The 72,089-nt window shown below is 33.0% G+C and overlaps 2 protein-coding genes, 1 long non-coding RNA gene and 1 other non-coding gene across 8 annotated transcripts; all 4 read left to right on the top strand.

Annotated features, from left to right (window-relative positions):
* The first annotated feature begins 15,321 nt into the window (after positions 1-15,321).
* Ftz (fushi tarazu) lies at positions 15,322-24,925 on the top strand. 3 transcript variants are annotated; one of them, XM_064355977.1, is made up of 5 exons: positions 15,322-15,871; positions 20,058-20,410; positions 20,477-20,653; positions 20,704-21,435; positions 24,640-24,925. In XM_064355977.1, exons 2-4 carry the CDS (start codon positions 20,128-20,130, stop codon positions 21,048-21,050), a joined length of 807 nt encoding a protein of 268 aa, XP_064212047.1. In that variant the 5' UTR covers positions 15,322-15,871; positions 20,058-20,127; the 3' UTR covers positions 21,051-21,435; positions 24,640-24,925.
* A 5,900-nt stretch (positions 24,926-30,825) lies between these two features.
* Cx (cephalothorax) lies at positions 30,826-53,353 on the top strand. Of its 2 annotated transcripts, none has more exons than XM_008203023.3 (3): positions 30,826-31,692; positions 51,878-52,090; positions 52,359-53,209. In XM_008203023.3, the coding sequence occupies exons 1-3, from the start codon at positions 31,059-31,061 to the stop codon at positions 52,472-52,474; spliced, it is 963 nt and encodes a 320-aa protein (XP_008201245.2). In that variant the 5' UTR covers positions 30,826-31,058; the 3' UTR covers positions 52,475-53,209.
* A 1,041-nt stretch (positions 53,354-54,394) lies between these two features.
* LOC135265883 (uncharacterized) lies at positions 54,395-66,073 on the top strand. Of its 2 annotated transcripts, none has more exons than XR_010333740.1 (5): positions 54,395-54,520; positions 60,144-60,485; positions 63,191-63,539; positions 63,782-63,847; positions 65,770-66,073. It is a non-coding gene; the product is annotated as an uncharacterized LOC135265883 (long non-coding RNA). The 2 variants fall into 2 exon arrangements; XR_010333739.1 differs by having other exon boundaries at positions 54,398-54,520; positions 63,191-63,535.
* On the top strand, positions 65,816-65,886 carry Mir10 (microRNA mir-10). Its single transcript, NR_036279.1, has one exon. It is a non-coding gene; the product is annotated as a microRNA mir-10 (primary transcript).
* Positions 66,074-72,089: the final 6,016 nt, after the last annotated feature.

Raw genomic sequence — 72,089 nt, 5'->3', positions numbered from 1 at the left:
ATTGTTAAAACTGACATTTTTCTAATGTCTTATACTTTGTACAGGATACACAATTCGTGTCACAGATTCAATGTGTTGTCATCATTGTAAATTGTAGTTATTTGCCAAACCAAAAAATTTTGATGACTTGTTAATTTGTTTGTTTCATGGTCGACTTTACGAGTATTATAAAATTTCCACCTGTTGTAATAAAAATAATGCTTGCTTTAATACTGTTAGATTTATTTATAAATACCTATAAAACTACCTATAAACTTCCATTTTTTCAATTTTTTTAATTTTTTTTTAATTTATTGCAGATTATCAAACAATTTAAGCCTTAAATCCCATCTAGCAAATATTTTTTCGGTGGATATCATAATCAAAATTAATCTTCACTAAAGCCAAAACACTTTAATAATCGTTGGTTGTTTTTGGATTTAGTGACAGATTTAGTGTTTACAATGTGAATTTTAGTATTTTGTATTATAACATTTTGAATGGTTTGTAATACAAATTCGAAAAATACTTTTTTATTAGCACTGAATATTTGCTGTAAAAATAGGAAACTTTCGAAACATAAAGCTGTAGAAAGAAATAAAGAACTTTACATTTTGCTACGATAAACAACCAAATCATTTTAATCACTGCCTAGAAAATGTAGTATAAAATTGTACGTATTTTTTTTGTTATTGCAGTTTGTTTAAATTTTCTTAATAAAATACTATGCTTTCTTTTTTTATTTCTTTTATTATCTGAAAAATAAAAAGTATTTTTTCAAGTACACGAATTGTATTAACTACAGATTAAAATTTTTTGTTAGACTTGACTGTTTGTTTCATTTAATTGAGTAGTAAAATGTAGACAACTATTATCAACTCGAGAATACATCAGTTTCAACAAACTTAAGAATAATAATAAAAAAAATTCTCTTCAATTATTTTCAGCAGTAATAAGAAGTAAAGTGAAGATATTTTTTTATCTTAATTTCTTTAATTTGTTTCGGTAAGAGAATGAAGAAAGAGACCAAGTTTCTCTACTCTTCCATGTCAACAAAACTGAAAATTATTTATAATAAGCATTACCATTAACTTTTCTAAATTGTTATTTTTATAGGTATCCAGAAAGCTAAAAAAATGATCTGGCGACATAGTAAAAAAAAATTGTTAAAAATGACGATAGATTTTTTATTACATTTCTTAGAGGTTTCCTGAAACGTTTCCTATATATCAGAGAGCTTATGCACTAGTTTGTACAGCCTGTATAATCCTAAAAGAGAAAATGTTTTTTCATCAATTTTTGTATTTTTGCTAGACGGAGTAGTTCTTTGTTGCTTCGGTTATAGTTACAAAGGATCAATTCTTAAAAATTTTCTTAATTTGTTATAAAATTTCTACAAAAATTGGTCTTATTTTTTTAATTTTTATGTTTTCCAGACTCGTAGGTAAATAAATTTAGTATAAACTGTTTGTTCATCGAATAAATCATACTTTGGTTTCAGTAATCTGGAGACTAAATAATTATTTTATATCATGCTTTATAACCACGTAATTTTAATGCTTGGTATTTTATTCCACGTTTGTTGCTGTTTACTTGTTTCTCTTATTTATTTAGACTTCTACACTTTTATACACTTTGTTTCTTTTTTTTAATATAAAGATTATTGTTCTTAGAATAATAGTAATTTTACTTTATTTTTTTAATACTATTGGAATAAAATAAAAGTTGGATTAAATAAATTAACAAGCGAAAGTTTTGCGCGCATCCACCAAATTTCGTAATGATGTTTGGCGTTTGCTTGAATACAAGCGTCCCAAATCACTTTTATGACATTCGAACAATGCTTTCCGCATCGAATTATAATCATTTGTAGCAATTCCGCTTCGTTACCGCCACATTCTCACAATCAAAACCACAATATCGTATTTAATCAAAAGTTTTTCGATATCGGCAATAAATCCGTCGCGAATTTTCCCCGTCGTTGCTGTCGGAACAAAGATGTCTGTAGTAGTCAAGCCTTAATGCATTTTTTACGAGCAACGCTTTAAAACAATGTTGCGGCGTGTTAAAAGAGCGATCAATTTTAATAACGATATGAATCTAGTGCAGTTGCGAAAATTGATGACGTCGCTAACAGTAACGAGACTCGTAACGAGCAATGAGGGAAAACCTCTAAGACTAATCATCGTAATCTTTCTCATAATGCCTAGTGCTAACAACTTTTCAACCGTTTAAGAAAATCACGGACTATTAAAACTGCGACAGGGTCTGCTGGCGTGTTTCGCGGCTGTCGTATTCCTACCAATTACCGAGATGTTTACAAAGCCAAACGTTAATCACTCGCAAATCTTGCTTTTAATTGGTTCTTTAATTGACATTTATGTGGGCTTATTAATGCCGGTATCATTCACAAACAGGCAATGAAGCCGATGCGAGGCGACTTTTACCTCAACACCATGAATCAACATATTTGCGGGTTTTTATTCCGCTGAAAAGCGCAGAATTTGAATCTAACTGTTTACAAACAGCTCATAAACGTTCGAATTTTTCACCACCGGATGCCGATATTATCGCGATCTGGTGCAAATGCACCCCTACACAGAACCAACCCCTGTGCCTTCCCGAACGTATTGATAGATGTCGCTCCTGAAACTTTGATAAATTCGCCCCATTACTGCTGAAAATCAATCAAAGAAACAATTTTTCTTAATTGCATTATTTCGAATTAAGGAACGAATCAAATTTCATAATTTCATGCACTCGAAAGGATGAAGTCACTAAAAGAAATTGATGCGTTTGGATGATAATTTAACGGAAGATAATTATTGTAATAAAATTAACGATACGAGTAATAATCGTTATAATTCGATTAAAATTATGGACGAGTTTAATTGGCAATGACTATCGGGAAAAATGGAGGAAACGTAACTGTTTCCAAGACTTAATTGAGTCCGATTTGCGAGAATTCGAGCTTTTTGCGAGCTTTGATAGAAACCTTAGTCGCTAGATGGCTTCCGCGTCCTCGTGCCACTTCCCAGGCTGATAGTACGCTCACCCACCGATGGAAGGAGCCACCAGCGTTGGAAATTAGCTGGGTATAAACTTGTCAACAGAATCTAATTAATTGTAACGTGAAATTAATTATAATCGAGTTAAATTTTTTCAAACGAATTGTTATTAAAATTGGGAAAAAGTGATTGGAAAGAGTGCCAAAAAACGGTTTTATTTGCCGGCTATTAGGCTAATTTCCCAAAAAAAGAGCGTCATTATTCTTGTTAGAAGTAATGGATGGTTTTATAAATAGTGTAAACACGTCACGTGAATCGAAGTTTTTCTCACACCAAAAATTTCAGGAAATTTAATAAAACTCCCAAATTTATGATTGATCGCGTGATGGTTTTTTCGCACCAAGTTTGAAAAAATGCCGAATTAAGCTCGATTAAACCGGGATTAGGTGGCGGTCCGACACCGTCCAGTGCATTTCTTGCTTAAAAATAAAACAGGCACGGAACTGCTCCATTGATTAAAATTCTGGGAATAATGATGAATCTTTCCCGAGATGAGTAGCAGGAAATTCGTAATATTCACACTTTTTATCGATTAACTACCTACTTGGAGAAAAAAATCAGTTACGAGAGATGAGTGATGATAGAGCGCAACTTAAAAATCCGATTAATTCGTAGCTAAAGTTAAAACTCCTATTTATAAATCCGGCCGGTGACTTAATTAATCAAAAGTGGATTTATAGTACCTGGCACAGGTAAATGTTACAAAATTCCGGTATTTCTTAATACACCTTCGCATAATTGCGCCTCTAAATCATAATTTTCTAAATGGCTTGTTAAATACTGGAGACTATACCTACCATGGAGCTATTGTTGGGGCTCCGAACACGTTCTTGACCTCACGTGACCGCCGGCTTATCTCTCTATTATTGTTTTAAATTAAATAAACCGTCTTCCACTGAAAAGCTACTAAAATAAGCAATTTTATGCAATTAATCAAAATATTATCTTTTTTAAGTGATAAAACAAAAGACATTTATTTTATCACTTCATATGTTGTACAATATCACACTAAATCAGCCCGTAAATTGGAATACACGCAATAAAATTGCAATACTTTACTTGTCAACAGCTTGTCAACAAAAACAAATTGATTTTATTGTGAAATTATTTCTGCCTATACAGCCAGACTTTTCTCAGACAATTAATCCACTTATCTCCTACAAAATTTAATAATTGTACCTGCTTGGATACTTACGCATCATTTAATTTTAATAATTAATGATAAATTTATTTATTTTTTGATTTTTATTGAACGACGGATTAGTAGGTGTTAATTTGATAAAATATACGACACAATAAATTTGTGTCCCAAGAGAAGAAGTAGATAAAGTAAAAGAAGCTGATGAGAAGCACAAGCAAATTTTAAATTTTGTTTTTTGTCTTATATCAGAAAACTGGAACTCAAACAAAGCCATCACCAGAAAAACTTCTCTGTGCAGAAATTTCGCATGCATAGACATTTTTTATATAGTAAAACTGAATGTTTCACATTTCTTGTAAAATTGTAAACTTGGGAAGTCAGTTTTGAACTTACTCGTATTTCTCTAAATAATGCACAATTGACATGGATTATTAAATCAGGGCATTAAAAAAGCAGCCATTCTATTTTAACGGACGGGACATTTGCACAAATTTTTAGATTTTATTTTCAGCTTTTACAAACAATCTCAGTAGAAGTGAATTTTTCTTTATAGAACCTTAGTACTTAGAGCTATATTTTTAAAATCTGAATTACGAGCAAAAAAAAATACAAATTGATGACGCACGGCACACAAAAAAGACATTTTTGATTAATTTATTTTTTGTATACGCATGACGGACGGGACAAAAAAAACTGTGTGTGAAAATATCTCTAAAAAAATTATTCAGACCAGTTTTAATTATTAAAGACTTTAACAATATTAAAATTAGACAGTAAAAATTAAAAATTCTTGGTTTTGTTTAACAACGTAAGAAATAGGAACAACATTTTATGTTTACGATAACGGACGGGACATCAAAAGTTAATTTACTACTGCCGGTGCCTCAATAACTTTAACTTTGCAGTTATCTAGGGCAAGGATGTCAATAAGCTTTATATTTATTAGCGACGTTTCGATTTTATTTAAATCATCATCAGGCTTCAATATTGATAGATCTTGCATGAAGGTGACATGGCACGAACACTTAATTTCGTCCGTCAACTTTTCAAGGGGAAAAATATTATTCATTTGCAGTTATCTTCTATCACCATAGGATCTAAACGATTTTGTTGGGAAAACTTTGCATGTTAGATATGCACAAAATTTACTTAATCGATTCGTTTTGGCGTTTTCTATCAACTTACCTTCAAATTTTTGCTAAACTATTTTCTATTTTCTTAACACACAGCACAGATTCAGGTTTTTCTGCTCGCTTTTATTTTGAATGAATTATTGTTGACTGAATCAGAATGGTTTATTATATCATTAATAGAAAAAATTATGTATTCTATTCTATTGATCGCTTTTTTATGCTGGTGTACCTATAGTTAAATTGAAGTGTAGGTTTAATTCACTAGAGAAAAAATTCTGTTTGCGTTCTTAAAGTCGCATTTCATTAACTTCGTGTTCATAAAATTAAATTTTCAACCCAAGCTGATTAAATTTAGATTTTGTGATTATTCGGTAGATGTTGCCTACTCGTGTAGTGACTTTGGGCATAATTTGGCCGAAACCATGCCAGGCTAGAAGTAATTTCGTCGTCACGTCCCGAGTTATTTTCTCGTGTCGATTTGTGTTGTTCGCTCGAACAGGCCGACCGCCCTTCAAATGCGTTGATCGCCTTTCTGACTTCCCCAGACGAGGAGAATTCAGTTGAACCTGACAGACAGGAACCGGCACTTCCATGCAAATTGAAATGCGAAATTGTTACACGATATTGCATTCTTTCCCGTTCCATCACTCATCCCACAAATCCTTCCGCTTGGAAAAACTGAAAAAAAAAGAGTTCGGGCCGGCACTCGTGGCGCTGTTTACAAGTCCTCCATATGACACTCGAGTCGAGTAATAAAGAAGGATTTATGCGGTAAATAGTTACCTCTAAATTTTCCTCTACAACCATTCAGTCCTACCGGGTAATAAATCTTCCGCGCCGAAGAAGTGAGCGTTCGAGCCCACGTAACTATTCCTCACACAGAAAGGCGAACATTCCGCTATCCAGACGCAAGAGGGTGAACACCCCGACCTTCCAGATCACTTCACTTCAGCACGAGTGACATGCAAATAGAAACGACGCAAGCATTCACTCAACTCATTAAATACTTGCCCGTTTTACAGATGTCAAACTTTCAGACTTACTCGGCTCGCCTGATGCCTGCCTGCCTGCCTTAACACACTTTAAATATTTTCGAAATTGCTTTGTTCAACAGCGTCTTCATGATTTATTGACATTTGTTTATTACTGTTTCGGAATCGGTTCTCATTCCGATCACAAAATCCGCACTTTGCATTTCGCAGCCCCCATACAAACGACTTCCACAAACTCACAAACCTATTCATACATTGGACCGGATTAAACGACCCTTTGGGCCAATTTAGATCACATGTAGATTTTTAAGAATTACTTTTTAAAATACTTCTCAGTTTTTACAAAATCTTGCAATTATTAGAAAAAACAACTTAACGAAATGAAAGTTACTTCTGTAAAACCAAAGTACTTACAGTACAGTGGAACCTTTATAAGTCTTATTGGCACAAAAATCGAGATATCGAGGTTTTGACATATAGGACATTGCTTTTTTATACGGCTATATTGTTTTATTTAACAATTATAAAATTAACAAACTAAGAAACATCGATTAAATTTATATTGTTATAGTATTTTTCTAACATTTTTTTTGAAAATTATGTAAAATTTCTATTGCTACTCTTAAAAAAAAAGTTGGCTTATTTTGGTTAAAGTTTTTTCTCGGAATGAAAGAATCACGAAGTCGTTTGGCTCCAAATACATATTTTCATATAAGGAGAAAGTTAACTTTATTTGTTTATCTTGTAAGTTATGTTACGCTCTTCGTTTATGATTTTTTTATTTTTCTACTTATACGGTATTTATCATGAGATCGAAAATGTACTCAATTAGAGCAAGAAAAGTGTAACTTTAGTCATATTTGTTTTCAATAAATCGTAATGCAAAAGACAGTGAAGGAGACGAAAGAGGTGCTGTCCAGAAATATTTTTTCAAATATTATCTACAAGTTAGCAAATAAACGATTAAAAAATTCTTTGAGAATTAAATATTTCTACCCTTATTTATTTTTAAATATAGGCTTTTTGTTACGTAATAAATACCATTTCGAAATAAGTTATGTTATAACCAAGGAATTAATTTAAAAAAAAATTCTGATCTTCAATTTTTGACGTGTGGCTAAAATTTCGCAGGCGCTATCTGCTCTAATTTAGTTCATTTTTGATCTCATGTTACTTTTAAGTTGTGGTCTTACGTTTACAATTTAGCGCTTTTGCTAGATTGTTTTTTCTTTCTTATTTTTTATTCTTATTTTTCTTATTTTTTCTTATTTTTTATATTCAATTATTTTTTTATTATCCACGTCTATGTGTTCTTACAATTTTTTCTTTATGTTTCTGTTATATTTCACTTACTTTCTCTTTTCTGTAGAAAAATTGTCAGATCTGATAGAGACTCAAATCTTTGGGTCACCAGGCCCTAGCTGATAACCGTCTTTTGCAGACATTTTAAAATAATTTTAGTAGTAAAACATAAATCTTTTGCAAAAATCAGTTCGAAAGTCGACAAAATTAAGTTAAATAATTTTTTTACTAAATTGTATCAAAAAACATCAAATTAAGGTACAGAAAACAATGTTTTGAAATTTTTTAAGTTAATTTTTTTATTCGAAAGTATATTATTTTATGACTTTTTGCACGTTTTTTACTCTAAAAATGGAAATATTTGCTGAATTTTAACATAAATATTTAAAAAAAAACACCAAATTTGTCTATGTTATATTTTTCTAATTAAATATAAAAATAAATTTCTATATAACTTAAACTATCGTCACATTGTCGTCTTTCTTTAAGCATTTTTGCTCAAAAACTACTAAATAATTTCACCATTTTTCAGTCAGAAAGTCGTGATATTCAAAATAAAAAAATTAATTGAGCGGAAAAACACAAGTTTAATTTATTTCGTTTTCAAAGCATGTCAGCACTTTTTCAACCTAAAACACAAATTTTTGAAAAAGTTCGTCCAAGTTTAGTTCAGCTTTAGCAAAAGTAAGCTTTTCACGTGGGTACTAGGTATTATTGTTGATTTTTTAGGAATAAACTTATTTATTTCGCAAATTTAAAAAAAAAAAATTCAAAAACATCAATCTCAAAAAACTGTACAGCTCTAATGCGCAAAATTTTGGAGTAAATTAACCTTGTAAACCTTGTGGCCTTCAATAAAATCGTTGATACAGACTGAAGAAATTTCTGGTTTTAAAATACAGTCTTTTCTTCAAACTTTTACTAAAAATAGGATTTGCTAAGGATTTTTAATGTTTACTTTTCCATCACTTGTTTTAAATAAAAAAAGTTTCGATTTTTGACACTCATTAGCTACGGATAACTGTGTGATTATTAGCAGCTGACAAATTTGAAAGCAATTTTTTAAGCTCACTCGCTTTTTGAATTTTTTGGCATTGGTGTTGTTTTCACAAAGATAACGGATTTTGGTGTAGGAATTTTCCTTGGGCAGGCTCTGTTGGTACCCCGATCGGCATATACCTCCGCACCCATTTGTCCTTTGCGTACTTTTTCCCACATGTTCGTTGTAAAAGAGTCGAGCACAAGCCCATAAATGTGCACAATTAATCATAATATCATGCACAAGATGTAAAAGATGTAGTCTTACGATATCGGTGCGTCGTAATTAATCATTTCAAATTAGATACCACTATTACAATTCGTAACAGCTGCTAATTACCATCAAAACAATATCACATCTCTGCATTATAAAACGCACCAACAAATGATTGATGTCTTGTAGATAATCAAACCGGCGTCACAATTTCCCGATTTTGCCTGTTGCACACACCAAATGCCTTCGCGATGAATTATTATCAACAAGAAAAAAATAACGACAAACGATTTATTAATCACGCTCTTAAATAGCATGTAATGCTAAATGCGTATTAATTACCCCAACCTTTCTGTACCGACATAAATCGCAATGCTAAATGGCGCCCCGGATCGACCAATACTCGATTTGTGCAATCTCGGACTCAAAAATTTGCAAGCTGTTGTAGGACTGCATGCTAACGTATTGATGTGTTTCCGGACACGCAAAGCGCTCATTACATGCATTTCCGTTTCTCTTTCTCATATTGTTTCGACTCCCTACAGGCTACTTGTGCTTTTAATTTTCAACTAATGTCGTTTAGGGCTGAATACACTCCCGGACCAGACCCAATTCCTACACTCGACTCTTTCACAATACGCGATAAATCGCCAGGTAGTGACGCAAGCTGGCAACGCATTTTTCTGCGATAAAAGTCAAGGAACAAATTCTTCATCCAACTGTAGCAACATACGAGGAATTGACCCACTTGCAGCATAAATAATGTCTTTCTTCGCATTAATTAATTTTTAATGGAACGGGATTAAAACGTTGTGCATATGCGGCGATTCAAGTAAAATCGTTATACTCACTTGTGCATTTTTAATTCTAATTATGTTTTAATTTATAAATAAAAAATTTAAACAGACGCTTTAGTGCTCATAATGACGGCATTAACGACAGTTTATTTCGAGTTTGAAAAGAGCTAGTAATTACAAAATAATCAAGACATTTCATGGTTAACGACAGGCTTTACTTATTCAAAAAAATCAAAAAGCTGGACAAGTTTTCCCTCAGAGAAAAAAAAATAGTAACTAATACTCGAAAAAAAGTTTCTATTACTACTGTAGTAGTAAAATAGATTTCAACTATTTTGTGGAGTAATTTTTAATAGTACGAAATAGTTTTTATAAATTCGTGATTATTGCACCTAACTAGTGTTAAACCAACAATATTTGTATAATACAGGGTTTACCTCAAATTGTTAAATAATTAATTACTTATTAATTTAATTTTTAAGTCGTAGATATTACCCCATGCTTCACCTAAAATTATTTTTAAATATACAGAGTGTTTCAGAAAACAGCTACAGTACAAATGTATGTTTTTTTTAATGGAACACTCCAAATTTTATTTCATTTTAGCTTTTAATATTAATGATTTTGATTTAAACTTTATTAGTCGATTTAGCTTAGTTTTTGTTTCTTTGATTTTTTTGACTAAAACACACTTTGAAAAAATATTACATTAAAACTAAAAATTCTAGGATAATCAGACTGTCATTCATCACATTAAAGAGGAAAGTTCAAAATTAAATCTTTATCAATAATTGTTTAGAGCATGTTAACTAGGAAAGCAGAAAAAATTTAAATTAGTTAAATGTTGAAAACTTGAAAAAGTTAAATGGAACATCATATTTTTTGTTGTTGCTTCTCAGAGAATAAAAACGGCATGTTTCAAATGTCTAAAGATAATAATTAAAAACACATTTGACTTTAAAAATTAAGTTTATATCTGGATTTATAAATTCGCCATAAATATTAAAATTTTGTTTATTTCACTGTACAATAAATGACGAATAATGGCCTAAGGGTAACATTAAGTTATTATTAGCTGAAAATTTTATTTCTTGTCTTCTGAAACAATAGTTAATAATTTTTAATATTTAAAGTTAAATAATAAATGTAAAGTTAATTTGTTATTGCTTTTAGATAAACAGTTTAATGATCTTTTACATGCAGAAATAAAAAATATTTTTTTAAGTTAACTTACTTTTAACCAACATCTTAATTTTTTTATTATCTTTAATACAGTGAGCAAAAAAATACATTAAAGTTTGAACATTCTTTTTTAAGGTGATAAATGTCCCACTATTCTAAAAATCTTAGTTTTTATGCAACATATTTTTAAAAAGAGCGTGTTTTTGTTAAAAAATAAAATATTTTAAAATCAATCAATTAAATTTTAGAATAAAATGATTCGTTTTCAAAGCTAAATCAAAAAATGCAAAAAAATATAGGATGTTTTATTAAAAAAAAACAAAGTTTGTATCGTAACTCATTTTCGAAATAGTCTGTATGTTTGAAAACAATTGAAAAAAGAGAGGATTTGTGTCTACAGCTTATGGAAAAAAATAATAAATTTTTTAGTATTTAGAGGTAAATAATGGGCTTTACCAATTCGCTGGAATACCCGGTACATATCACTACAGTAGATGTTACTGTTAGGGCGATTGGCAGTTAAAGTGATTAAAAATGATTAAAAACTTTACCTATGAAATTTGAACGTAATGTGGGGCTTAATTTAAACTGTGAATGTCTTCAAACTGGCAGATCCGTTAAAATAATGTGCAAAAAGGCTTCGAATTCAAAAATAATAAAACACACAAATATAAAATCTAAAAATATATATATATACTTTCGGTTCACTTTGATAAAAACCACTGTGGTGCAAATGACTAACCTGTTACCATGACAACTCATATAAAAGTAGATGCCACCACAATGGTTTTTATGAAAGTGAACCGAATATATATAACAATATAAAAAAAATTACGCAAATATAAAACACAAATTAGAACAAATTCTACATTTTCCCGAAAAATGCCAAAAATCAAGTAAAAAGCTAATTTCAAGATTTGAGAGAGAAACTAAAATATATAGTCATTTGGATAAAGCAGCACATTGCATTTGAATTCCATAGTCAATTTTTTCAGCAACCATTCTTGTATTTTGAACCAGTAATTTATTATTACCGTCATTGTCAATCACGCTTCTTTAAATGGACCTTCCGTTGCTTAGAACTCTTACATGAGACTTACTTTTATAGTGGTGAGTATAACAGCTAAATTGTGATTAAGTTGGAATATAATATTTTGTAGAAGTGAATTTTACACCTACAATTATTTACTGTTTTACTATTTTTCTATTCACTTGCTTCGTAAAAAGAGTTTAACTTACTATTTGTTATTAGTAACAATTACACTTCTAATGATAATATCAACTACCTTATAACATATTTAAGAGTTGCATACTGTACTTTTTCTACAACTTTAAATGGAGTACTAACAAACCCCTCGTTTTTGTGCGTGTTATCGGTTTTGGTTTGCCATCCGAGTTAATGAATAAAGTTGGTTATGAAAAAAGTTGCGGTAATTCCATTCGGATGTAGATGGTGGAATAGTGGGTCCGCATCAGCGGTAAGCGGAAAGAAATTCAATTGATCTTGTCCAGCGATGTCGGGTGATCCATCTTCGTCAGAAGCGTCGGGACGGGCGCCAGCGTCGAGCGTCGAAACGGTGCCTCTATTGAGACGTTATGAATTTATTATCATAAGTCTGATGAAGCAAAGTAAATATTTGCGCACGGGACGATTTGTTACACTCGGCATAATTATGAGCGGGCGTTTTTGCCCCGAAATTCGGAAATAGAGTGGGTGAAAGGTTGTCGGAAGGAGCGAACCTTGAGTGATGTCCCGCCAGCGGGATTCGATCGAAACGACGACTTTTAATTAGTTTCACTTCAGTTACTGCATTCTCGAGCCCGCAAAAACTAACGCTGGTCAGAAATTGGCAGTCGAGCGTGGCACAACCACCGCAAATGTTTGTAATGAATCGTGTAATGACACGTTAGACGAGACATGCGTCGACTTGGACCAATTACAATCGGACGGGATGACACTCTTGGTGCTTCCCCAAAACAAACAAGGCCTAAAATAAGCGCGCTGAATAAATACTAAGCATTGTGCGCGTTATTTGATTTGGCAGTGCGTCTTTGAGGGAGAGCTCAAGAATGCCATCTCCCATGATATCGTTGGCAGATACTTCTACCGTTGCCGTGTTAATGGCATGTCGCTCGTTTTAATAGAAACATAAGTAAGCATTTATGATCCGTAACACCGGTCCGTGCTGTTCTGCCGTTCTTTAAGATCTGATACACCGCTGCGAACCCACATCCAAGGAGAAAATTAGAATCGTACTGTTCAAACAGCTGACTTTCTTTCTTTAGCCAAATAAAAACCAATAGGATGGCTTTTCAGACTTATCGTCGCGTCTCTCAAATGATGAATGTGCCGTTCTATGATGCGACTCATGCATTCAAATTTATGTTCATCCGTTTGAAGAAACCCTCCAGACGAGAAACTTTAATTAATTTATTAATATCACACATTTCCAAATAAAAAATTACTATTATTGTTACAAGTGTTTTTCTTTGATGACTCGAGACCACACACAATTGAGTTTTAAAAACTTAAAGCGAACATTAATTTTAGTCGATCTTTGATTTTGATGAAGTCATCGATGGACAAGTGATAACAATAATGGTATGACAGGCTTACGTTGTCAAACATTCTGGAATCTGATCTCGCCAGTAAAAATGTAGTTCATACTATTAATCACGGGGTATTGTACTTGCAGTGGCGGCTCGTCTGGCACGAGATTAATCGAAATGCTAAATTGCTCCTAGCATGAATTAATAAACAATACTTAAGATTCTGTAAAAACAATACCATATTTTTATAGTAATTAATAATACGAGTGCGAAAACACAAGCTTAAAGTTCGAGGGCTGTCGTTAAGCAACGAGCGTAAGCGAGTTGCATACTTACACACACATGAGTACTGTAAGCGTTTTCGCATAAGTGTTACTCAAAATTTTTTTGATGGAACATTTAATTTCAAACACGACGCTACGAAAGCGGGTTTTAAAATAGTGAAAAAATTAATTTAAAACATGTTGATTTTAGAAAGTTAGCTTAAAATGATACTAACAAAAAATAAGTATTTAAAAGGCCTAGAGATTAAAAGTGTTTCAAAGACAAACGACATCAGTTCTGTCTTGAATTCAAATTTTAAAGCTGCTTGTATTCTAGCTACGTTTTCTTTGTACACCATAAAGTTTTACAACAAATAAAGTAAGCAACCCTTCCGATAAAATGTTTTGACAAGGGTGACTCGAAAATATTTACGATACTGATCGGTTCGTCTAAAAGACTACAGCTTGTCTGCAATAAATCACACAATAAGTTTGCCTAAGTGATTAGCTTCGGTATGGGGTAATCGTAAAAATTTATTGATGTACAAAGAAAACGTTGCTACAATAACATTTTTTTTTATTTTTTTTACGTATAAGTGCTCTCTTTGAATGTTTTTGCTGATAAATGAAAACTTGGTTAACTATTTGTTTTATTATAATTGAATAAAATACGTTACATATCGGAAAAACATTATTTTTAAAAAATTTTAGAACTTTTCGGAAGTATCTTAGAAAAGTCACGTAAAAACAATAAAAAAGACTTTTTAAATACGAGTAGGTACGTCATAAATGTTCGGTATAAAGTACTTCTCTTAAGGAAAATCAAGCAACAAAATACCTAACGTATTCCGGTGGGCTATTTTATTGATATAAATTCCATTTCAAACAAATCAAACTTTGAAAAAATGTCAGTAATTTAAATAATCTATCCTGTTTGCTAAAAAAATGTGTTTTACTAAAGGTTTAGAACAGGATACAGATTAAGAGTCAAGACTACGGATATTTAAGTACTAGGATGTGTTACGACGTAAAAATAGAAGGTCTCGGTTCTCGTTCGTTCTATTATGTCACTAGATGAAACAATTCTTAGCTCGACAAAGCAATAAAATAAAAAACGGCTATACTGAACACGAGACAAATAAAAAGTTATAAGCGGATAGACATATAAATAATGTAAAAAAATATCAAAAATTGTACTAAAAATTTCCGAACTTTAACCAATTAGCCTTCTACTCCGCTCCACCAAAGTTATGGGTACAGATAGTCAAGTTAATCGTTTCGTCTCATAATATCTACTCGTATTTAGATTTCTGTAGGTAGTACTTGAGACTTTATGCGTTACAAATGACTCTTTCAGTCAAATTTTGTAAAAAAAAAAGATTTTTTACAAATAAAAAGCGATGGTAAACTCTCTCCGATATAAGGTTTGTTAGGGTCAGTTTACAGAAAGAGTATTAAAATTTACTACACTTTGAGTGGCATACAAGAAGTTTTTTCAAATTTTTATTGGTTAAATTAACTTAAATAACTAAAAGTAAAATAAGATAATGTAGAAACAGTCGTTTAAAAACAGTTAAAACTGTCACTTTTAGTAGCTTTGTAAGCGGATTTCTGCTAGAAAATATCGGAACAAAACAATAGGTTTAGACCTTGAGCCGCCAATGATTTCTTTGTTTATTGAACAGATATTTCGTATGACCGTTCGCGCGATCAGAAAATTTGAACTTCTTCATAAAAGTGCGAGTGCCTCTTTGTGGTTGCGTTAGGAATGCAGTCGAGCAAAACGAAGAAGACGTCCTGGTGTTAGAAGTCAGCAAAAGAACAATCGGAATGAGGAAGCCCCGCATGTTGAGCTAGCCGTCCCATATCAGAAAAATCGCTTATCTCCTTATTGTTGTTCGATTCTCATGTCGCTCCATCCGTTTGAGAAAATCGCTTATCATTTCTGAGCTCGGTGCTCCCGTTGGTCGGCATCTCTTCGAATAGTTGCAAGTAATCCTCCTGAATTTCAACTAACACCGGCGGCCATACCAGCTGTCACTCATGTCACTTGCTTAACTAAGCCTGTCATTGATGGCCAGTCAAGCTCCGCCATGAGTGTGCGAATATGAGTAATGAAGTAAAGAGTTTGCCGCCCTGACCCCAACTCTTTCCCAATTATTTCGCCGATAATTGATCTGGAAGTGGTTAGGCGCTCGTCTACAGCTCCACGGTATGCGCTTTACCGTTCGTCTACTCTTCTTTTCACAATTTGGCATTTGTACGAAATATAATCCATCAACGTCAACAGTCGGGTTGTTTTCTCTCAGCCGCCCTGTCGGATCGCCCTCGCACCTCACCCCCGGCGTCCCTCGACAATCCGACAATAACCTACTGGTATGGATGGACGATTTTTGTCATTTATTATTGGCTCGCCGGATTGATTTTTCCACTGTGTGGAGTCGCTATGATGTGTTAATCACACAATGCCAACAAAAAAACCTAAACTCCAACGAAACTCTTTGCAATGTAAAGGAAAAATCAGACAGAACATCAAATACAAAAAATAATTCGGAACAATAACACTAATTTACAACGTTTTTTTACCAATGTGTTTCAGTAGAATAATAATTAACCCTAATTCTAATATTGAAGTCGAAAAAATTAGAACGTCAAGTTTTTTAAATATTCATTCTAAAGTACAATGTGTTTTCAAATGATTCTCATCTAGTCGTCTGTGAATTTCTCATGTAAAATCAAAAATGGCGCTTTATAGAACGTTTACTTTTTGATCGCTTAAGTTTCCCAAGTTTTATTAGGATAATTTTACCACAAACAAAACACAAGTTTTCTGGGCTTAATCTACATTTACTTTAACAATTATGTTATTAAAGAAACAACAAATGCCAAAAGCAAATTCTCAAAACTCTTGGTGAAAATATTAAAAAAAACTAGACGTGATAGACAAATATGTTAGTTATCAGCGAGTAAAAGAATTGTAAAATGATTTTTTAACCAGTGTAATTGATTGAGCGGTGATGGTTGAACGTTTGTAAATAGTTAATAAAATGTAGATCCAGCGCTCGCGCAATTTATTACAAATAGGCTATCGCACAATACATCATGCGTCCAAGTGGCCGGTGTTAGTGTGAGTTATGAATGTATGGGTATACAGTTGCTGTATATGATTAGGGCAAAGTCATTAATAACGATTCGGTCAAGAAAATTATATATTTTATCCACAAACTGTCATGACGTCATTATTCATGATATTCCATCAATCTCCTCACAATAATATTAATTAATTTTCCATGCCGTCATGTTTTAAATATCAATTTCTGGCACATCTGACCCCAAGCGACCGACTTTTCCTCAATTAAAAATCCGCATATACTCCACAATCACACCCACGCCTGCATAGCCGACGATTCTTCAAACCCATCCCCATGACGTCCGACCCACGTCGCAAAAGGGTTACTTTCCGTTTCTTTTGAAACGCAGTTATGTCGTAAATCAACACTTGTAAACATTTACGGTAAAATTTTACGGTTTGGGGGTCGTAAAGCGGCGATCTTTCGTGATGATCGATGTATAAGTCGAGTTTAAACAATCCTGTCGTCTGATGCAATCTATTAACACCCGGAATGATCGCTAAATGTTGCGCACCGAATTTCACCCAACAATGATTGACAGCGAGGGCCGGCACGATGATTAACGAGATGTTTCACAAAATGACGGTTTCTGAACTCACTTTCCTCCCTCACCGGCAAAATGCGCGCGTAAACATGCACCAAGGGATGTTTTATTTTAATCGATAATTCCAAGGACCGAGCGATCCTTCAATAAGAAAACACACGGTTTTGGTTCATTTGTACACAGAAAAAAAAATTATTTAGTTCAAAGAAATTTGATGTTTCTATACAGACTGTTCCGTTGTCCACATTAGACATACTGAAAGTTTTGATAATGGTATTTATATGAAAATTAATGAACAGCCATATCTCGTTGGTCGCTGTTGAACCAAAATATTTTTAAATAGCAGCACTTCTGGTTATACCGGAATTCGCTATCAACTTTTTTATTTTAAGTGTGAAGATATGTTTTTTATGAGTTTTTGAATTTTTTGAGTTATTTCAAAAAGATTCTTATCAGCTTTTTTATATCAAAATTTAGCCCTTTTCGAAATATTCAGGATTTTTTGAAAAATTTTATATTTGCATTTTTCATTCAAAAATCGATATCTCTGCCATTTCTAGAGTTTTAGAAACCGTATTTGGAATGTCAAATAGGAAAGCTTATGTCTTTCCTTCAGTGTAATCAAAACTGAAAAAAAGGTTTACGAACTCTAAAATCTTAACGTTATTTTTGGACAATTTCTACAAGCTATAAGTTAATTTTTTCAAATGGGAAATGTAAACACCAATAAAAAATCTAAACATTCTGTTTTGAAGCCAAAAATGATTACAAATTTTTTAAAAACGGCAGAGTTATCGACTTTTGAAGTCTAAGATGTGAATCGAATACTTTTCAAAATATTCTAATTATTTTGAGGTATAGGAAAATTTGATAAAAACTTACTTAAAAATAACTCAAATAATCCAAAAATGTAGTAGAAAACTGTTTTTTATTTAAAATTAGAAAGATGATAACGACTTCCGGGATAACCGAAAGTGTCGCTGTGTTGAAAATATTTTCAATAATTAAGAACTAACCAATTATTAATTTATAATTATATAAATATAAATTATTATATAAATTTTTAGATGATTATGATTATTAGAACTTCCAATACTTCTAATGTGGAATTTAGACGGAATATGGACAAGGAAATATGTATTTGTTTATTGAGTTTTATTTATTTGTGTTTATTGAAACAATAATTTTTTTTAATTTTTAATTTAATTTTTTTAATTTTAAATAAAACTTTAGTTTTTATTTTAAAAAACATTTACCTACTTTCAATACACAAAAATGTTATTGGGTTCAATTTATTTGATTCTACAAGATATCTCACTGTTTCAATAACTTGAGGGGTTCCTTTAAAAAAAATTCTAATAAAATTATCAAATTGTTTGTCTTAATAAATAGTAATTTTTCAATGAAAAAATGTAAAAAACACTGTTTTGAAAGAAAGTTTCAATCTAATAAAAAATTAACGGTATACATTGATACGAGTACATAGAAAATTTTCCAAAAAATTTCTATATTTTGATTATAAAATTAGTTCAGTGCCATCTCTACTGCAATGTACATTTAGAACATTTTATTTAAAAGGTCATTTTTACACACTATGACCTATTTGGAAGTACAACTATTTTTGAAATCTAGTTTAATTTTATAACACTGCATGTAAAAATTAAAACAAACAACAAATAAAGACTTCAATAACAAGTAGAATGTATTTTCAATTACCTTTATATACTTTATGATAACAAATTTAGGAGTATCGTGAAAAGAGTATCAGGTGAAATTGATTTAAGCAACTATTTCTTTACGTCAAAATTATTTTGCATTGAAATAAAGAAATAAATGCATTACTTTTATCAAATATTTCGGTCTACTTAGCCCAAAATTACATTTTCTTCTAATAAATAACATTTAGTTAATTGAAATACGTGCGATTCAAATAAACACAAATAGTAAAATTATAGAAGTGCCTTTCCCTGTGTATAGGCGATTCCTCCCTCGAGGCAAGGGAAGAAGGTTTATTAGGCAAATTACCACCGCAAGGGCTCTTGAACTGTTGCTCAGCGGAGCGAAAAAACATTTATTCTATTATAGGTGTCGCGTTATGAAATAATTCGGTCTGATAGCTGTATCGCAATAAAAGCAATCAACCCAAAAATGCCCTACAGTGGGCGAATATATTAAAAGTGACGGTAAACCACCCCCCGATCTGTGCACAGGAACAATAGCCCCGATCGGGCCGATAGTGATTGGTTCCTGTTCTGCTATCGACTACTGAATCTCATTATATTGGTACACACACGCATCTCTATTGTTGCAAGCTCTGCATAGGGGAAAGTCACACATGAGGTTAGACTGTGACCTGTGAAATTTTTAACTAGCGTCTCTATCAGCATAAGTGAGCGTTAAACTCTTGTAAATCACTTCCCGACGTAAAGTCGGAGATTTGTTCCAGAGCGTTGTAAAAGCGTATAATGGCTTGTTGGACGTTCTCGGAAGGTCCGTCGTGGCCTATATTTTTTACGGTACGCAGGTAGTACCAAGACTGACCGTATCACGAGGTCACAAGAATCACATTCTATAACGGCAATAAATAAGATGAAAAAGCGGCGAATGGTCGGGGGTGGGTGCTTGCACAGGGCAGCTGGCGAAATAAAAGAGCTGCGACAAACCTTAGGGGGTCGCAACCCCTCCCGACTTTTGGGGGAATACTTGACAATGTTAACATTTAGCCGAACGTGCCTGGACAAGGACAACTTAGTCGCAATTCCATTTTTGACCAAGTTGGAAGTGCAGTGCAAGATGAATCTATCGGCTCAGTTTAGTGACTATTGGACAAACTCCTTCTACCAAAACTACAAAACCAACCCGTTCTTGGCCAGTGACTGTGACAAAAACCAAAACACCGAACAGAACTATACCCACAATAATGAAATGTACCACCGTGTCAAGGAAGAACCGATCTACGAAAGCTGCAGGTTTTCCATTAATCAACCATATTTAAACCATTTTGATAATTCCGTCACGCCGATGGTAAATCACGACTTCACCCAACATCTGAGTCAGTACGACACCTGTCAGCAAGGTATTTATCCCGAAAATAAAACCCTAATTAATGAAACAAGCCTCCAACTCGATGAAAATAAATTAGACAAGAAAAACGATGATTCACCCGCTTTACGTGCCCTGTTAACGCGACCACAAGCCAAGAAAACTCCCCCCAATCAATACGAAAACTTCCAGCAATACGACAACAACAATTTCAGTGCTGAGGAAAATAGTGTTAGTGAACCCCCCGCAAATTTCTACCCTTGGATGAAAGCTCACGGTACAAAAGCCCGACTTTTGTGTTCATCCAAAAATTAAAAAATGTTGTAGGTGACTCCTCAGCCACTGGAAACAAACGGACGCGGCAGACCTACACCCGTTACCAAACCCTCGAGCTCGAGAAAGAGTTTCATTTCAACAAATATCTGACAAGACGCCGCCGAATCGAAATCGCCGAATCTTTGCGTCTGACTGAGCGCCAAATCAAAATTTGGTTCCAAAATCGGCGAATGAAAGCGAAAAAGGACACAAAGTTCACCGAGCAGAGTGTAACGTCCACTTTTGACTTTCTCTCTCTTCACCCAGCGGAGACTTCAATGAACGATGCGAACAGGAACGACTGTGCCAAACCCTTGACCCAAATTAGGAATATTCCGGGGCCCCCGGAAACGCCTTAGATTCGCCTACGTGACACGAACCGGAGCAAATATCAAAAAATTGATTGTAAATACGTGGATTAGTTTATTTTGCGTGAAAGTCACTAATTGTAGTTAATTTGTGTATAGAGAGTTTGAATAAAAGGATAAGTCGTCGGCTAACCCTTTATGGCTCCCTTGAGACACCCACCCTTTCAATATTATGACAGGCGATATTCGCCGATTCCAGCATTTCGTTTCATCCCTCCGAAGAGAGAAAGTTGGGGTTCGGGCTTGCAGCTGCATTTCAGGTAAGCATGCGCATCTGTAGCATCAAACATGGCTGATCTAATAAGATAACCGAAAGCGGTGTGTTGATAAATTTGCTTTGTTTTTAGTGCTGGATGGCTAAATAGATACGTTTGCGGTATGTAGACTTATTTGTTACTTGTAGGTAGATTAGATCGGTTTCGCGTGATGAATCTGAAGGATCAATTTTTATGCGGGAATTATTTAAAGCGTGCTTAATTGTCTACGTGTTGATTTTATTAGTTTGATGATGGTTATCGTGTGTTGGGTTAGAGGTTTCAGCACCTGAAGTTGTGGCCTTGAGAATAATTACTTTCTACCGGTTTTTCGGAAAATTGATGGGAAATTGAGGATGCGCAGAGAGGAGATTTGTCTGTGGTTCTGTCTGGATTTGGAAGTTTTTATTATTGAAATTAAGTATCATTACCATTAATCATAACTGTAACTGATTACGGTTGCGCATAATAACTGTCTTGAAGGTTAAAGTGTTTAAGATACTCGCAACTGCTGAGGATCCAATCAAATTTTTTTATTACCTACTTATTTACAAAACAATAAAAGCAGATTTTATACCGAATTAATCTAGTAAATTTGTACCGTGGTGTTGTTTATAATAAACAATAATTTCTTATCCATTACGTTAATTTTTGTTGTTATGAAACTATATTGTGCCTACTATTTTACGTTTTCAAAAACGATGAAATTTTTGATGTTTAAAAAAAATGCTGTGTAAAATGTAATTTTGCAGAACTCGAACTTGAACTTGAAGCGATCTTTTTTTTATTCACTTAAAACTTGTAAACACTTTTAAAACGAGAATCTATTGTATTAAACAACAATAGGAATTTACTGCCGATGCTTTTAAGAACCTATATTCTCGCATTTAAAATAAATTACGAAAAACTATTTTTTTTATTTTCAATGGCATTTAGAAACAATCTTTGTATCACATTTTATGCTCATTTTTTTAATTTGCTAGCTTTAAAAAATATTGAAAATATTAGGTTTATTTATTGTGTGGTTTACATTTATTTAAATGTTTATTCATTTAATCCATTAAATTAGGTTTTACAAAGTACAAAGCAGCGACTTTATTAATTACTAATTAAACTAATTTTGCCGCTTACTTTGCTATTATTTTTGAAACTAAAGCTGCCGTAGTATTCTAACTGTCAAGGTTTTATAAATTCTAGAATTTTAACCTGTAAGAAAAAATATTCTCTTGTGATTGAAAAACTTAATTTTTTACTTTTAAGTAAAGAAACATTTTCTTTAATATTCTTTTTTTTATATACAGTGTGTATCAGAAATACATGTGTTAATTTCACCACGTAATAAAACTCATCAAATATCTACAACTTTTCTGTATAACATTTTGCAAAATTTTTGTTCATAATTTTTACTGTTTTGTTGTTTTAAATTGTTTAAATTTTCTGTTTCTATCTCTTTTATTTTTGTACCCACAGGCGGTTACATGTGTCAGTATGTTATCTTTTCAAATTTTAAGTAAATTTACGATTTTTTTATTCAAAAATTACAAATAGAAAAGATGTTTTATTTGTTGAGCTCTGTTACCTGTTAAAATTAAGACACGTATTTCTGATACACTCTGTATACCCAATTATTGCGCGAAACAACATTCAAGCATTGTTTGTTTTATGTGTCATTAGAAACAATAAAAAATAAGCAAAAATAACTAAATAACAATAAACTGTACAGTCGGAATTTTGTTACCTCCTGAGCTTTTGCGCCGAAGATAAAATACCTAGGAATGTCAAAAAAAATATTTATATTTATTTGAAAACAGATAACTGAATTATATTTTAATAATAGAATAACGTTTGTACAAACATTATTTCATTCGCATTTTATCAAAGTTTATTCTAAAAATTAAACAAATATCGATTTTTCCTTAATTTTGTTCTGACTCTTATGCACAGGAATTATTTTTTGGTGTCTTTTTGATGTGAAACCATCGTCAAAAAATGCACCCTTGATAAACCATTATCAAACAGAGATGCTCTTAAGAGAGCATTTTTGTCACTATTTCCATTCGTGGAATACACTGTAGGGTACAATAAATTTCGATACGTTTTGCTATAAAACTTTCCATTTAAATCTACCTCTAAAACATAATTGTATTTTCATTTAACAAAGGATTAACATCAATATTACATTTTTTTTTATTTTGTTGCTAATTTTGGCTTGCACTAGATGTTTTTTATTATTGTTTTATTTTATTATTACACTGTTTTTGTACCTATGTATATTATTTAATTTTTTTTGAACTTTTTCTTCAAAAATAGTTGCGAATTTTATCTGCCATCGGAAATTTCAAAAATGGACAAAATACAGAATTATACATCTACCTACATCTATTTATTGAAAAACAGTATTAAATTTTTATGTCTTGAACTGCTTCCAGACGTCTGTTTCGATAATAGCTTTCACGCTATTTTTGTCCATTTTGATACTTAACAGATATTTAAAGTAGTTTTCCGTTAAAAGACAAAAAAATATTTATTTTTCCGAAGCCGAGCTCACCGGGACCTGAGGGTAAATGGTTTTGGGGTGCGCTCTCATTTAAGTCGCTCCTGAGACAGGACATTAAAGTTAATGGTTTTTGAGAAGTAATTGAAAATTTGTATTTTTGAGCGCAGTGTGGAGAGCGGTGTAATTGTGAGTCTTGAAAACAAAAACCGTATTATTAAAGCAACACATGTTGTCTGTCATGCATGCACACATTGTTTGGGTGTAGTCCTATGACCCACATCTTTGCATACCTCGTGCCTGCCCGTACCCATTCGGACATATCAGATTTCGTAACATCACTCCAATTAGCACAATTATATCAAGCAGAGGGTTAAAAGTCTCCAATAAATAATAGTCTGTCAAGAATTTTTTCTATATTTATATTTACAACATCCAAGCTGATATCCGAAGAATGTAAACACGTATAAAAACATAACAAACATAAAAATAGGTTACAATATAAGTGATCAGATATCGGCACAAGCATGTCTACCCTTATATTTAATCGTTCGCCTGACGAACATCATCAATAACGGCTGACAGTTGAACGCAGTGAAAACTGGACCTTTGAGGTGAACATTCGCGATTTTTTGCGATTTTTTTGGCTTAATCTCATTAAGAGCAGGTGTCGGGAGGAAACAAAGGTCAATTATTTCGTTAAAATTATTATTAGGAGCGGCTTTTTGTCGGCCGGACAAACAAATCATCCATCTTGCGGGCTAGCGATTAAATGGGTAAAAATTTTTCGTAAAGACGCCCGTTTGACGAGTTTATTTGTGATTTGTTCCAGAGCTGAAAGTGGCCCTTCATGATAAGAAGCAGATTCGTGATGGACTGATAATGGTCGATCTTTCAATGGGGGAGAGGTAGCTTAATCATCGTTATTGAACTATCTTAATGGTTTGTATTGTCCACCGTTCGATATATCATGTGTGAGCCGTAATGGAATATTTATCTTCCTTTTGGTTTTCCGCTTTATGGTTCCGCCTCAAACAAACATCAATACACCCCAAATTGTTTCGCAACTAGTTAGCCGAGAAATTGTAAATTATTTTTGAATAAATTTTCACCCACTATTGGAAATTTTCTTGCGGCAATTCCTCTCAGATATTGGAAACAGCGCACTTCCATTAGACCAGATGTGCGGCCCGTGAATATGCAGCGTTGGGGTGTGTATTGGTACATAATAGGTTCAGTGACGTGTTCCACTAACCCTGACAGGAGGGTCGCGGGTCGGACAAAGCAAGGGGCGAAGGGAGAGAGTTGGGACCAAGCTCTGATGGATTACCCGGCCACCCTGTCAAACGCAAGATGGATCTGCCATTTTCAAACTTACTCTTTCCCACCAAATACTGCGAATGGATCACCGGATTAACCATGCTTATTGGCTAATCACCGATGGCCGGGGTGTGACCAAACTAGCTTTAAAAAATTACCGAGGTTTCACGAAACTTCAGTAAAACGAAAATTTTATTTAAGCTTAATTTGTTTTTTTTTCTACAAAATTTTCGGAGATTTTTATCACAAATAAAAAATCCCAAAGAAGCTTTACCTATGATTTTATAACCGGCCTTTCAACTAAAATTTTTCTGTCCTTAGCTTATTGAAATACTTGAAACAAAGACAATTAGCCTCGTTATCAAAAAATGAGAATTATTTAAGCGAAAAATTCTACATATCGTTAGTGGTTTTCTGATATTACAGTAATTGATCGGGTATAGACGAACTTATTTTCTAAAAAAATTGTCCTAAACAAATGTAATTTTTTAAAGTGAAATTATTTTACTGCATTAAATGAAAAAAAACGTTTCTATCTTACGGAAATATAAAAATTTTGGTAGGTAGGTATTATTCTACTTTGAAGTAGTACATAGTATAATAAATAATTATTAATTAAGAATAATTCATATCTCTGCTAGGTCTTCAAAAAAAGTAGCAAAATTTACGTAAACTTTAAATAACTTTTGTCAGGGAGTTCGGAAAGACGTCATTTCGAATTTATTATAAAGAAATTGGCAAAAAGACAATTTCGTATTTTAAGGTCAAATAGGTTACAAATAGGTACCACCTACACCTTCCACACATACACGGGTACCTACATACAGAGCGAAAAAAAGTACGAAACTAAGAATTCTTACTTTGCAATAACATCTAAGAATTGTTAGGTTTTGGGTTGGTGTTGACATAGAACCAATGATTTTCTACGATAAGTGCACTAGCTTAACCTGCACAAGCAATAAAAACTAAATTTTGAAAATATTTTAATTTTTTTATTATTTACTACAAAAAAAAAATTGTTAACTTAGCATGCTTGGAAAACAATTTTTACTTAATTCGTTAGGTAATCGTTATTTACCAAACAAGTGCGAGAAGAGATTTTATCTGCGCCGAATACGTCTCCGCGCAACGAGGTTTGTACAATATTTTTTGGAATTTGAATTAAAAAAATAACCGTACCAAAATACATAATAGATGGCGCTTGGTAGTGACTTCAGAAACCACTACTTATTTCGAACATCCTGTCTCGAAACTGATTTTTTGACGCACTTATTCGTATTTTTTATCTAGTAGACCAAATGATGAATATTTTCAAGAAACTATGACATTTTTTTATTTTAATGTCGTTGTCTTAGAACTACGAGTAAGTAATTATTAAAAAATTAGGGGTTGGTATAGAGATACTATTACACTAAATTATTTACAATTTTTTAGTTCTTTCTTAAAAATGAATGGTAGGTACCTAATATTACTTTTTGTTGCAAAACTATTGAAACGACAACGTCGTATTTCCTCTCAAAGTTAACTGTAATAAATTATTTTTTCACTTAAAAAATAAATACTTAGCAAATTTCATTTATAGTTACAATTATAAACAATTACTATTTTACATTTTTATTAATATTTTTACCTTATTTAAAAAACAGAGTATTTACCTATGATACTTTAGGTTACCGTAATTACATATGAGGACAAAAATTACAATATTTTCGGTCACGCGGTGAAATAATTTAACATTTTAACACTGTTAGAAAAACGGGATTATACTTATTAAAATAACAGTTTTATTTGACTAAAAAATGTACACATAAGTAAGTAGTGCACATCCAGTGAATGTTTCTTTGTAAGAAATTCAAGAAATTTTACAAAGCTTGAGGCATGTACCAGATTTTTTTTAGAAATTATATACCAGAATATGATAAATATTTCGTTGTTATAATGTTAATATACAGATGAATGAATTTTTTGTAATAAATGATGTATTTATGGACGTCATTAGTGCACTCTTTTTGTGACTTTGAGGCTTAAAAATTAATTTCTGTTTTTTAGGATAAAAAACGCCTTACAAATTCATCTCATACCTCTTTCAAGTTAGCATTCAGCAAGTGTACTAGCAGATAAATGCAGTATAAACAGTGTGTTAGGGTAAAATTTTTGTGGCTCCTGGCGGCCTTTTTTGGACACAATTTACATTTTTGTTATATTATTTATTTAATTTGCAGTTAATTTCAATAGCAGCTATTGAAATTAAAGTCAAAAATGGTAGACACAAAAAAATCTCGCTTATTATATGTCGTTTATTATATTTATTATAATGCTGAATTTTTAATTTTAGTGTAAATATGCTAAGATACCCACGTCTTTCAAAAAGAACAGAAAATTGTATTTGTTATTGCATAGCGATTAACAGCTCTTGTTAATTTTTTGTTATTTTTCCGAGTCACTGTTCCGCGTAGTTGCGTTGGCCTGACGTTTCATCTGGATGCTTCGTTTTTCATGGGCGCTCCTAGTGTCGCTCTTCTGCCACTTAATTTCAGCACTGATAAAATCAACAAAATTTCCCACTTAACAGTTTTTTTGCATTTTCTTGGTCTCCTTAAAAATCCCACTGATTTATTCCCAAGAACGTCGAGTGAAATTTTTCCGTGATAATGCCCCAATTAGCGTCCCTAATAACGTCCAGAAGAAGAATATGATGTACTATTTTCAGCCTTAATTAGTGTTTTATTAATGAGTTGTGGTTTATTTTGCCATATAAATACCGGATTTACCGACAAACCCATGAATTGCAACGAAATATGCCGCTTTGAGTTATGCATCTCGCTTGTCATTAGAATAAATTATAAACATTATGAATCACATAATTGCGTGAATAATATATTGTGGCGGTTGCGCGCAAATCTCACCTTCGCTGAGTTTAATTTTATTAAAATTAATTACTGCTAATTGGCGAGCTTCCGAAAAAACACAATAGTTTTGTTTGGGAAACTATTTTAAGCCTGGGATGATTAAGCACATGACATTATCAAGGGTTTATGTGATGAAAGAGTATATTTGCTCGGCTTGTAAATATTTTGATTTATACCAGAGCTCGAAGAGTATCGATGATGATTAATAGATTCTCTCCAGGAGGTTTCAGTTTGAATTTGGCGCCGATTAAAAACCATCTCGAGGTAAGTACGAAAATTGCTCTTTTGATTATTTTATGTAAATTCGTGTCAATTTTCTGGCACTTAATTCAAGCCTCGGGTCTACCAACTTGAATAGTAGCACCTGCCCGAAAAAATCCTAATTGCAGCAATTTGAAATGACCATTAGCCACTTTAATAATGACAACAATTCGAAATACCGCGTAACATATTGAGCCCTTTTTCTAACAAAATTAGTTCCACAACTGTCAACATCTTTTCAAAAAAACTCCTAATGTGTTATTTCTAATTATTCCATTGTGTGTTAGTCCGACCAACCCCGAATTAATTCCATTTTAGATGCTGATGTCCGACTCGAAAATATCATAATAATATCAATTTGGAAGCCTTTACTATTATTAACCTCCTAAGGTTATATGCTTCTTTATTTAAAAATCGTAATGATAGTGAAAGGGACGCACATGTGTGCTTTTTTAAAAAGCACTAAAATTTCGCACACATTTAAGTAATGGATACTTAATGAATGACATTTTATGCAACCGAGGACAAAAACTAATTTGTCTGGGGCGATGGTTAAAAGCGAATTTTCGGGCTTTGCGGCTTCTGTGTAATATGGCTTTTATTACAGACAGGGAAATGTCCTGCGATTATAAAATTGCAGATTTGTCGTTACTGGAAGCGAGAAAATGTTTAAACCAAATCTTCAAATTTAATTACTCTTTGACGATATTATTTTTTTTCTCATTCTGAATACATGAAAAAATAATTGGCGGTTTAACCAAAAAAAAAAATGATTTATTAGTGGTTAGCATCACATATGTAAAACAAATTTTAGTTTTTAATAGAATAGACACTTTACATTGAATGTCTAGTCAAATATTTACGTGTCACTCTATTTTTTATTCAACAAGGACAGTATGTGTGATCCTATTTAATTATGGAATATAGGTAGGTAAGTATGCATTCCTGACATTATCGATGTATTTTTTTGTTTGATTGTGAGCTAGCAGCAATGAAAATATTTGCACTAAGTACAACTGTATGTTCCAATAGCTGTAATTACAAAATAACAACTCAGACATAAATTTATTTCTAGTCTTGCTTGTTGACGACGAAAACATTTGCATGTACGTTTAGTATGGGTATGTAAAAGCTACTAACAATCTACAATGAATAAAAAAATCCAAAATAAAAATTTTGGTTTTATTTACATTTTTTACACGTTATTAGATATCTATATGTACTTACATATATAACTTCTTAGGGGTGTCATTCTTTTTGATCGTGACTGTACCTACGTGCAAAAAAAATTGTATGCTAAAGTTATATCACCACACACTACTGTTACCACATCGGTAGGTATAGTCTTACCTCAGTTTTTTGAGATGAAGTTATCAGAAAGCTTAGATTACAAATGACAAATTTAGATCAAAGGGTTGGCATATTTCCATAGGTATAAAAATAATTGGGATTTATTAAAATTGAGAGAATGGTGATAGAAAAATTCCATGCACATATACCTAAGTTGGGTAAAACCAGAAAAACTGAAATTAATTTAATTTTTACGCAACCTAAGTATTTATCTTTCAAAATTTTTACATACTTTTTAACTGTTTAACTTATACTAAGACAGGTGCAATTCGACATAAAGCAACCTACAAGTAGAGTTATTTAAAAATATAGACCTACTAAATCATTTTTTCATCACTAACTCTCCAAGTTAGTTCTACTAAGATTTGTACAATAATTGTTTTTATTGTCTTTATTTTTACAATGAAGCAATATTATTTTTTCGAAGGATTTTGATAAATTTTTATTATAGTTAGGTATAAATCGTAACTTTCAACACTCACTTATTAAAAGCTTTTTGAGGTCAACGTCGCTAATTTGATAAAGTTGTAACTACATAAATGGTAGTAAAAATTAAGTTGTAGCTAGTGCGTGTTGACATAAATAAAATGACTATTTAGTGAAACCAGCTTGATTTGCATTTCATGTGTTTTATTTGGTCGATTACATTCCGGAAAATTTTAGCCAAATAGAGTTGTACGGAACACTTGATAAGAATTGTTTAAATTACTTGAAATATTTATTTTTGCTAGTTGGTTGTTATTTTGCGCTCAATGTGAATGGGAATAAGATTGATGGCTTGGCAAAAACTCGTTATTATTGATCGGATTTGTCACATCAAAGCCATGTCCAAATATTTTTTTTCTAAAGTCCTATTGGAATGGTTGTAAAATCAGGCCTCGTGCCCCTGTGCCGTGTACCTACACTTGACCCTGCGGCACTTCGCTCACCTCCCTAATAAATAAGTCTGAATGATTCATTACGTCCCTGCTACCGGAATCCGTGAACCACACACTGCTCAGCTGAGCGTCAAATCTTAAACAATTCCGAAATTATCAATTTTCAAGTCGTTGTCCCGCCCCTTGCCCCTCCGAGACTCCTCCCCGCGCCTGCGCCAGTGGCGTCTCGCCACGCCGTTCCGTGTGAAATCCCCCCTCGAAACGGCCCATCTCTGTTTATCCCGCACTCGGCTGCGCATCGTCTCGGTCCTTTCGGTGTCCTCCTTCCCGCATGTTCGGCTCGCATCTACTAAACCCAATCAACGTGTGGTATTGGGCAGTCGTGGCGCCGCTACGCAACCGTCTCGACGCGAATGTCCATCACTTACCCATAAACCAGCACGTGATGTGGTCGATGGTACTTGACGCGGTGTCATTCGGTGGTACCTGAAGCAGTGATAGTGCCCTTTCGGACCCAGTGCGTGAATGCCACAATGAGCTCCTACCAGTTCGTCAACTCCTTGGCCCAGTGCTACGGCCAGCAGGCCCGCGACCAGCAGAGCAGTCCCGGGACAGACTATTACAACCCCAACGCGAACTCCACCTACCCCCCAGCATGCTACTCGCCCCCGCAGGTGGCCCCCCAGTACCCGCAGCACCCGTACGCGGCCCCGGCGCCGGGCCACGGCCTGCAGCCCACCATGGGCGACTACACCCAGCTGCAGCCGCAGAGGCTGGCCTCGACCCACCTGCAGAGCCCCAACACCCAGACCCACCCTTCGGCCAGTTGCAAGTACGCCGATTCGACCTCCTCCACAGGAGTCGCCTCCCCGCAAGATCTGAGCACGAACGGAGCTCCTCCAAGGAGTACTCCGCCGCTTTCAACCCCCAGTAACAGCAACGCGACGAAGAGCTCGGGACTGACGTCCCCGCTGTCGGTCAGCACTTCGCCACCAGGCAAACCCGCGACCTCCACGGCATCGCAAAACTTATCCTCGCCGGCTTCTAGCACTAGTTCTACCTCTAGTACCGAAAAAGCCGGCACCAACAACAACAACTCCAAGAGCGGCCAATCGAGCAACCCGCCTCAGATCTACCCCTGGATGAAGAGAGTTCATCTCGGCCAAAGTAAGTGATATGACGTAAATCAAACGTGTCTCCAGTGGGCCATAAATACGATTCTTTTAAATGTTTCAAGAACCACTTGTGGAGCCGCGATTCGTTGCGACTTGATTTAGATGTAAACGCATCTATCCAATTACGAACGAATGAGATAATAACATAGTGGAGAGTCCGCAGGCATGAATATCGCATGAAAAATGCCTTACGCCCCTGCAAAACTTGACACTGCTGCAACGGATACTAATAAAACGAACGAGACCACAACACAAACCCATCTATAATTAACAATGTGTTTTTACTTTTTACAAAGGGTTTTGTGGAACGGTTGCACCAATCTGATTCAAATTCTTAAAAGAAAGGAGCACACACGAGAAATGATACTTAGATCTAGATCCTGCCACAAAAAAAAAACAAAAAAAATGTTCATAACGCAACTAGCGACCTACTAAAACTGTTGACAAAAATCATTAAAATCATATCAAGCTGTTTAAACGATTTGATAATTATTTCTTCTGAAACCGTTGCCCACGATTATCTAAAATTGTATCGTTACATAACGTCCAAGAATGATTAATTATTATTCTAACCTAATCATGATTTATTTTATTCCTATCTGATTAGAAACATAATTGACTTAACACAACTTTTCCAAGAAGAAACTAGAATAGTAAATTTTGAAAGAAAAGTCTTATAAACTTATTCTTATTTTATTCTATCATGTTATCATGCTCTTAATAATTCTCCACTAGTGCTGTTAAAAAACGATTTTTTTATTAGCACATATTCAGTTCTACACAGAAGTACGTCTCTCCAAGATTAGGAGCCAAACTCCGAGATTCCTTTAAAGCAATTTTAACGAAACAATATTTACTTTTCTTTGTTAATAATAATGAAATGTAAATGTAAGTGTAAAATAAACCGTTTCACGATAAACGTTTTTTGCTTTTTACACTCGAAAATCAAAATTTTCTCTTCTAGGTAATATAAAAATATAATAACTTCAGAACATTTGATTGCCCAAAATAGAGCACGGCTGTAGCAAGCTAAACCACAGTAACCGATAATTTTTTAATTAGTTATTTATTTCACGAGTGGATTATTAAACCACGAGTGAAAACCAGTGGATTATTACACCACGAGTGAAAACGAGTAGCTTATTATCCCCGAGATGAAATAAATGAACCGATTTACACGAAAATGAGTTAAATACAACGTTTTATTCTTCTAATTAGACAGAACAACGCTTAAAATTGCTTTAAATTTGTTAAAAAAAATTGTATTAAGAAATGCTAAAGGGTTGTCAAAACTTCCTTACACAGGAGAAAAACCGTAAATTTTGAAAGTGTCGAAGAATAAATGAGTTTTTATACATGTTTTACTATATTTTTATGCTTAGATGCATTTAAATACTCGCTAGCATTTTTTTTGTTTAAATTAATAAAAAAATTGTTTCTTTCTTCATAAACTCCAACTGCAATAGAACATTTTTTCCCTACGTAAAACAACAATATTTTATAATTTAATTATCAGAAAATACATTTACACAATAATATAATTTCATCTTGGATTATTATGTTACACAAATTTATTTCGTGAATAGTAATAGTAATAGTGAATAGTAATAGTAATAGTGAATAGTAATAGTAATAGTATTATTAATTAACTACTTTTGTACTGGAAATTGCTTAAAGTTGTATTTACTTTGCTTTACGTAGTATCTAGTATTGAGTAGTATTTGTAAAAATTGAACCAATAAAAAACATAGTATTTGGCAGCATATATTTTTCACGTTGTTTTAGATACTTTAATCTTAAATTGCCTTTAAAAACCAATATTTTTAAGTTAAACAATTTTGGTGAAGAGGCTGATTAAATAAGTTACTTTTGGTTTTAGTAAAAAATTAAATAAAATACTGATTGTAGCTTGGGAGAGACGCAGCATTTTAACTGCGTACTTTATAATAAGCATTTAATTTCTATTAAAATAAACAATCTTAGAAATAAATCTTATTGACAAAATTTGGGCCAAAAGGCTTTACTATTTTATTTGGAGAAAACGTGAAGAGCGACGAAGTGACGATAGCTTGAAGCAATAAGGCATGGCAGTGTTTCAAAAGTAAATTTTTCGGGCCGCTTAATTGATTGAAGCAATCGATCACTTTTTGATGCAATCCTGTTTATTTTTAATTAGCGACTGTTTTTTCCAATATCGTCTGATAAATTAGATTACTAGCAGAATAAATAATTCATGCTATAGGCACTTATTTATTGCTTTGATTGATAGTCCGGTAGCTCGCTCAAAACTGGCATTAATTTCGGCTTCAACAATTAAACGTCGCAGTGATGGTCCTAATAGCACCCATCAGGTATCCCGCGTCCCCATCTCGACCCCATCTTCCATAAATCTTCTCAAAAGTAAACTACATCCATTGTGTGATAAATTGAAATGGGGTGTAAATTTCATACCGTAATACACACATCATAACTCCTTAAACCGACTTTTGCCCCGATTTAAATTGTCCCTCGACAAAGGGATGTTCGTATTCATGAGACACTTACAAGCCGCAATTTCGCCCCAGGTACGCCGCGAAGGGAGATTTCGACGCGATTTTATCGAAATTTCAGATTGAGATGTTGGCAAAATTGCCCCAAGACTGAAATTATCGGACGCTGGAAAATTACACCTGCCACTTGCAATTTTAATTCCGATTGGGGGGCGGTGTCTGCACTTTTTACTCGTATTGTGAATATTCAAACGATGGGACGTGCTCGAAACGGTGCAATTTCTCATGAAGGATAATGGTGGAAAATTATGCATCAGTTTACAGCGCCTGATTATGTTTACTTAACTGAAGAGTTCGATGTTTGCGTAAGTGACTTAAACTCTTCTAATAAATGACTTAAGTTTAACTAACAAGTTTGTGACTTCGTAACGCTTCGCCTACCCTGGTTTTACCACTTTAATTAAATTAATTGGAGGAGATTGCTTCATTTTTATAGTTTCTCGAAATCCACCAAACGATAAATCTGGGATAATTTATGATCACACGAATTGTGAATGAAATTATGTGCTTCTAAAACTGTAAAACATATTTTTAGAAGTTTGGTCCGACTGGAAATTTAAGCCAACTTCTTACAAAATATCTTGTAAAAACAACTACGTGTTGTACGATTTTAATTCTGAATTCTAAACTTATCCAGTTGTTTTAAAAAATCTGACAGATTTGCCCTTTCATCCAGCACAAGCTACTTTGTTTCTGATAGCGCATAATTAACGCTTTGAGGCTAAAGGTGCTACAAACATGATAACTTTGTAGGATTATAATTACGTAATTGCAATGATACTATCTAAAGTAACACAAGCCACAAGAAGCAAAGTTAAATTTCTTTACATTACACCTCTGCAATTTTTTATAACTATTGGTAAATTTAAATTAAATATAAAATGACGTAAACATTTTATTGAGCCTTCTCTAATAAATTATGATTAATCTTGCATAATTATTTACGACAGTCGAGCCTTCGTCGAGTCGAAAAAATAAATTATTTTCATGACACCATATACTCTTACGCATAATGATATGCAAACAAAGTTTGAATTAATCCTCGTGCTGCTAATTAAAAAAACCAATCATTTAGCCACGTCGGAGCCGAATCTCGTCTTCAAATAAACCGTTGATCACTCTGTGCAAAAATTCCCACATTTGTTTCGTGGCACATCCGTCTGAAGGGCTTTTATCTCTCAAGTTGATGGTTTTATATCGATGGTGAAGCAACACCGTGACTTCAACAGGTGTATATATTTTGCCAGCGTCTGCACAATCGAATATAAACCCTGTTGGGTAATAATGCGGGCAGGAGCAATGGCTTGTGACCCCAGGGCCATAAATATCCCGAGAGTCTTCGGGATTGCGCTCGGCTACGTTGTGTGTTCTCTTGCCGGCAAACATGTGTTTTGTTACAGATGCATCTTAATGCCGTCGAGGGCGATTTTTAGACAATCACGGGAGTGGATATTTCCGTTTCTTTCTTCAAAGTGACAATTTTTGACGATGGCATATTTATCGCCACTTGTTTGAGCCTGCTTTGCATCAGCCAGTGGTCGAATTTGAATGCGATTTGGGGCAAAGCTCAACCGATGCGGGATTTATGGCCCATTTGTCAGCTATGGGCTAGTTTCACGGAAGCCGAATTAACGTGTATTTATTTTCAGTAATCGGCCGTAAAAATTTAATCACATTTTTTGAGTGTTTATTCATCCATAGTTTTTTGAAAATTGAACTTCATTGGCTTAATGTAAAATTTATTTAGTTGTTGATTCAGTTCTAGTGTGGAGAGTTTTTAAAAAATAGTTTTCAGTTAAAATTAATACCAAAAATAAGGTTTTACGCAATTTAAAAAATTCTAAAGGTCGCTTTACAGAATGCGAATTAAACTTAAGCATCAAATTAATCGCGAATTACCTAATATTTGATTCCGTAACATGCTCTATAACTTCTGCAGTTCTTTAATTTGATGTCTAATTTTAAACTCTTTTTAAAGCTCTTTTAATTGTTCATCATAACTACATTTCAGATTCCTAGCACTTTGCTCATTCGTTATTTTAATAAGTAGCGTATATTTTTTGCCGACATAAGCAAATTAAGCTTTTCTGTTTCAAATAAAGCAATTTTTTAATAGTTTCTTGCTAATTTGGCATTTTTATTTTTAAGATTTTGAAGTTTCTCCACCTTTAATATTATCTAATAATATTTAAAACTTTGTTAATTTATTTGAACTAATAAACTTTTGTCATTTTTAGACGTCGTGGCGAAAAATTTGACGAATGAAATTCGGTCAAGTTCCGAAAATTTTAATAATGAGCTCGGAATGCAACTTCATTAATTTAATTTACAAAAAGTACTGGCTAAAAGAAATGTTATTGAATTTGAAGACATTTTTAGACCGAAATCTTTTATCAAAAAAAAATTTTCGAGAAATATATTCTTGATTTTTTTTTAATTACTTGATGATGTAAGTATTAATTGGTTTTGTTTTGAATAAAGCTGAACTTTCCTTGAAAAACGTTATGAGTATAAGTTAAGACATTTTTGAATTTTTGAGCATTTTTTATGCACAGTTTGCTTATATTTTAAGCTTATTTTTGCGCTTATGGCTGTGATTTTCATGCTAAAAAGTCCGAACTCTAATCATAATCGAGTTGAATCATTTGAGAATAGCTTAATAATTCTTCATATTTTCTTATTTTGTTTCACCAATTTAATTCGATTTTTCGTCCACAAACGATCTTTTTTTAAAAATAGAGAAAAAATCTGAACCAAGTCAAATCACACAGAAGCTTGTTGTTTAAAAGTTGCAAAAAAGATTAAAAATTTGGTTCCATTTTTAACCTTTTTTCAAATTTAACTATAAACTCTTCGGATTTTTTGAAATAACATTCCAGTTTGGAAATAACTGGTGTTTTTTACTATTAGACTTTTAAAAAAAAAATGGACTTAAACAGTTTCTTTATTAAAATCGAAGTAAATAGCCAGGGAATACAAAAGTTCGCCTTATTAAGGCTTTTGACTTATTTAAATAAGTTTATTTTTAATCATTTTTTGTTTAACTTTAATAAGACGGTTTTTTAATTAATTTTTAATTTTTTGATTTTTATGAGATTTAAAAATTACTTAGCTATCAATTAAAATTTTTAAGTTTGACTTACAGAAAACGGGCTGAAATTTTGTTGACATTTTGATCAAGCTTAAAAACTTCTTCAGTTTCCAATAAATTTTATTATTTATCAGAGCCTTGAAAATTTTTCATTCTTTGTTTTGTTTTAATTAAGTAATTTATACCTGTTTAATATGACTTTTTATGTTTTATTTGTGTTCTCTAAAGTCTAAGGTCTTTTAATGTGGAATAATTTAGTGAATTTTTCTCGATTATTCACCTAAAAACTATCCAGATCATTTGAGTTTTATTTATCATCTTATTCTGGTATTGTTTTGTTTGAAAAAAGTCACCTAGAAATACCTAAATTTGCCTTATTGTTATTATTATTATTATTATTCAAATGCGCCTAAAAGTACTCTTAGTCGTATTTATTTATTATTTCATGAAGCACTTTTTCTCTTAGAAAGTTTTTTTATTTGTACGTGAAGTGTTTGGCATTTAAACATTAGGTACTTAAAGAATTAGAATGTTAAAGTTTGATTTGGATAAAACAAATTGAAATTTAATTTGGCTGCAATTGAATGCTCTTCATTAGAATTTCACTCTCGGATTTCTTTATTTTTTGTTTAATTACAATCGGTTTTATTAATTATTTTTGATATGCATTTTGCTTCTATGGTAACCAATTTTTTTCTCATAATTAAATTTGAATTTAAATTGCTTGATCCTGTCCACACACGCTCGAATTACTTTCCCGCAATGCTAATTAATAGTCCAAAAGTGTGATTAATCCCCTCTAAGCCACATAACAACTCGAAAATTTCTAAATGATTATCCTTGCTTACCGTTCGTTGGGGTTGTAAATGTCGCGAGGGGAGTCTAGTGTAACAGATGGTTATTTCAGTCCCTAGTTAAAACCGAAATTTTTCAGTATTAAACTCTATTTAGAAACGATTTACTATCAAATATTGATAACACGACTGATAAAAGCTGAATAATGACAGTGTGAACGGTACGAAAATTCGGTGAAACCTTTTATTATAACACCATTAACACGAATTCATCGATTTGCCTCATAAATAGTTTATGAAAGAAATTTTTAAGTGTGGATATAAACGGGCAAAAGGTAAACCGAGAAAGTGATATTGTAATAAATTTCCCAAAGTATGCAAACATACTTCAACACTTACATATTTGTTCGGTTTCTTGTATGAAAGGCTGGTGTAAATTAGGTGCGGTGCATTTATGTTAAGGCGATTTATATAAAACAATTTATTGCTGAAGCTCGCGTGGGTGGATGGGATAATATGGTTTAATTTTAATTTCCACCATCAACAAACTTGTTTGTCACTGCTACCGTACCTCCACGTCTCGTTCTTAATCAATTTTCCGTAATTGATAAATGATTATTTTTAATTAAAATTATAATCCAATCGATCACTCGTCAATCGTGGCAAAACAAATTATCGCACCGATCACATACACTGTTCATTGGCAGCAACTACTGAGTCCTACACGCACAGAAACAGAAGATTAACTCGACAACTCAATCAATCAAGCGAAACACTGCCGATACAGGGCGTTTTCGGGAAAAAATGCTCCTCCCGTATGAATCAATTTTTGAATCAATAAAACACCAATCGGATTGATTTAGAACGGCGTATCGCGTGATCTATGCCGTTTTGAGATCGGCGGGAGCACCTGTCTAATTTTTTTACGAACTTCAATAGACCCGAAAAGATTCGTACAAATTAAAGCAAGTCGGCACATTTTGCCAAGCGATAAGCTCGGCTTGCACTAATTTATGGCCCGAGGAGTGTATTTTAGGCGAGAAGATGTCAAAAATCATTGAAATTTGATCCAAAAACGCTGATTTATTCCGAACGCATGGGGCGCTTTAATTTGGCAATAATCGGGCCGATTGCGTGCCTCCCCAGTTTGGGCCTCCAGGTTAATGACTTATTTGGGGTGCAATAAATCTCCGGGCTAATAGATTCGCTTTGACCCTTTTTGAATTTTTTAAGCTCTGTATGAGTTGGTATTGCGAGTGTTTCTTTGTCGGTGCGTATCCAAATTAATTACCTGAGGAATTGTTAAACATGCTGACAAACAAGTATACAATATGAGCGTCTGGCCATCGCCCCATACATCATCATAAACAGTTGGGTAAGGTCTTTGCGACTTTCTCGCCTTTGAATGGGAGAAGATAAGGCATTAATTGAAGAAATACGAGGTTCAAAAATGTCCATTCGGCGATAGACGCAGACCTACCGGGCCGCCAACACAAAATAAACCATCAATCACTCGTGCCGAGGAACAGTTGAAACAAAGCGGTATAAAAGCAGCGGGAAATACGAACTATAAGGTTCTAACGAGACCATACTTAGCGAAAGATGCATTGTATCGTGCTTTTTATTCAATACAAAAACTAGTACTGGAGATTTCATAAATAGATGATTTATTAGCCGGCTGCAGAAGGATTTAGGTGTATTGTCTTGAAATTAAATAACTTAAAATCCGTGTGATGGCAAATATCAAGCCGAGGTTTACACAGGTTTGAATCGTGACGCCATTAATCAAATTCAAACGCAAGACAATAGGAATTTTTGCCGTTTTTATTATTACCGCGATTTTTACCAGTAACGACAGGCTAAAAGGTTTTTAATGTCATGTGATTTTACCCAGCTAATTATGCAGGAAGTCGCTCAATGATATTGCTTGACTATTCATCATACACCATTCACCGACTTCAAGAAATGTTTACTCGCACATGTGCCATAATAGGACGCCAGCTAATCCTTCAATAAAGCGGAAGAAAAATCTCACATGCCCTCAAATTAAATACTAAGTAATTTGCTCCAGAGGCACATTTATGTTCACTGCCATCCTGGTTTACTTAATTTTGCCGCCTCTGACAATTTCAAAACAAAAAAATACGAGTTAATTCAGAAAATGAGGAAAAAATTACAACAACAAAAAGTCCAACATCAAACAAATTCCGTCATTTTTGGAGCATGGAATATGATATAAACAACTTACTATTAAAGGTTTTCTTTGTACATCATAAAGTTTTACAACAGATAATGGTGTTTAAGACAAGCAACCCTCACAATAAGATGTTTTGACAAGGGTGCCCGGAAAATATTTACGACACTGATCGGTTCTTGGGGTTTGGGTAATCATAATAAAAATTTAATGGTGTACAAAGAAAACACAGTTGGGTTTTATTGGTACAATAAATTTGTATCTGCTTGTAATAACTTCATTCATTTTATCATTTATCATTCTTTTTTTTAAAATTCAGTAATGTCTTTAACTCCTTAACAGTTTATTTGAATGAAACAGCAAATTCAGTTCTAGCACAAGTAAAAAATACAAAATAGTTCTAAAAATTAAATTTAAAAGCCTGAAATAGTTCTTCGTAATGTCACCATGCACTAAATTTGTAAAACCTTTATTTTCTAAAAACTACTAAAAATCAGCTTATATTTGTTTAAAAAGTTTTTGTTTTACCAAAACGTAGTCATTTTTGCGACTTTTTTTCTTACTTAATAGGTATCACGTTGCCGATGACTTTTTTCAAAGACATTTTAGTGTACCTATAATATAAACTAAAACTTTTAAAAAACTATTAACTATTTACGAAGTAAAAAAATACATCGAAAACTAAAAATCTGATTAATTATTTAAAAAACGCGTTTATTTGCTAGGTAATTTTTTTAATTAAGCTAAAGATGTTCTGCCGCCTCTAAAATTCTGCCGCCTTGGGCTGTAGCCTATTTAGCTCGTATGTAAATATGCTACTGGATGAAGTGCTAAATCAGGACAATCCAGTGGCACAGCACATAATTAAACATTTTTTTTAATTTTTTTTAAAGAGATTGGCAACTTATTTTACTTATTTTAAGTTTAAACCGATGGCAGTATATTTTTTCAAATTTTTTTGTGATCTAAAAGAAGATAGTTGCTTCCAAAATCAGAAATTGTGACTATTTTTTTACATATCTCCTTGCAAAATAACAAATTGACTCTTTTTTCAGTTGAAAATTTTGTCCTAAACTGCAAAGAAACCTAATTTTAAAACGTATTTTAAAAATGGAATGTCAGATTGTACTGAGATGAACATAATAGTCAAAGACCATTGTAAGAAATATTTTTGCTCTTTTTTTTGGAGACCTAAGGCAAATATTTTTTTATCACAAGGGGTCTATTTTAATATTTTGATAATGAGCATTTTCCCCAACCTTTTATGTCATACCTTTGAATAATAGTGCGAAAACACAAGCTTAAAGTTCGAGAGACCCGAGAACATTAAGCGTTTTCGCATAAGTGTTATTATTTTTTTTTGTTGGAACATTTTAATTTAAAACACGTTGCTTTGAGAAGCGCGTTTTAAAATAATGAAAAGATTAGTTAAAACACGTTGCTATGGGAAGCGTGTTTTAAAATAGTGAAAACACGTTGTTATCGTGTTTTAATATAGGGTTTATAATCTAGGATTCAGATATTAAAAAGAAGGCTTACAATGTTACCAACAAAAAAAAAGATTTATGAAACTTTAAACAGTTAATCCAATCAATTAGGGGAAGTAAATTTATTATGATGGCATTTAATATTTTGCTGTACGTATTTCTAGTTTGCCAAAATAATGGTCTGACTGCGCCTCTGGAATAATCCGCGTTACTTTGTTCCAGAAAAGATAGAAAAGCTAAACGTCTGGCGTATTTGTTTTGTGATCTAGTTATGGGTAGCGCAATTAATTAACTAATCAATTTGCGATAAAGAAATCTTGTTGAAACACTGGTCTGACATTATTGCGATTGAGCAGACCTTCGACAAATCACGCAATGTCTGTCTTTGACTGTATTACAATTGTGTTAAAAATGTCTGAAGTGGGTTTAGTTTCGAGTTTTTGCATAAATCTTATTTGATTTACGATAGCGGAATATTCGAAATTATCAAAACCTTTTAACGATTCACCCTCCGATGCGATGATCGCTCGCAAGTCGGGGGAAAGGGAGGACACATCAGAGAGGAAATAGACAGACAGTTATAAATGGATAGAAAAATTATCAGAGCATTTCTTATTCAATCCGAACACTATACAACCATTGCATTAACCCCAAGCAGTTTCAAAAACGGAATTCTTTTTTAAACTGCGCCCGCCAGGGCCGGACTGTGCCCGCGTGACGATTCAATTGTGCTCGCCTACGGCTTTTTCTGCATTGAATGTGTTTGATATGAAGTTGCTTATATTCCCGCCTGTCATTCACTTGTCACTCCGTCCTGACAAGAAGTCTGATGACCTCTGCACGGCATTATAATATTGAGGTCAGGATATAAACACTTTGTCTGGAGTCCAGAGCCGGTGCAGTATTTACATTTAAAGAAAGTCGAACGGGGAGATGGAAACGGACAGAGGAAATTTGAATTTACATTCGTACAATGTGTGAGGTTTTTTACGGTTTTACATCACCGACTCTTATCTTTATGACAGATATTAATGGTTTTAATGGGAATGTAATTAGATAAGTGGATTCTGTTTATTCAATTTTTGAAAAATATCGTCGCTAATGTAAACTATTTAGGGAAATTATTGTGCCGTATAATTTTATTAAACCAATTTGAAACACATCTGTTTATTAATTTCGACGATTATCGATAAGTTTTGAACTGTGTGGTAATGATGCTAATAATAAAAATGTTGTCAGGTTTGGGAGCAGGAGCGATAGGGTTTGAATGGTTGTTTTGTTCCGTCGTGTATTTGAAATTTAGATTTCCGTTTATGAAATAACAAATAATAAATTAGAGACTTATTAGATAAATCACGAGTCACATATTTTAGGCTGTCAAGGGTAGGACAGTGTAAAAATTGCTCATTATTCATTTAGTTCTTAGAGAATCTAGATGATAGATGTTAGGGTTGCACGCAAATTTATGTAAGTTGTTGAGTCAAAAGTCAGCTACTGGAATGAAATAAATTCTTGGTTCTAATTGTCGTCTATCGAATAAATTTGAAAAAATTAAGCAATGTTCAAGTGCTAAAATCTTTGTCGGTTGTGCGATTAGCATAGATAGCGATCGGCCGAAGCATCCCAATAAAGCATAAATATGCATTTGTGTTTTTTATATTATTTTAGAGTAAACGCTTCCAGAAGCGGCGATAATTTATTCACATACCTGTTGTTTGGATATTTAAAAATTCAAGACTGTTTTAATCCGAAACGTATAAGAATCCAGTGCCATAAATCTTGGTGTGACCTCGTAAATTACAAACAGTTGTAGTTAAATATTCCAGATTATAAATAACTGGATACGATAGGCAGCCTATGCTTTACAGTCTCTTGAAAAGTCGCTTATAAAAAGCGTTTTCTAATACCTGGCTTTGCGGAGAGCTTGTTTCCATGTCAGCCGCGCCGTTTACTTTTATAAGCTGTTTCGCTAAACATAAAAATTAATCAATTTCTAATTATGCGACAAGCGGCCATAAATTTCGAGAGGACGACTTGACACACGGAATTATTGTTGTGGAAATATTCGAAAACCATCCGAGGCATTCCTAATGGCCTGTCGGGACCAAAATAAAACACCAAATTGCAGCCGAAACACATCAAATTATCGACCTTGAAATTGCACTTCTGAATGTGCAACCGGTGCGTATTTGAATCGATTCGACCCTTCGCTGCTACTGTGTAATGTAGATATTGCATGAAACGCAAATTACAAGCGCATTTACCAAATTTGATACACAATATCGAGATTTCACATCGGCGCCTTTTAATCGCTCATTGTTTCACAGGAATAAATACTTTTCCTGTCATTTTTATCGGAACAGGTTGCCAGAGTTTAGAGTTACACTCTATTGCCATATTTATTTTTACCTAGATGTCAGGCCAATGAAATATTACCATCCTCAACAGATTCCTGATTTATTTATGAAAAATAACACTCCGAAATTTATCGCGTTTTCGGGTGTTGATAATTGTTTGATCTAAATTGAAAATTTTCAAAAATCGGAAGCTATTTTTAGCATCAAGTCCTGTTATAACTGTTTTATCCTAATCTCTTGCATGAATACTTAACTAATGGTAATGTCTCTCCTATTTTAATTTCTATTGTGTGTTTGCAATTGTGAAATTGAAATTGATGCTAATGTTTAACCACTTTCTATTCAAAAAACAATTTGCGACGAGAGTGAGAATAGCTGCTCAAATTTTTTTACAAACGAGAAAACGAATACGAAAAATTTTGGGTTCGGGCTTTCTCTCGTATTTATGGAAATGCTGCCAATGTGGTTAAGGATACGAGAAAAGTGTAAAGGAGGAAATTGTAGAGAATTAAATTTTCTACAAAAAGTCAGCAGGGCCACATGGACTAACTTTAGAGGTTTAGGCCCTAAAAATGTTCAAAGCCGTTCAAGCGACGGATATTCGTTACGTTTTATCAGTGTGGTGGTTCAGCCACGAAGCAAAGAAAAGCAAACTCTTTGAAACTCTTTAAGACTTAAGACTTAAGACTTAAGACGGTTTAAGATAAAAAATATAGTTTTGTGGAGTTTTTTTAAAGAAAATTTAACTTGCTACAACTTTGTTATCGTTTGAAATTATATTTTTTTTAATATTCTCAATAAAATTGTTTTTTTTTATCCCTTATTATTGAAAATGCAACAATGTTTTTAAAAGTTTTATACTAGCAGGTAGGTCTGATGGTAAAAGTAGTACCCACTTATAAAAAAAATTGCTGGATTTTAAAAATCACACAGAACGCAACGATTTTTTTCACAATTTTTTATAATGAATATATTAATTACTAAACACATTCAAAGCAGTAAAATATTAATAAATTGAAATTTTATGATTCTTAAGTCCGGAAAGTAAGATTTTATTGAATGGGTAAGTAATGCTTACGAGCCCAATTTAGGAAAACTCTTTCCGAACATGGTGGGTACAACATTTGTATTGCAATCGTAATTTTTTTATATTTATGATAAACAAATAATCGTGTTAAAACCTGCCGTAAACTTTTGCAGTAATCTATACCTATTTAGGTACTAAAGTACTTTAGCAACCAGTCAACAAACAACTGTGAGTTTGTAAGAAAATACATTGCTCGTGTTATAAAAAAATCAGATTTTTCAAACGCATGCTATTGTAAAATAGTGTCATCAAATTGTTTCATCCTAAACTAAAAAAAAATTTGGATCTAATGCTAGTGTAAAGTGGATCATAGTCAATGAGTTTGTTTAGTTACCTTTATGAAATTAGTTTTTTTCTCTTATTACTTATTAATTTATTGTATTTTTTCTATTTTGAATTCACAATGAATAATTTTTTTAGTAAATTTTCAGTCATCACTGTAATTTAGTGTGTGATCTGTCAACAGCATCAAGTCGTTTATTGATAAAGTCCAAATAATTAACAAAATTGGGAAGAAATAGCTTCAACAGATTTTGATAAGTTGAATTAAACAAGAACAAACAACAAAAACAGAAAGTAGAGTAAATAGTATATTACACTCGTTTTAAGACTTAATTGTGGTAGTCATTCTATTGCAGCACTCTTTCGTCGTGCTCCAAAACTATTCGTGCCGCAATAGAACGTCTTACAAAACTGCTATAATAATATACTATTAATTTGCTTTAATGTTTTTTTTTATGTTTTATTATTTTACCTAAGTCAAAAACTTAGTATTTTTTATTACAAAGTTGTAATTCTGCGCAAGTGACCTTGGGATGCGCTCTGCACTGGCCACCGTTGCGTATCGCCTTCATGCTTTACGTCAACATACAATTTTATCCGTGTTTTGAGTTAAAATTAATTATTAATTTCTCGCGTTAATTTAATTGCTGCTTTTTATTCAAAACCGTATGCCAACAGTCGCTTAATCAATGATCATGAATATGTAAATCCACTTAAAAAATTAATTAAATTATTCGTTTATTAATTACATGTGTGGCACCGGGATTTGTGAATAAGTTTTAAGCTCGCTCTCATCCGACATTTTACAAAAACGCGATGCCAATCAGCGTCAGATATTTGAGCTGGCGGAGGAGAATGAGTCGCGACAGCGTCTGGAGCTATCCTAGAAAAGGAAACATGGGGAATATGTCAGATGTTGTTAGTTTCGTGCCGAAGAAGTGACAGTCGGCCCATGAATACCACTGACATAAGCGAGGGGAACAAAGCGTCCTCTTGTTCAAATCGTTCTTTGATAATTCGCGACCCTCCCACGCGAATTGTCGCAAACAATAAGACGACATGAGAAGTTATAATATTAAGTTCTGTCACATCCGAGTACAATTATCGAGATGCGATAATGAGAAATTAATGAAATCGCTACGGTTTGTTTGAGACGAATTGAAATACCTATTAATATGTCAACTTCTTCGCTTTCTTAAAGCATTAGAGTAGGATTATAAATGGTGCGTTGTGTATTAAAACGTGATTTGTGATCGCGATCGTTAAATCGATAATTTTCATTTTATTTGAAATTTATTATAAAATTTATGCCGAGCCAAGGCTAATTTTTCACGGCAGCGTTTCCAGCACACACAATAGGAGGTGTCGACACAAATTGTTTAATTATGCAAATAGTTAATAGCTCGTAATTATAAACAGTAAGTAAGTACTAATTAAAATTGTTCAAACCAGTCTAGCGAAATCACAATCATTAGCATGAAAGCCTGAGATTTACTGCACACACCTATCCCCAATCATTTACAAAAAATCAACTAATTAATTTTCCGTGACAAATCGCTTTAAAAATTTGACCATTAGCAAGTGCAATCCTTTCTCCCGAAAGTACAATTGCTGTCTTAAACGCAAGTAACAAGACATTATTTATTAGAATCGGTCGGCGATCATAAATTTAAGGTAACACGACTCATGTCATTCCGAGCTTTCAGTTTGCAAGGGTTTAACCTTGTTTCCTATGCAAATTTTTCTTTGTAAATTTGTGCCTCAATTTGCTCAAGGTCCTCTCTGTGTACCTACTTGAAAGTAAAATTCACGTTTTTGAATCTGACACGTTTCGGATGAATTTACTATTCAATAGGGGGCACCTTGGCGCGCTTGCATTATGGATAGGTTTGCCAAATTATTCGCACATTTCCAATGAAAAGTTTTGCAAAGAGGAACACAAGGATATTTTTCAAATATTTCGCGCAGAAAAATTTGTTTACGTGACGCACAGTTTTAAAAAACTATAAGGCGTTAATGGAGTAGGTACAAAATTCTTGCTTATTTTTAGCAACTCTAAGTGCTTGTCTTTGTAAGCTTTGCTATTGTGCGAATGCCAAAGGGAACTCTGCAGTTCTCCGAGCAAATTTTTCGAAAAAACGATGACTCGGCGTCGGCGTTTTTCACTTCTTGTGAATTTATGGCTGCGTTTAGCTTTGTTGAGATTATAGGTTGTGGCTCTTAAATCAAATGCGATTTTTTCGAAACCAAATTTGCCGTATTTTTGGCTCCGGTCACTTGTTAGTGCGTCGTAACTGCCGGAGTTCAAAAAAGTCGAGCTATTTATGTGTCACGATAGAGTGACTGTAAAGTAAATTGCAAATAAAAGAAGAAAGTCAATGGATGTTTAAAATCGATAATTTTAATTTTACGGCAAATAATCCGTTTAATTTAATAATAATTCAAAAAAGAAAGAAAGCTCGGTATCACACGATAGGCAAATATAAAACAAGTTTGCTGGAAATTTCGCCGTAACAAGCATAAAATGAGTTGTACACAGTGGGAATTAGAATGTATCGCTTCATTTTACAAGCTGTACAGTCTAGTTGAAGATGGCTAATAGTCTCGCGATAAATATTTTCTCACCCACTCGGTGAAACCGCCGCAAAACTGAAAATCCTCCTGCAGCGCGGTAATTTATCGGCTGCTCTCTGTATTTATACATGTGTAACTGTTGCCTTTCATAATTCATAGTTAGCAGGTGAAGAGGCAAAAATTGGGTCAGAAAATAAAAGTCCCGGCTTTAATTAACTCGATTCGTTGCACAAATCGACCATTCAACTATTCAAATAAACAATACAGCTGTCAATTTTTTTATCATTTTCTGCTTTAAACTGGAGAAATTAATTCGTTTTTCTTGGATGATAGTTAAATCCTGCCTACGCTACGGAATTATTTTTATTATGTGGGAGGAGATAAATAACCACGAGTGAATCTTATGGATGATAACTGGAGGAATAAATCAATGGGAAGGCTACATATGACGGCATGAATTAGAACACCTGATAAGCAGGATGCGACCACGCAGGGGGCTCTAATTGGCTCTGATTTCTGCGGTTCGAACGCAAAAATCTGAACCATTCGAATTATTTTAAGGTTTCTATATTCATATTATAAGCTCTAAGTCTTGTAAATGCGCCGGAAACTGTCCAGTGCAACTGTTTTTTCGTGTTAGAGCATCTATAAAATGCTGCCAAGAATGTGTACGTACTTAAGACTTTATTTAAGAAAACCCATAGTTTTGGTTTTATTTAATGTAAACTATTGTGGAAAAGCTCGATTGTTTTAGCTAAAGCCAGTTCTGGGAGAAAAAATAGTACTTTGCATTTTGTTCGAGCTTTCGTTGCGTTTATGTTTACAAACAGTGTGAGATTGAAAGTGGCGTTGGGAGTCGATGTGTTTCTCGTAATGATTGTTTAAAAACGATGACATTGTGGGAGAGTGATGGAGTTCTCCCAAAACACCTCCGACTGAACACTCTATCACTGGCCAAACGCCAACTTCTGATTTATTCAGCAGCAAGTCGCGGCTTCCTTGAGAAAAGAGAGATACTCACAAAACTACAAAACACCTATGCTACAGAAGTGAATTACGACCGAAAGTGTCACTTGGCCATGTCCGCGACTTGCGAAATGTTTGTATATCATTTTGATGTCGGTTTGAAGATTGCGACGTTATGTTAGCTGAGTTATAATTGGGTTTGCACCTAAATGTGGGTGGCGGCGGGCCAAGCGATTTATGGCTTCATTTTCTGAAGGAAAATAAAACGTCTCTATTGCAATTTGTACCAACTTTGTCAAAAATTATGCATTAACGACTCACGAATCGCAAATTTCCACAAAGTCGATGCAAAATTTACGAAACTAACATTTATTTGCAGAAAGTTATACTGTATGCAAAATATGCCAGAAAAATTATTATTTTAATCAATAGGTATTAGGCAAACTGTAAAAAGCTACAACTTGAGTAAGAGGCTTGGATCTAGACTACGGATATTTTTGAAAACGATGCGAATAAATTGTGATTAAAACTGTAACGGACAAAAAGGTAAAAAGTTAAATATTCTTTAAAAAAGTTGACAAGACTTATAACTTTGTCTTCAATCTTTTAGGTTTAAATTGTTTTAAATTGCCCTTTCGCTTATTGGTCCTCAAAAATGAAAAATGAAACGAATCCGTCGATTTAGCGGTTTTGAATATTTTTCGGGCTTAAACTGTTGAGGACAGAAATATGGTTTCCGGGACTTTTTGTAAAAAATTTAATTGTTTACAATTTTTTTTTACATTTTTCTTGTTTTTTTAACCATATTCGCAGCTTTTTATAAATATGAGACGAAGTGCAAGTTTTTTGTCCTTGCACAAATTTTAGTTGTTAATTTTTCTCGGGTTATTAAGGATTTAATACTGAACCCTTCTTGTTTTCTTTCAAGCATTTATTGAATTACATATTAGCTGTTTCAAAACTATAAAAACTCCAACGTCGCATTTTCTCTAAAAACTAGCTGTTTAAATTACAAATAACAGCTAATGTAATTTATACTATTTTACAATTTTATCGGTTTTATTTAAAAAAATAACGTGGTAAAATGCAACGTTGGCGTTTTTATATGAACAGCTAATAGCTGAATTTAAATAAATTTGAAACAATTTAGTGTCGAGTCGTTCTAAGGCTTGAAGGGCTTGCCATTTACATTGGAAACCTAAATTTTTCGCAATAATTAAATGTGAGCTACAAAACGAATATTTTTTTTGAGACCACAATGTTTTTACGTATCTTTTGCTTAAATAAACACATACATTATTTGTTTCATAATGACTTTATATAAATAATAAAAACTATGCTTTTGTTAATAATAATTATTATCGTAAGAATAACTTAAGAAAAGTTCTGAGAAACTTCATATGCTTAGAGAAAAAAAAAGAATATTTTATAGCAAAATATATTTCGAAAAATAGTAAAATAAAATTTGCAGACTCTCCTTGTAGGTACATAAACAGGTTCAGATAGTATGTTTAATTTTTTTTATTAATTATTAAATATTTTGTATCAATTTGCAGTTTCTTTTATTATCTTTTTACGGAAGTGCCTCATTTTCTTCAAATTTATAAAAATCCAAGCAAAAAACAAGAGAAATGAAAAACGAAAATACTATAAGTAATGGAATCACATCTAGGTATAAAACAGAATGCGGTTAGATCTACCAATCGTGTTTTTCAAACTTCAGAAGATTTTTACATAGATAATTTATTTGAATTGCTAATTGACACAACATATATGGGCAATTAGCAGAGATCAATTTCATTTAAACAGTTTTTTATGAGTATTTTCGTAATTTAAACAAAAATTTTTAAAAGAAACAAAATTTTTGGTAAATACTCTCACTATTTGATTTCAAAAACTCTTAGTATAATGGTTTAAATAATAAAATAATAGGTTGTGTTTGGTTAGTTATAGAGCAATCACAATTAGACTTATTCGCTTCGCAATGTTATTGCTTCAGTTCTTAATACTTGCTGATTTTTGATATTAAATTTTAGCAGTTCTTCACTCGTGAAAAAATGTATATTTGATCGAGTTTGATTTATCAATGAACTGATTTGAATGGGATCAGTGTTTTATTATGTAGGTCCGTTCAATATTTATGTATACAGATGGGCCAACATTTGGTGTTTATTGATTATAAAGGTCGCCGAAAATTTGCAAAAATTTGGCACTAGTAACAAGTTTCGTCGATTCGCTTCGTTATCTGGTATTTTCGTAGTAACATTTCTGTTCCGTTACTTTAAATAGACGATGATATAATTTACGATAAAGTGTCATGCGTCACTGGTCAAAATTTCTTTAATTTAATTTATTAAATAAACATTTGATACACAACTGTTAGAGTGAAACGATAAATGACCGCCGGAAAAGAATCGAACAATTAGCGCTGTGATAAAAATGTTTTGTAGACTTATAAACATGTCCATGATGAACTAAACGAGACATCAATTCACACTGTCGTTTATGCAATCAGACATAAAAGGTTAACAAGCAAGGGTAGCCGAATGACGTATTCATTTTGACTTGACTAAATTTAAAAATTTCGAAATTATTTTATGTGGGATTAACCCCTGATGCGCAACTGTGTTTTATTAATATCAATTCTCAAAATAAACTTTACGTCGGATCGGTCCATTTCGTTTAATTGCAACAAAATTAAATTAGGAACAACAACATCGTTATCACAGCTGCGAATTGGGTGGTCTTGTTATCGAGAGCGATTTTTGCGAAGTTCTGACTTTGGGCTTGTTGCAGGTACTGTGAACGCAAATGGCGAAACGAAGCGGCAGAGGACGTCGTACACGCGCTATCAGACGTTAGAATTAGAAAAAGAATTCCATTTCAATCGGTACCTGACGAGGAGACGGCGAATAGAAATAGCTCATGCCTTATGTCTGACCGAAAGACAAATAAAAATCTGGTTTCAAAACCGCCGCATGAAGTGGAAAAAAGAGCACAAGATGGCCAGTATGAATATCGTTCCTTATCACATGTCTCCTTACGGCCACCCTTATCAGTTTGACTTGCATCCTAGCCAATTTGCCCATCTCGCTACTTAGGACGTGTTTATGTGATTCCATTAGGTATTTTTATTTGTTTTTGGTTTTTGTTACTTTCTCGCAAACAAGTTCGGAACTATACAGGGACTGTCACAGTTAGTCTAGTGCTTTGCCCTTCCCGCACAGTTGTAGATATATCTTCGACCCTCCATCTCCATAACTTGTGGGTGTTCCAGATTTCCACCTGGCGTCCCTCCAGGACGAAGGCTACGCATTCCACCAAGCCATGGGGATGGGAGGCATGGGTCCCATGCAGCGCGGTCTTTACGCCTGCGGCAGCCCTTACAGCTAGCCCTGGGCCTCCTATAACGGAGACTGCGGCCCCTCGTAGGCCCTTTATCGGATCTCAGGCGGTCTCCGGCCCACGACACTCGGACGAATTTCAGAAAATCGTAGACGTGTCGGGGTTTGCTTTTGTGCCAATAGACGGTCACTCGGTATTGGTGTACGTTTCCCTCAAGGGTAGGCTTGTACTTATCTCTCGGACGAGTTTTTTCTGGACTAGACGTGCAATATTGTTAAATTTTTGTTGATTTTTCTTTGAAGGGAACTTGTAAGATATATCTAGAATTTTGTATCTGAAAATTGTGAAAAGACACTGTGCTCACTATAGTTTTAAAACAAAGTGTGATTAAACTAGGCTAGGACTTAGTGTACATATACAGCATGAAATTCACTTTTGTAAATACCGTCACGACTTGAAGTAAATTATTCCTAAGTTAAGTACTGTATGAATGGCTCTAGGATAATTTGTAAATAAAACAATATGTAAAACACTTATGTATAGACAGTTCACTTAAAAGCTTGATAATCTCAAGAAAAACTCTTTCGGTTCACTAAGTATTGAAGATAAGTGTAAAGTTGTATTATATTGTGTACATTTTAGCTCAACATTGTTTCATTTTCATTTTTTAGTTTATTTATGTATTTGTACTTGTGTGTGTGAAAGACGTACAATTTAGATTGTACAAAATCCTAATATTTACTGTTGTAATTGTCCACTCTGAATAAACAATTATTAAAAAAAATCCTCTTTTTTTAACCTTCAACGCACTTGCCACAAAAGACCATAAATTGCATTCAAACAAAATGCAAAGCAAGAAAACACTTGGTGGTCAAACATCAAAATAAACTCTTCTCTGTCAATCTTTCCGTGTCCATTTTAGACGTTTATGTTGCATTTACATACTCTCGGTTTGCATACAAAAAAGACTGAATGCATTTTCTGTATAAAAATATACTCACTCCTTGTGAATAATGCATGACCCGAGCCCACATTAAATAAAAGCAAAATTGTTTTCAAATAGCACAAACAGGTTACTTTGTTCCCCTTATCAGAACAACAATTTTCTGCTAAAATAACTGAAACAATCTGTACACCAACTTGGAAGAACTCTATAAAGGTTGTCCAAAAATCAATTTTCAAATACAGGTTAATATTTTTTCTTAGTTTGGCTTATTTCGAAGAGATGGCACGACCAAAGTAACAGCCTACTTGACTGGCCAAGCATTAGGTGGCGCAGGAAGCAAGGAAACATTTTGTGAAACATCCTGTAGCCACCTGTAACACAGGCTAATTCAAAAACTTGAAATTTTGTACAAATTATTGTAGCATAACGAATTTACGTTTAATCTCTACTTTAAAGTAAAATCAAATAATTAATTATAATTACAACTAAAAAATATTTTATTTTGTTGTTTGAATGCATTCCTGTGTTAAAAGTCAAGGTTACTACTAAAAGAATGTGGGAATCCAAGTTTAAATAAACAGAACAATTATTTATACACCTAGAGGGTCGCACGGTCAGCTTTAATAATTAATTAGCCGTTAATTAAAGCTCAAGCGGCCGAAAATGCGAGTTTATTACCTGCAGACCCTCCTAGTCACCCTCCTGACAAAAGCCGATTAGAATAGAGGCAATCTGTGACGTCACTGACCCTCGTGCAGCTGTCAGTAAAATGATCCCGGTCCAGAAGCTGTCAAGGGGATCAAAATTATCACCGCCTTTTTTATAATGGCCGTCTTCAAATGTACGGCCCCTTTATCTTAGAGATTTAACAACGAAAAAAAAAATTTTTGTTTTGAGTCGAAATGCTGGGGAAATTCGGCTGCAGAAAAACCATCCGTATTCAGCCCCTTGGTAAGGTTTATGACCCAATATTAACTGTCTCCAATAATAATTTATGTTAATGGCTTTCGGGCCGGCAGCAAGCTACCAGGGAACTGAGACCGCGACAGTTGGTACTGAAACGCAGTGAAAAGTGGAAGTGTTTGTGCTCAGTTTTCTCAATCCACCAAACACAAAATTCATTTTTTTTACTCAAAACTCATTGATCGGTAAGGAAAGGTGATGTGATTAATTAAATTACGATTAAATTAACGAGCTTATATGGGGAATTTTGGATGGAAACCAAGCGCTCAATAATTTTAACTAGAATTGATCCAAGCACTTTTTTGCTGTTTTACCCCAATTAAAAATTTTAATTTATTCCATAAAACCAACACATATGTTGCTGGAAGCGTGATGCATTAATTTTTGAATTCTAATTAAGGGGGGTTTCAGGGTCAAGCGATTTTGTCATGTTTTAAAATTTTAAAAAAGCAGTAAAAAAAGCTTTATTGTTGAAAGAAAGTTTATAAATCGATTGGCGCCATCTAAGCAATGTTTATGTGTGTGAACGCGCGCATTTCCGTCTTTGCGCACGCCCAACGTTTGGCCATTTTAATCAATACGAAAAATTAGCATATCCGTTAAATAATTCCCCACTTAATTAAAACAATAATGAGGCGATTTTGACCCGTCTTAGGCTCTAAACCGGTCCTCGATTCCGGATTTAGATTTTCCCGAAAAAATTGTTTTGACGATTGTTGGCTTATTTTAGTCCCGGAGGAGCAATTAATTACAAACTAACAATTGTGGGTGGCGACAAATACTCTAAATTAATAGTATTGCCAAATACCAGGACTGTGAGATCAGTTTTATTCTGGTTTCGTGGGAGTTGTGGGGACATCCTTGGCACGAATTGGACACAAGTTTTGCCAATTTGCCGGGATCTTGTTACAGAACGGCCAAATTTTTTATTGGGTTAATAACCCGATTGACATTATTAAGAAAAATCGTTTTGGTGGTAAAAGTTTTCGGAAGGTCAAAAGGTCGGCTAAACGGTGCAACACGTTTAACCTTGGTCACAAAAATTATGGGCGTTTTCTTAGTCACTATCGCAAAATAAATAAAACAATAAATAAAGCTGAAAGGTCAACTGGTTTGTAGGAGGGTGGCCGTAACGGCTTCCGCAAAATTTCGCTCATATCCGCTCTGCGTCTGAAACGGCTTTTCAGGCGAATAAAAATTCGGCGGTGCCTGAAATGGGAATATTTTGCAGAAACAACTGATTTCAGTGATTTTTCAGTGCACTAACAATGAGCACTAATTATTATAAGGCAAGAAAAATAGCCACATTTTTGCAATTCTTAATTTTTTCTACTTTTAACTAATAGAATTTTTTATTGAATTTTAACAAAAATTGCTTTAAGTTTCTTATTTTTATTTACGTCATATTATTTTTCAGAAAGATTACTTTAAATAATAGAAAAGTACAAATAAAACAATAATAAAAAATTTAAAACTTGCTAACAAAAACAAATTTTAGTTGTTTGTATGTTTCTACACCATGCAAACATTTAATTTCAACTATTACATGTTTCGAAAACAAAATGGTGATCTTCAGGTAAAAATTTAAACTAAAAATATTATAAATTTATGTGTTATTTCGGAAAGTGTAGAACCAATCGTTTTTTGTTTAATTTATTTGCTTCCATAAGATAATTATTTTTAGTGCCAAAATGGCGGAAATAAGCGCTCAAATAAGCTAAAAATTCAAGCAAAATATGCATCAAAAACGCTCAAAAACTGAAAATGTTTCTAAAAAAATTATACTCAAAACATTTTTCAAAAAAACTTGAGCGTTATTTAATGCAAAATTTATTTATCAAATGTTTAACTAACAAAACTTTATAAAAAAAACCTAATTGGTACATAAGTTTTCTAACATTTTGAACATTTTTTTAATTTTTTAAAATGCTATTGAATTTTCGAGTGAGTTATTAAAACATTTTTTAATGTCACTTTTAGAGATTATTCTCTAAAAATCACTTCTAATGGAATTATATTTATTTTTAATTAATTTTTGAAGTTGCATACTGAGTTCATTACCTACTACTAAAATTTTCCGAACTTGGCACAAAGTTATTTAATCAAATTTTTCGCCACGACGTCTCAAAATGACGCAAGATTAATAGTTAAAAAAAAATAATTTTTTGTAAGTAACATATTAGATAGCTAATATTAAATCTAAAAAAACTTTAAAAATTCGAAAATTATCAAAATTGGCATAAAATGTTACAAAGTACGTTTTTTAAAAAAGCCCAATTAGCGAATAAGCATTAAAAAAATCGGTTTATTTGAAACAGAAAAGCTTAATTTGCCTATATTGACAAAAAATGTATACGGTTCTTATTAGGTGCTAAATTTTCCAAAACGATGTTTGAATCGTATTAGGAACTAAAATAAAAAATAAGATAATTTTATGAACGAATGAAAGAAAGATTGATTCTTAGAGAAAATATCATTCAACAGTATTTTTTCAAAAAGTAAGACTATTATTTTCAACAAAACAACGATAGTTTTGGTTTGATGTAAAATTATAACACATGAAAGCTGAAAATGTAAATTTGGTTTACGTTAACGAAACGAGTTAGGTAACGACAATAATTTTTTTGTCTTCTTAACTTCAACAATCTGACTCTTTTAAAGTTAACAAAAATGTAAAGTAAAAATGATGGAAAAAACAAAGCGTGTAGGTATAAAAAATTACCTAAATTCAAAAGCTCACAGATACCTAAATACATCTGATTTGATCTCGCGAAAATCTGTAGGTATTTTTGAAAGTGCTAAAAAAGTTTTTGAAAAATTATTGAACCAACATTTTAGTTAATTTTTGTTTAATATCAATTTGGCTCATCTCCCGCTGAAACCACTTGTCCATCTCATCAAACAAGCATTCCACTTTTCCATTTTGGCCTCAATCCAGTCGGTACTCGCGATTCCTAATAACCCACTTCCTCAAATCCAAGGACAATGACTTTGTCCGATCGATTCCTTCGGTACTATTTACACTCTGAAGACGGTATAGTACAGCAATTCAGAATACAATGTCATTAATCTTGCTGTCTGTTAGGACAGGTCGGGTCTGGTATTGCGCTGTGTCATGCCATGCACTATCTGAATTCTATTACCGTGCACAATGCACACGAATCGGTCTTGGATAGGTCAAGAAATCACAATTTGCCAAAAATGCGCTCCAAAAACTGTCTTTTCTCCCCAGCTCGGGCGCTTTATGGCCGACCTTGTTGCTTTGAGTGCGCCATAAATTTAACAACAAATAAGAGTGAAATCGGTCTACCTGCTCGCGTTTTCAGGGAGGATGGTTTCCTCTGTATCCGAACGGGAAGTTTACCAGACGGTCCAAACTGGTTTGAGATTTGACCTGAAAGGAATTCGAAATATTGCGCCTTTGCTGAATCAGAATTGTGAACCGTAAGGCAACTTGCTGTTAATCGATAGGAATGATAAGGCTGAGGTGTGTTTGGGATCGGATGCAAGCTCGTGGCAGATGGAATTTTGTAAAGAGACGCGCGGATTGCGGGAAGCCAACGGAAATTGGAAAATGCGGACAGCTTTTTGCCGACAACGCAGATAGCGCAACTAGGTTGGGGAGGACTTTTACAACATGCATCTAGAATTGATTTGTTGCCAGAAATTTTAAACTAAACTACGATTTTTCTGTTTAAATCCTTAAAGGATGCGGTTAGAAAACGTATTTCAAATTAATTTGCGATTGTGATTTATTCAAGGCTCTGTGAACAAGGAGGTGTACCTACAACACGCCAAGTATTCGGGATTTTTTAGGAAAAGTATAAAAAACTGTATTTATTTTTCTATCAATGCTGAGAAACGTTAGAAATTAGAATGAAGTAAATGTCTGCAAAAATTTAGTTGCCAGAATACAGTGGAGTCCCGTTACAACGAACCCGCTTATAACGAACTTCCGGATATAACGAACTCAATTTGACTTAAAATGTCACTCAATTTTCCGCTTACAACAAACTTTTCATTAAATTTTGAGAAATACATACTCGTATGTTGGTTGATAATGACAAGAGAAATGTTAACTGATTATTGAATTAGTAACTAAAAGCATTTTAAGCAATAAAAATGTCTATTTTTAAAGATAATTACTGTGTGTACAATTTTATAGTTTTATGATAGTAGAGCTCAAAAGAAATCAAAATAAATTAACTTGTTTTATTCGAATTTTTACTACTTTTATTAGTTTTTGAGACATGAAAGGTGCAACCTCCACTTCAGCGTCTAAAAATTCGTCAAAAAACACAATATTAACTAAGTTTGCGTTTTTTGAGAACATTTATTTAAAGTTTATAGACTAATAGGCGGTGACATTTGAGGAAATGAAATTCAGTAGTATCTTTGCCAAAAAAAAAACAAAAATTTTTTATTTTTTTATTTTTTTGATTTTTTTTTCAAAGTGTTCCAAAGGATTTTTTTTTACAAAAAATACTAATTTATTTCGTATTATTTTATATGATTTAGTACAAATAACTGCTAAAAAAACACTTTACAGTAAAACCTCTTAACAACGGACACCAGTGGAGAATTTTTAATTGTCTGTTATGGGGAGGTGTTCACTAATGAAAGGTGGCAATTTTACGTAAATAATTTAAGGCATCATTTCATAAACTGCCTACCAAACATATTCAAATTTAAAACTAACAGCAAATATATATTTTACAAAAAAATGTTGAAATCTGTAAGATTCGTGACTCCATAAACATTTTGTTATATGAATCTTTCTATTCTTAGATAACTAATAATTTTTTTAAAATAAAATTATTTATTAAAAATGGAAATAAAGAGATTTTTACTTAAAATCTTCAATTTTTATTTGGTTACAGCTATTTTTTATTTCTACTAGGTCCTTAAGACAAATATTCGTTTTTTGAATCACCACTTTTTCGGTCTGTTTTTTTTAAGAGGTAATTGGGCCTTTTATGTTTGTGTAAAGAGTTCGTTGTAGAGAGTTTTTTTTACATTACTTGCCAATGCTTTTGTTATATTCCAACAAAAATGTTCGTTGTGAAAAGGTGTCCGTTATTCAGAGATGTCCATTAAGGGAGTATTTACTGTATTTAATTTATCGCTTATAGAAGACTTCGGATGTAAGGAATTGATTTTTATTCATTTTTGGAGTCTGTTATTACCAGATTCCACTGTAGTTTAGTTTAGTTTATTTTGGGATTAGAAGCATTGACTATTTATTTTACTTTTATAATATTACGGAAATTGAAAATATCGTTCGTTCTGTACCAGTAGGTATCTTAAACCAGTAGTATCTTAAACTTTCCGAAAACTTTGAAAAATTTTCTCAACTTTTGATAAACTGTGTTAGTGCCACTTATAAAGTCAAAAACCATTTGATCTTAGAATTAGACCAAATGCTCGGAAGGCGGTTATGACGTCATAATTCCATCTTTGAATCCAAATAACTTGAGCTAGAGAGCAGATAAAGAGAAGCGGTTTTCGCTACTGTAATAAGCGCTTTCAGTACTATCACCCCAGACAAAATTGTTTTATAATTTTTTTTAAATCGCAATTTAGGGTTGATTTGCGATTCGTTTGCGCTGCCACTTCTCCGCATAATCCGCGTTTGAGAGCGTCAATAAATCGTGCAAATGTTCCTTGGGATGCCTTATCAAAAATTTCCGTTCGATTTTCCTCAACCCGTGCAAATTCAATTGAAGGCTCCCTCCATCTCACGCTCTGAAAATTCCTCATAAAACGCAATTGTTTGTATTTCTCCCCTCTCGCGAATATTGCTTTCAGCATGTAAAACTTCAGCTGTCGGCTGGAAAAGGGGAAGCGTCGCGTCCTCCAAGGACCCTCCAGATTAGAACTCCAAGGACTAGAGACGGCGTTTCTTGAACGCGGATCGCGCAACATCCACCAGTGCGCGGGAAAACTGGGCGTGAGAGGCGATCGATTGAGCATCAGGGGCTTGCTGAATCCCCACCCATCGGCATCCCGACGGTGTCACAAGCTGGGGCTGTCACACAGCCGTCGTCATCGTCCTCTGTCAACAAGATGCGCGAGCTGAAAAAGTGATACTCTCATCACCGGTGATCGGAGGTGATAATTACCGCAGCCACCTGACTGCCAGCCCATAAGGTATGACTCGAATTTCTATCGACAGCACAAAATGACGACGCTTCTGATTCTGATTCTGCGAGAGTGGAAGATGAACGAACGTTGCGTGACTTTGACACCTGCGATGTCGCAAACGCAAATTAATTGCGTGCTTGGGCCGATGATTACGACGATGATGTAGGCTCGAGGGAGAACTATCTTTAATTTGAAGATTAATCGCGGCTTCTGAATTTCATTCGCACGGTCAAAGTCACGGAATTTTTGCACTTGGGCATGAAATCTCATTATTTTTTCAATTACACTTTGCGCTTTTCTGCTTTATGTTTCCTGTTTCTATTCATGTTTTATCGTGCGTGCTTCATCTCTTTGAATTTATGATTTACGACAGTTGTCTTTCTGGTTTTCTTGGGCTTTTATTTATGCACCTAAAGTTTATAATTTGGAAGACAACTCTCAATATCTAGTTTTTGTTTCACATTTTCACTATTTCTAATAAATTATAATCAATTTATTGTACGCATGCTTTTGTCTTTCTAACTTTTTTTTCAAAACGTTGTTATATCTGTCTCAAAATGCTTTATAATTTTCAGGAAATGTTTGCTTCTTTTGGTAGTGGTAGAACACTAGCCCTGGTTTGGGGTAATCATAATAAAAATTTAATGGTGTACAAAGAAAACGTAGCTACAATAACACGACAGAATTAATTTTTTTACAGATAATGGACAGGTCTTGATGTTATTATTTTGGATTTATAAACTTTTTTGAGAACAGGTTTAGATATTTTTGATTAGGTACATTTTTTTGACACTTTTTACTTACTAAATTTATTTTTGTCACGTGCCGCCACTGTTCAAGACTCTCTCTAGGTTTCTTGTAAAGAATTTTTAAACACACGCAGTAGGTATTTGTTTTCTAAAGGTTAAAATATAGTGCTACATATTATAATTTTAATAGCTTTTTTTTGTATATACAGGGTTATTCATTTAGGACTCCGCGCTTGACTAGGTAAAAATGCAACTGAAAATAATGTTTTCAAAGCATACTTCGTTTTGATTTTATATTTAAAAATCAAATCACTAACCCATGTGTGTATTTTTTGTTATCTGTCATATCTTTAAAGGGTAATACCTACAATTGTCAGTCGATTTTTTCCAATTATGTCAAATTCAAAAATGACCCGAAGCACAGAAATTAAAACAAATTATTAACTGTTACACTTTTTACCTGATAACGCGCGGAGTATTAAGTGAATAATCCTGTACATCAGAACTAGCTTTTTTCTAGTTTTATATACAATAAGCTTAACCAAAAGTAACGCACAAATTTTACAATTTTGTTAATAGTAATTTTTCAAAAAATGCTTCAGGTACTTTTTTATTTTTTTAAAAACTACATTTTGACGTCATAATGACATTCATGACGTTATTCGTCTTTGAATTGTGACATTATTTTTAATTTTATTATTTTAAAGACAACCGAATTTTTTTTACTGTTTTAGGAAGCACTCATTTATATCTTTCTTATAATAAAAAAATAAATTAATTAATTAAAATTTAAATAAAATGTCAATTAAACATAAAAGGCTTTGTCTTATTGTCCTTGAGTTATTTTATAAGCGGGAGGAATTTTTTATATATATATTTGTGTAATTAACATGAAAACGATTAATATGACACCTAAACACAAAAAAAATAACGTAAAACAACTATTCTTTATAAAATAAAACACGAACAAAAAATATTTTTTTGAATAATAAGTACTTTCAATAACTCTTATAACTTTTTTATTTTTAAATTTTTTTGCAATTCTTTGCTTTATTTTTGATTTTTTAATAATTAGCAGAAAGATTTGTTGGTACTAACTAATAAGACACTAACAAAAAATGTCACTTGTCATTAAAACAAATTATAAATGACATCATTACTCAAAAACGAATGACGTAACAAGTGTCATTATGGTGACAAAATGTAGCACTTAAAATAGTAAAACGGAGCTGTTCGTGGATTTTTTTGAAAAATGATTCGTAACAAAGATATTGTATTTTGTGCGTTACTTTTGGTTCAGTCTGTATAATATGTGATTAAGTTTCTTCCGAGAGCACAACAGGATACTAGAATTTATTATTTTTTATGGTTTTGTGACTATAACATTCTGAATTTTATTTTGTTGATTTGTAAACTATAATACCTCTTTTTGAATTGTGCAATTTTTATTCATTTGTGATAACTGTAAATTAATTCAAGTGGCAAAGATACAGCAAATGTATTCAGGAAATAATTTATTTTTCTAGACTTTCCTATTTTTCGCTCCATTTTCCTCCAGCCCTCAATAAAGTCCGCTCCTCTCGACCGGATTTAATTTCCTAAAACCTTCATTTGCCTCCGATCCTGACTCGCGATATCCTCGACCTCATTTACAAGATCCGAACAAATTTTTACCCTCAACAATGCGTGCCAGCAATATCTTAAAGATGGCTGAAAGTGTTACACCACCCTTGAAATGATTTTCGATTCACTTTATGGTAATTCAAGTTGTAGCGAGTCTGCATTAGCATCAAAGTACAGGATTGATGTCTTTATACGTTGACAAATGTCCCTTATATATTCTAATCACGTTATTCAGCGCTAACAGATGTGAAAAGTCGCTTGAATATGAAGCGGAAATTGTGACCTCAAGTCAAAACACTAATTTTAGAAAAAGTAATAATCCTAATTGTCTTTTTTCAGGTTCTTGACTTTGGTTGGAGCAAACGGAGAGTACCATCGGCATTCCGTCGCCGTGTGGATCACACAGTCCGCATGTCAACATCGTCAACTGATGTCATCGAGTTTTTTCCACGTTTTTTCGCCCGCGAGAGATGCATAATTCGTGCCGTCTGATCGCCGGAATACGACAAATGAAGCAGAAAATCCCCTCTAAAAGCATCAAACAGTCCGCAACTAATTTCATTGTAATTAAGAAATAGATGCGCGTTGGATGATTAATGGGACAAGGAATTGATTTCACAGTCACACACGAAGATTTTAAATGTTAATTTATCACAAAGACCGATATAATTAGGCTACGATTGTGTGAGTACGTGTTAATTACTTATTAATTTAGTTAAATGAGAATTTAGTTCAAATGATTGACGGTTCTGGTTGCAAAACTGCATTTTTCGATCTACGAGTTGCTCATTTAGGTTTAATTAGTAGCATGTACGCGGGAAAAATTGTAATTATGTGGGTTGGTCTAAATCTTAATTGTAATTGGCGTTCTTGTGTTTAATCAAATCGAGTTTGCTTAATGAAGATTAATATGTGTTTTATTATTTACAGGAAAGTGACATAAGACGGATGGTCGTTGCGGTGAATTGTTTAACAGTCACAAAATTAAACGAGGATGTGAGTATTTAAAGGTCAGAAATGATTGGATTGAATCACTTATTCGCAAAAATCATCTCACAGACATTTAATTTTTTGCAAAACACTAGAAACCACAGTTTATAAGGAGATAATTTAAGCCAAAATATCATAAAACAAAAAATTAATCAATTAAGTTAGAAGAATTCATAACTTTCTTAAATTTTGAGACTTTTAACAGTTAATCCAAATGGAAATTGAAAATACAAAAGCTCACAATTTTATAAGAGTATTTTTCTAGAATTGACATGAAATATAAGTTCACTGATGCCACAAAACCAAAGTAATTGTAGATAGAAATGATGTTTTTTAACATATTGAATATAAAGTTACAGAAAAAAGTAATACCTATCTATTTACCTACTTTGGGACACATAGGTATTTATTTATTTATTTAAGATATTAACTTACGATTTTGTTCGGTTTGTAGTTTAAAAATATGTAGTAGTTATTATTTGAGATGAGAAGTTTTATTACTTTTAATGAATTAATTGATTCACTTGTATGGATTTTTTCGCAAATAATTTATTTTTGACTTATTAGATGCTATGGTAGAGTAGGATAATAGCTAAAGTTAAAACTATCTGCTCGGACATTCAAAATCAAGTTTAATTTATAATCAGGTACGTTTTTCAACTTAACATAAAGCTGTAAGGAGTTGCTTTGAAAGAAAGATTTGAAGAATGACTAAAAAAAGAACAAAATTTTAAAGCTTCTAAAAAAATTATTTAAAATGTACTTTTTTTATAACTTAGGTAAGGACCAGTTCAAAACTTTAGTTAATTAAATTCTATTTGTTTTGATAGTTGTCAATGTAGTTGTTTGGTGTATCATTTAATAACTAAGTTCTATTCTAATAAGGTAATAAGGACCGATTTACAGATAGCGAAATTAAAATTTTACTCAGAATTAAACTAATTCGAATAACTGGTCACGTGACCATTGAACAAACTTGATTGGTCCATTGGAGTTGTTAACTTTTAATAACGAATTAAATTTTAACAAAGCTTTCTCTAAACCTCTAAATGCACTCACAAATGTCAAGATAATCTTACTTAATTTTACTTTTTGTAAACCGACTCTTACAAATATTTATTAACAAAAAAAGATAAATTATTTATGTTCTCATCGGTAAAAAGTATAGGTTTTGGTCTGATCCAATAATTACTGAAACAATTGCATTCTTCGAATTAGTAGGTACTTCGTGTGCAAAAAGAGATATAATTAGATTTTAAAAAATCTGTCAACTATACGTTTTGTGACAGAGTTTTATTTTAAATTTGCTATGTAGTTTTTTATTAGGTATAATTTAAAAAACAAAATTGACAAATTTTTAAGCAAAAACACTGACTTTTTTTCATTTATTTCTTGCACAATGAAAACATTTGGATTTTGTTTGAATTTCCTCTCGAGTAAAATTTTATTTAGTATCCGAATGTAAGTTCATTTTGTAGATTAGAGTACAGAGATTTTAAATAGTATTCCTAATCATAAGGATTTAGGTCAGATTTACTTGAGTTATGCCATTTCCTTCATCTGAAACGCACAGCGAGAAAATAAAAACTTAGTTAATACATAATAAATAACGTAAGTAGTAGTCAAACATTATCTAACTGTTAATATTGTAATGCTTTGAGAATTATTAAAAGTTGAAAACTGTAAATAATTCCATAAGTTCCTATAAGAATATAAGTAAAATCTTAATCCAGAACGAAAATATCACAGAAAAAATTAAATTTTTCGCCAGGCAATTTAATTTTTTATAATAAAATTTAATTTTTATGAAATAATCGTAACATTTTACGTTTAAAGAATTACTTATTTCCCATCATTAGTAGGAATTTTCAAACACCTATAGTTTTCATTTCTTGTGAAATAAATACTAATTAAATTTTTTGTTGCAGGTTTTTCTCAAGATTATTAAAAAAATAACGTCGCTTCACGTTAATGCTCTACATCTACCCTGTAGATCCGAATTTGTTTGAAATCAGGCGACAAATTCGGTTCTAGAGAGGTTTGTGTGGTGCATACATTGCAACGTGACTAAAATAAAACCAAGTGTTAATTTAGACTTATCATTTAATAATAGATTGTCCTTAGACATAAATCATAATAAAAAAGATTGTCACAAGCAAAAAACTTTTATATCATGAAATTTGAATTATATGTTTTGTATAACGAAAATCAAGAATAAAGTTAAACAGAAAAGATGGTTTTTTACTCCAATTTACACTAATTTAACAAAATAACTAATCATTGACGTGATTTTTCAATTACTTGCGATATAGCTTAAGGACATGGCACATCGTCCATTTTGATGTTGGCGAGCTTTTGGTGTATTGTTGGTTGCATACTAAAGACGCCATAAAGCTTTTGAAGCTCCACCATTTCAGGAAGTGTATTTTCATCTCAATTAAACGCTAAATAAACCATGTGTTGAATATTGATTAAAACAGTTGACACCAATAATTTTAACGAGATTAATAGTAGTTTCTAAAAAACAGATTAAAGGAGCGATTTCAAATCGCTAAAACTATTCCTGGCACAATTGCTTTCGTCGTGTCTCTTTTTCCATTTGTCCTAAGCACGAACCCGCGATTAGATAATAGCATAACCAGTGCAACAGTTGTAATTTGTAGCTAGATTAAGTCTGAGACCATTAATCATAACTCGTTTGGTGTTAATTTTTGTATCCTTTATAATCAGTTCGAGTGGTCCTACTGTGATTGACACGGCCATTGTAGTAACTTATTCAAATTAGTTTCACCTGGATAATGATTTTTTCTTTCGTCATCGGAAAATCGCCCGTATCTCTTCGCCTTCTTTATTAATTAAGTGCATTAAAGAGTTACCGGGGACCGATTCTACCGTAGTAAGGGTTTCGAGATAAGCAGGCAGCGGTAAGTATTCTACCAGGACACAAGATTAATGATACGCGGCCTAAGATTCAAAAGTGACATGAAAATCTCAGCCTCTGCTTGGGCCCAACTGCATCTTTACAAGCTTTTGTCGAGGTGAGGCCACGACGAGCCGACGAGGATTAATAGAAATTACTTACAAAGGAATGGGAAAAATAACCGATTTGAAACTGAGACCAGAGACAAAATTTCAGATATCGTGGAAATTAAACACCCAAAGGGGGAGCTCAAAGTAAAATAAACCTCCGTACTTTTGTCCACCATAAGAATGTTCAAAACAGTACATGTAATTATTAAAGTGTGTAATACACTATTTTTTCTATCCAAAGTAGAAAATAGTATATTATTATTCGAGTTTTATAAGACGTTCTATTGTGGCGCAAATAGTTTTGGAGCACGACGAAGGAGTGCTCCAATAGAATGGTGCCACAATTAAGTCTTATAAAACGAGTGTAAAATACTATTTTTTCTACTTTTTATTTGTGTTGCTTGTTTTTATTTAGTTTAATTTATCAAAATTTTTTAAAACTATTTTCTCTTAATTTTGTTAATTATTCGGGCTTTATCAATAAATGACTTGACGCTGTTGACAGATCACACACTAAATTACAGTGATGACTGATGACACCTAGCCCAGCACTACCAACAGAGCTCCTAAAAATTTACTAAAAAGAGTTGCACAAATTCTTCTTTGTTCAACTTCTTTCAGTTTCACAATGAAAAATTTATAAAACCAAAGTAGAAAAATGATATTTTTACGTTGGATTAAAATACGTTTAAATTTTTATCGATACATGGAGTATTGTTGAGACTCGACGGCAGATGTTTACCACTACTGGGCTACAAATTTCGATTTTTTTTTGGAATAGTGCAGAAAATCTGAATAAACTAAACTATTTTCGGCGTGTTTTTGCTTTCGGATGATCGTTCGTTTAGATCATTAGGTTTCTGGTGGGTCCCCTCTTGCGCCCGGCATTCTTTTGCGCCCTTAAATTTTCGGAATCTCAATTTTGACATTCGATTAATATTTCACCGCCCCAGTTCCAAATAAAACAGTCGTTGCACGAGTGGTGAGTGAGTCGTGACGTCATCGATTTTCGTCCACTGGTACACAATGATGAATTTATCCTTCTTGTGACAAGCAAGCCGTCATCACGCCCAGTCATTTTACTATAATGTCACTGTATCCTCGTCCAGTCCATTATCCCACCGTCATTTAAAAGTCTCCCATTTGCGATCGATTTTTTCCGTGAGGACATTTAAAATAAAGAAAGTGGAGGGAATGAAGGACTGTCAGAGCAGAACTGTGCTCGAGGGCAGAACGTAATCTTGAAGGGTAGATATAGAAAGACTCTTTCCGAACGTTCGTTTCTTATATACAATATTTTTTTCTCTGGGAAAACTTTGTTGTTTGAAGCTGTGCGCTGCTAAGCGATCATTAATCATGGGTAAGTTTCAGAGTGAGTGACGTGTCGGAACAGTCCGCGGCCCCCTCGACTCAAAGAACTCCGGGGAGCTTTCAGAAAATTGCAACATCTCGGATACGAGGAGCTGATCCGGCGATGAACTCTCGAATAAAGGATTCTTCTATTTGATGACGCAGCACTAACGACGACGGATTTGTTTTAGCTTAATTAAATTCGATAACCAAATCTATACCAACCACCATTACATTAATTAATTCCTTACACAAAAAATCCAAAAAGCAACTTTTTCTAAACAATAATAAAAAGGCAAAAAACAAATAATTATAAATGCTTTTTAACGAAATATTTCTGTCAAGTTATAAATTGAATAATAAATACTTAATAACATTTTTTTACTTAATTTATAAAAGTGTACCTAATTTCAGATAATGAATAAGAAAACAAATGTCCTCAAAATACCTATGCCTACTTGCATTTTGTGTAATTTTATAAAAGATGTACCTAACTTGTAACTTGTAACTGATGTACTACTAGGAATAAAACGTTGAATAAAATAATAAAATTTTTTTTTCTTTTATCTCACCCAACTTAAACCCTATCTATTTTTAGACCGAGCATCTAGTTTTAAAATATTGTATTTATGTTATTCTTCTTTGCTTTACAAAATGGACCGATGTCGTCTTTGTTTTGACTGAAATTTTTATCCTCTTATTTCCCATCTTATTTTGATACCAAAAATATGAAAACATTCTTTTATTTGTAGTTATCACTTATAAATCAATAAAGAATCGTAGAATAAAGAAGTGCAGCCAAAATTCTAACACGTTAAACTTTTCGAATGTATGTATAGCGTTCTGTATCTTTTATAGGTGAATTAATTGTGGTTTACTTTTTCGGAAATATTTTTAAATGCAACCAAAAATACTACAGAAAACCTCTCTTAATGGACGCCTCCAAATAACGGACACTTTTTCACAACGGACATTTATGTAGGAACATAATAAAAGCATTTGAAAATAATGTAAGAAAAACTTTCTACAACGAACTCTCTGTATAGCGGACACGGACGAAAAAATTTTTCAATTCAATAATATCACCTATAGAAATTTGTAGAAATAGTTGAACAATTTTATACCAAAAATCCAGAATAAATATCGTTGAGAGTTTGAAATTTTTTTTAGAAAAACGTGAAAAAAAGATCGATGAAGACGTTTGTGATAAAGGGAAAATTTTGAACCATAGTAAACTCATGCTTGGTGAATATTTTGAACCTGTTAAAAATTGCAGAAATTATGTTTGATAAGCAGATTATGTAATGATGTTTAAAATTATTTATTTAAAATTGCTCACCTCTCATGAGCGGACACAACCCTTCACAACGGACAATTAAAAATTTTTCGCCGGTGTTCGTTGATGAGAAGTTTTACTGTAATTAGCTACTGTAATTAGCTAATTACACACCTCACTTGATAGGACTGCATTTGATATTGAAACAAATAATTATCTGAATCAAAACTGGATTTTTGATTTTTTTCTAAGTATAAGTAGCTCATAAGGTACCTACATACCTATAAAAATTAAAAAAAAAACTGTGAAAACACATTTGTCAAAATTTAAAACAATGAAATCGTAGATTAATTTTATAATTTTTAAACTATTGCAGATAAATTTTAATTATTAAATTAATTAATTGAATATTTTGGTGATGAATTAATCAAAGACTAGTCTTTCAAAAACACTAATAATTTTTTAAATTCGCAACTTTTTTAAAATTTTCAATAATAGGCACTTGCTTAACAGCAAAATTTTATAAAAGAATTTAGAAAAGTTGCAAAAAACTTGCCATATTTTTTTAAACCATGTTTATTTTTATTTGTATGTTATGTTTTTATGTTCTCAATTTTTTTTATTTTATGCATTTTTTTTAAATTATTATTCGACAAGATCTTGTAGAAAAATTCTGAAAAAAGTGCTAAAACAGTTCGAGCTTTTTTATTAAAATTAAAACAATTTACTAATGCTAATGATAAGACTGATGCTTAAAATTTTTGTTAAAAAATGACTTTGATGAAAAACTTACGTTCTATGTTATATAGATAAATTTTTTGCTAATTTTTTAAAAAGATCCAGAGTTCATGCTTTTAGTATTTCGATTGGAATTAAAGTGTGAAAATCTGAGGAGCGCAGAAATATTGTCTAATCAAATAAAGCCCGAATCGCCGAAAGATATATTGCTGGGGAGAAATTCGAGCCAACTTTATAAACGTCTGATTCAAACTTAATTTAAACACCACTTAGACGTGTCAATCATTTCTCCTGCCCCAAAATTAAACTTTATATCTGTAGGTTAATTATATTATCGATGTTTCCATTCGAATAAGGTCAGTCGGGCGATTTTTTCCGCTAGAAAACAAATTCAATTAATTAAAATTTCACCAGTAATCGCCTAATTGAATTAAATCGGTGTTAAGTAAATGTCAAAACAAGGAAATGCAATACGAAAGGAGCTTCGTAACGGTGACTTGTGTTTTCAAAAATGACGAAGCGACGATTAAATGTCTGAGTCGCAACAAATAAAAATGTTTACCCCTTGCGATATTAAATTTTTTCAAGTTTGAGGCATTATTGAAAATTTAATTTAATGGTTATTGTGTGGAACAGCCGCTCCCATACTTAGATTGCTCCAAATTGAAAATTCCTGTTAAGTTGCTCGTCCCTCGTGAAATATCCATTACCAAATTAATAAACCGAGGGCAGATTTATACGAAAACCGGCTGTCTAATTAACATTTTTCGAATTTCTTCGGCCGAAATTACTCTAATACAATAGAAAATGTACCGAGGAACAATCAATCAAATATAGATAGATCATTTGTATCAGTCGCCTTGTGGTAATATTGCATAAAGCCGGATCGTGAATTTACTTTGAATTTTTTTAGCTTCTGATAAATTGCTTTTGTTCTATTGGGCCCGTAATAAAATATTTCTGTACTTGGAGTTAAAAAATCTCGCATTCGCGCAAAAACCAATCAATCACCGGCACGGAAGAGTCGATCTGCTTTTGGCCTAAATGAGATGTTTGCTTATCAAACGGAAACTCTCTTCCTGGAGATAAAATTCCCGGGCGAACTTTCGTCAAGCAATTTAAGGAATTCGCTCCACTGACTTGATTATGATTGATAAGAAAATTAAGAACTCGGATAGACTCGAATTTAAAGTGGAAATTAGCGCTTCGCATGCACGCATTTCCACGAATGTTATTGCCAATGCGAAACCCGGAACTAATGAGATAATAAATCATGCAAGTAGTAAACTCTTTGTAAACTGATTACAAGCTTGCGGTTTCGGTTTATGATCGTCATAAATTACAGATCGGAAAGCGACATTTTTCCCGACTGGAAGTTAAAAACGCCACTCGTTTAAAACAGGTGTTTGGATAAAAAACTCGCGCTTCTCGATTCCGCTCCGACATTAAGGAAAAACAATAAATCAAAACAGTGTCAAGCGAGCCATCAGTCTCAATATTATTTAGTCCTAATGATTATAAATAATCTTGATAACTTTGAAATTGGTGCCAAGCCAAGAAACCGACTTTTTTCGTTTTTGCGACTAGAAATTACAATTTGCATATATATGAACAGACGTATTTCATGTACCAATACATTACAAACAACTTGTCTCAAGCATAAAAATAACTTGATTGGCGATTGATCACTGTCATTGTGTACAGTTAGAGAATTAGAAACGCATTTGCATCTTAAAAAATGCACCCCCGGGTCAAGTTAAGGTCGTTTCTTCGGAATTTCGTAAAATTGAAGGCTTCCGAGCACCAAACACTGTAATTATTGTAGATTAGTAGGTGAAGGTCGAGAATCTGCCT

Source organism: Tribolium castaneum, chromosome 4 (assembly GCF_031307605.1).
Source record: "Tribolium castaneum strain GA2 chromosome 4, icTriCast1.1, whole genome shotgun sequence".
Taxonomy (NCBI): Eukaryota; Metazoa; Arthropoda; class Insecta; order Coleoptera; family Tenebrionidae; genus Tribolium; species Tribolium castaneum.
Note: the sequence above shows the minus strand (reverse complement) of the source record. Positions and strands in the feature narration are given on the sequence as shown.

Bases quoted from the DNA above. Each gene is read 5' to 3' on its own strand.
- Ftz (XM_064355976.1), top strand. From the start codon at position 20,128: ATGAATCTATCGGCTCAGTTTAGTGACTATTGGACAAACTCCTTCTAC. The intron at 20,654-20,703 runs GTACAAAAGCCC...AAAATGTTGTAG, and splicing joins CCCTTGGATGAAAGCTCACG to GTGACTCCTCAGCCACTGGA.
- Cx (XM_008203023.3), top strand. From the start codon at position 31,059: ATGAGCTCCTACCAGTTCGTCAACTCCTTGGCCCAGTGCTACGGCCAG. The intron at 31,693-51,877 runs GTAAGTGATATG...GGCTTGTTGCAG, and splicing joins GAGAGTTCATCTCGGCCAAA to GTACTGTGAACGCAAATGGC. The intron at 52,091-52,358 runs GTATGAATATCG...TGGGTGTTCCAG, and splicing joins AAAAGAGCACAAGATGGCCA to ATTTCCACCTGGCGTCCCTC.